The 68,462-nt window shown below is 48.6% G+C and overlaps 10 protein-coding genes and 1 non-coding gene across 11 annotated transcripts; 6 read left to right on the top strand and 5 right to left on the bottom strand.

Moving 5' to 3' along the window:
* Positions 1-129: 129 nt before the first annotated feature.
* On the top strand, positions 130-1,716 carry EI90DRAFT_3023147 (uncharacterized protein; the record flags this gene model as incomplete). Its single annotated transcript, XM_039057857.1, has 8 exons — positions 130-516; positions 586-738; positions 801-815; positions 898-942; positions 1,007-1,018; positions 1,109-1,231; positions 1,281-1,385; positions 1,447-1,716. The coding sequence occupies 8 exons, from the start codon at positions 130-132 to the stop codon at positions 1,714-1,716; spliced, it is 1,110 nt and encodes a 369-aa protein (XP_038907972.1).
* A 634-nt stretch (positions 1,717-2,350) lies between these two features.
* Positions 2,351-3,071, bottom strand: EI90DRAFT_3094175 (uncharacterized protein). Its single transcript, XM_039062496.1, has 5 exons — positions 2,964-3,071; positions 2,863-2,890; positions 2,756-2,800; positions 2,503-2,691; positions 2,351-2,434 (listed from the first exon to the last, which is right to left on the bottom strand). The coding sequence occupies exons 2-5, from the start codon at positions 2,869-2,871 to the stop codon at positions 2,429-2,431; spliced, it is 249 nt and encodes an 82-aa protein (XP_038907971.1). The 5' UTR covers positions 2,872-2,890; positions 2,964-3,071; the 3' UTR covers positions 2,351-2,428.
* Positions 3,072-3,729: 658 nt separating this feature from the next.
* On the bottom strand, positions 3,730-4,836 carry EI90DRAFT_731952 (uncharacterized protein). Its single transcript, XM_039068000.1, has 5 exons — positions 4,737-4,836; positions 4,316-4,682; positions 4,100-4,192; positions 4,020-4,040; positions 3,730-3,965 (listed from the first exon to the last, which is right to left on the bottom strand). Exons 2-5 carry the CDS (start codon positions 4,567-4,569, stop codon positions 3,857-3,859), a joined length of 477 nt encoding a protein of 158 aa, XP_038907970.1. The 5' UTR covers positions 4,570-4,682; positions 4,737-4,836; the 3' UTR covers positions 3,730-3,856.
* A 566-nt stretch (positions 4,837-5,402) lies between these two features.
* Positions 5,403-5,689, bottom strand: EI90DRAFT_3094171 (uncharacterized protein). The gene has a single exon (XM_039062495.1). The coding sequence runs from the start codon at positions 5,634-5,636 to the stop codon at positions 5,466-5,468; it is 171 nt and encodes a 56-aa protein (XP_038907969.1). The 5' UTR covers positions 5,637-5,689; the 3' UTR covers positions 5,403-5,465.
* A 284-nt stretch (positions 5,690-5,973) lies between these two features.
* Positions 5,974-8,358, top strand: EI90DRAFT_729332 (uncharacterized protein). Its single transcript, XM_039067998.1, has 17 exons — positions 5,974-6,326; positions 6,408-6,500; positions 6,569-6,589; positions 6,645-6,716; positions 6,874-6,917; positions 6,980-7,011; positions 7,063-7,087; positions 7,155-7,166; positions 7,249-7,264; positions 7,330-7,361; positions 7,487-7,526; positions 7,580-7,639; positions 7,710-7,737; positions 7,808-7,852; positions 7,907-7,944; positions 8,008-8,092; positions 8,154-8,358. Exons 1-17 carry the CDS (start codon positions 6,262-6,264, stop codon positions 8,160-8,162), a joined length of 717 nt encoding a protein of 238 aa, XP_038907968.1. The 5' UTR covers positions 5,974-6,261; the 3' UTR covers positions 8,163-8,358.
* A 416-nt stretch (positions 8,359-8,774) lies between these two features.
* On the top strand, positions 8,775-9,266 carry EI90DRAFT_3094165 (uncharacterized protein). Its single transcript, XM_039062494.1, has 2 exons — positions 8,775-9,105; positions 9,176-9,266. The coding sequence occupies exon 1, from the start codon at positions 8,900-8,902 to the stop codon at positions 9,059-9,061; it is 162 nt and encodes a 53-aa protein (XP_038907967.1). The 5' UTR covers positions 8,775-8,899; the 3' UTR covers positions 9,062-9,105; positions 9,176-9,266.
* Positions 9,267-12,978: 3,712 nt separating this feature from the next.
* On the top strand, positions 12,979-13,052 carry EI90DRAFT_t296. The gene has a single exon. It is a non-coding gene; the product is annotated as a tRNA-Ala (tRNA).
* A 12,552-nt stretch (positions 13,053-25,604) lies between these two features.
* On the bottom strand, positions 25,605-25,811 carry EI90DRAFT_2952038 (uncharacterized protein; the record flags this gene model as incomplete). Its single annotated transcript, XM_039055412.1, has 1 exon — positions 25,605-25,811. A coding segment is annotated over one exon (207 nt), but the record flags the coding sequence as incomplete, so codon positions are not given.
* A 1,504-nt stretch (positions 25,812-27,315) lies between these two features.
* Positions 27,316-28,073, bottom strand: EI90DRAFT_3023143 (uncharacterized protein; the record flags this gene model as incomplete). The annotated part of the gene is made up of 5 exons (XM_039057856.1): positions 27,316-27,409; positions 27,453-27,733; positions 27,798-27,887; positions 27,937-27,990; positions 28,065-28,073. 5 exons carry the CDS (start codon positions 28,071-28,073, stop codon positions 27,316-27,318), a joined length of 528 nt encoding a protein of 175 aa, XP_038907965.1.
* A 2,998-nt stretch (positions 28,074-31,071) lies between these two features.
* EI90DRAFT_3160071 (uncharacterized protein) lies at positions 31,072-33,328 on the top strand. Its single transcript, XM_039066262.1, has 5 exons — positions 31,072-31,656; positions 31,709-32,257; positions 32,306-32,531; positions 32,583-32,850; positions 32,898-33,328. The coding sequence occupies exons 1-5, from the start codon at positions 31,236-31,238 to the stop codon at positions 33,231-33,233; spliced, it is 1,800 nt and encodes a 599-aa protein (XP_038907964.1). The 5' UTR covers positions 31,072-31,235; the 3' UTR covers positions 33,234-33,328.
* Positions 33,329-40,689: 7,361 nt separating this feature from the next.
* Positions 40,690-41,430, top strand: EI90DRAFT_3137591 (uncharacterized protein; the record flags this gene model as incomplete). Its single annotated transcript, XM_039064858.1, has 2 exons — positions 40,690-40,849; positions 41,225-41,430. 2 exons carry the CDS (start codon positions 40,690-40,692, stop codon positions 41,428-41,430), a joined length of 366 nt encoding a protein of 121 aa, XP_038907963.1.
* Between the last annotated feature and the right edge of the window lie 27,032 nt (positions 41,431-68,462).

Below are 68,462 nucleotides of genomic sequence, written 5' to 3'. Positions count from 1 at the left end.
ACAGCGGGGACATCAACAGCAAGACTGCCCTCTATTGACCATATAAAGCTCTCCGATACTAGCGATCGTGAAACCCAAGAGCCTCTCAATCCATTTGAACTGTCGGACATTCCCTCACGGCGCCAATCGATGCCTCCTTCCACATCCTGTATCTCGGCTGCCCACTCCGCGGCAGCTCGTGCCGCGCAAGGGACCCAGCGTCATCATCACAGATTGTCCTTAGATGGACATACTTCGTCTCATCCACCTATCACCTCTCGCCGATTGTCACAAAGGAGTCCTCACCGCGAAGGCTCTTTTCGCCGTGCCTCCATATCACCCGCGGAGCGTGACACGTTTAATCTTGTACGGGGGGGAAGCCTTAATTGGGGTGATTTTTCTCCTCGTGTTACCTCCAGTCCGGGGAGTCCGCCGACTTCCCCTCCGTTGTCGGCCTCACTTCATGTTCCCCCGATGCCTACCAAGAGTCTTCTGAACAGTGTTGCTGGTGCTGCACATTATTCTGGAATGGCGACTGTAAGTTGTGGTGCCGATAGCCATGAGTCCTTTTGAGGTGCTTTACATCTTCTAATACCGGGTACTTAGGAGGAAGGTATACACGAGCAGTTCGAGCCCACGTTCGCAGATGGGGAGGACCGAACAGAACTTGGCCCCGTCCGACGGGCAATACTTGATTCTGTCCTAGCTCTCTACTCCGGAAATCCATCCATCGAAATATTTTCGACATATTGGAGGAAGGTTTGCACGCCAATGCTGTCTTACTTGTTCGTCTGGCTTAACGCCACTGTCTCCTATTTTAGGACGCGGTGTTTGAGGTGTGTCGAATGGACGGCATCGGCCGCGGTTAGCGTTCTGGTCAAGGAACCGGCTGACGTTTTCCGTGCCATTTGCATTTAGGATCCTCTGACTTTGTGTCATGGGTATCGGGAATATGCTGCTCAAGTAAGCCACTTTGTCGCGAGGATTCTTGTATTGAAAACTCACTAGTGGATTTGTGCCTGGACAGTTTTATGGTCTGGTGAGTGCATTATTTCAGCACTCCAGCGTTTGGGGTGATGCCTTGGAGAGTCACGATGAAAGGTCATGCTCATAGCTGTCCCGCGTCTAGGCGAAGTTTGTATCCAAGACTGTAACTGTCTCGCATCGCGTGTTGGCTTCGACCACCTCGCCAAGTCGAATAGTGTACAGTCAAGTCCAGGAATACACCTTCAAATTCATGAAGCAGAAAAAAGTTCGTCGACTCGACAGCATCAGGGGAGAGGCACTGATGATACTAGCAGACAATTCATTCGATGGTGGTTATACATCTTGATCGCGAAGAGAAAATCATCAAACTTGAAGACAAATGGAAAGGCATCGACCAGCCTCATAAATATGGTGCTCTCGTACGCCTCCTTGCCCACCATCTAACTTTCTACTGTCTCATACACTTTCCAATCCTGCCAGTTCTTCCGAAGGCTTAACGCAAAGACTCTTCCTTTCCTCATTAAGTATCCTAAGCAAATTGCTTCGAGCCAGTCTGTATCCATACTTGGTTCGCCTCACACAACTTCTTCGTATCCGCCACCACCACATGATACCAAACCGGCACCGTTACCGAGTCCACCTACTCAACACCATAGGTTATCCCCAGTGCTTGGCTCAGATTCCGGCTCAACTCCTGAGATCAACTCCTCGGGTACGAGTCGAATAGGCTCTTCTGCTCCAGGTGCTTAAATATCCTTGGTCTCGCCTTTGTTGCCAGTGTTGCCAGACAGGACACTGATCTTTCGTTGGCCCTGTTCCTTCCCGTTCCCTCGCTTTCTTGGAATCGCCCGCATTCAGTATTGCACAACTACGACATACACACGCAATCCTCCCCGATCCAACCTTCTTGTAATGGCCTCTCGCGCGGTTTACGACGTTGTGACGTGTATCTTTGCTTCCGTGGTGTTTGTAGTATCCTCATTGTATTTGACTTTGTTATTTCGCATTGTTGTCTAGGTCTCTTGTTACATCCGGGAATAGTTGGTTGTATTAGCTTATCTCTATCATGTTGCTCATATAATCAGTAATCCTCACTCACATCTTTATGATTACTTCGCTTGCTTGGCGTTGTCCACATCCGTCATGTGTGGCTATCTTCGGAATGGTGTCACTGTCCCGTTTGGTTTGTGTGTATGATTCATCAATCGGGGCCGCGAGACGATCCAAGGTAGGCGACATTCGTTCAATTGGCGTATATATATATGTGACAGTAAGTTAGATATACAAACAAGTCTTGCCGAACGTTAATTAACGGGCGTGGTGCGAGGAACACGAATAAATATTTGGAGAGAAAAACCAAAGGAGCGTTGGTGCACCCTGCCCACAGTGGATGCATAACATCGCGTCAATAGGTTGGCTCAAATTTGCGTTTTCTACTCTCGACAAAGCGGGTGGTCATATTTCATGCCTATGGATAGGGTCCCATGAGTTATGTCCTAATCTAACGGTTTTCAGCACCGCTTTATGCATGCGTACAGTGTCTGGGGGAAGTGATAAACGTATTCCAGGGATGTTGTCTCCATCAGGAAGAAGTCGTTCCCGTGCTCTCTTGCGGGAATGTAGGCTATCGTGAAATTGCAAGATGGGCCCCGTAAGAAAGTAATGATTGATGGCCCTATGGACGTACTTTGCCAAAAGGCTACCGGTATAAATACCACCAAGAGACTAGTGTAATTATCAGCAAGGGGAAGAGAGGGACTGCCAATTTGGGGATGCACGCGGGACTCACGGGGCAAAGAGCAAAATGTACGAAATGGAGGCCGTAGAGTGCGAACTAGAGGGATTATCCGGTATCAGCATTCCTGGCATAGTCAGTGAGTAAGGAAATAAAAGCACATCAAACATGATCACTATTGCGATCGCGCTGCCAGTGGGTCCGAGAAGAATCAGCTCATCGCACGCAAAACGAGATCAGGTCGGCAGTTGATTATAGGCACCTAGTTAGCACACCCGAGTTGATGGCATATGTCGTGAGCAGTCGAAGTGCTGAATCAGTCCTTCAATACGAAAGGGAAAATTGTAGTCATGGAATGCATCAGATCGACAGTTCTGATCGGAGTGTTGGGCTACCCACGAAGGGATCCCAGTGCGTCGCCGTCGGAAGAAATATGACACCGAAAAAGCAATAACCAGGTCGTCCAGAGCCTAAACAAGATCGCCATTAGAATGGGATTCGTGAGGGATTCCCAGTGTATTCATCGTGTCACTATGAAGGGACGTGCCTCCAGGATGAGCCAGGAGACCATGAGTGGTCGCTCTCGATAGAAGATGTTCTGAAGGTTGTGAACTAAGTTCCTACCAGTGGGTTAGGAACATCATTACGTCATCGGAAAAAAGGGCAAGTAGCGCGAACCCACACTTGAACCGAAAGGGCTTGGATAGGGTACAGTCAGAATCATAGAGCGTGAGTTACAATGATCGGCGTACCGGTTCCCACTCCTAGAGAAATCAAAGCTCATTTAGTGTCAGCCTGTGAAGGTAGAACTCAATTCTCTGACCGAATTGTCCGATCGTTAAGATAACCTAGATTCAAATGCGGATCATCACAACGACACCCCGAACGCTAGTCCGGTTGCGTACCACAACAACAGCCAATCCGGGGGATCCGCTGACTAGAAATGTTCGCAAGCTGAGCAATATTTCGTGCGAAGGTAGGTATCCTAGAAAGGCGACTCACATTTATAGAGCCGATGAGCAAAGTACAATTGGACAATAGCGGAACTGATGACCTGTAAACGAGTGATAACGTCAGTCGAGTGGGACGTTGGCTGATTTGAAAGTGGGCACCGCAATGGGCACGTAAATAGCATCGTGCCTATTGGAAGGCAAGTCAGAACATAACAGAGTCAGTGCCAACAGGAACTTTCCATGACGAATGCGACATGAGAACTCCGAAATGTCCCACCAAGGATCTGTACGAAGAATAGGTCGCAATCGACCTTGGCCAAAGGTCAGTGCAGGGCATATCTGAAGAGGTTCTGGCGTGGACTTACACCTGGAACGTCTGGAGGAGCCTAAGTGTACGCAAGCATTATGAGCTCATTGCTTATATCCTATCCCTCGCTGAGCTTACCACAAGAAACCGACAACTAATTTGGCACAGATGCGGTCGTTTGTGTACGTGCGGTAGTAGAGCCAAATCTGCACGGTAGTAAAACCGTGGAAACTGTAGCGGGCAGGCAACGATTCGAAGGGGGGAAATGATCGGTGGTCACACAAGGAAGGGTCGTCAGTGCTGACTGATGCACAAGGCACGGCGGTGGGCGCTGATCTCAAGAACTTCACATACATCGCATTCAGCACCAGTCCGACGAAGAACCCGCCATATATGTTCTCCAATTCCGACATACCGACCCTGCTTACAGCCGACGGGGGCAAGAAAGCAGCTAGGAAGGAGGAGCTGACCCAAAAGGAAGAGCTGAAATTTGTCCTACGTTTGTGTGCGTGATATAAATCCCCCGGACGGAGTACGCCACAGTTATATGCTGCCGCGTGGATCAGATCAAGGGCCTCTGAGACTCGGGCTTGAGCATAGCTGGGCATCACAGGGCCCAGTATGGACGGAGGAAAGGAAGCAAGTCATCACAACAGCACGAGCTCTTTTAGGTGACTTCGACATAATGATATCATGAGCGCTGGCCCAGTGGCATGAGGATCTTCTATGTCGACGTATTCAGCCACCGTCAACGGGTGTGATGAGGGGAAATTACTTTGTTGGAGACTGCCATTCAAGTAATAAGTTGGACCTGGCATATCCGGAACAGCGACTTGAGCCAGATATATGTACCCCAAACAAGTCCCGTCAACGCTTTGGCACCGATGTGGCGGATTGTGGACAAGGTTTTGGCTGAGGAACTCATCACCTCAGGGAATTGATTAATCCTAAGGCCTGGATTGAGATTATCCGGCTTGTTCAGTGTCACCGATGAGTGCAAATACGTTGTGCCAGGCAGTATGACTGCGACATCATGATCAACGTGATGAGATTTTTCCATCTTGATGGGGAATTGACTCAGGATTGCTACTAAGTTAGCATCTTTTATTGAGCATACTTCGCAGGAGGTTGCCTTGGTCTATCGGTTCATGGTTGATTGTCTTGTCCCGCCAGATCGGACGTAACCCCCATCCAACGGCATGACACGTTGGTACAAAAAGGTTCAGGTTCCCAATTACAAGATTCAGGAAAGTTGGGTTCGGAATTGCAGTGAACGGTTGCCTAGAAGTGCGTTGCAAGCCCAACAAATGCTTATGCAGAAGCCCGACATAGCACACATACCCCAACGGACTCGGAGTCTGACCAGGAGATTGCAGTTGCAGTCAACCTCCAGGGTCCTTTGAACAAAAGAACACGGGAACAGTCGGCGATGAAGAGAAGCCAATTATGTATAAGTACTGGTCGCGGCCCTGGACTGTGGGCCTGGAGAAAATTTGATTACGGATTATGGGTGCATGCCCAAGTCCCTTGGGGAGACGAACTGTTCCATAAGAACTGGGATGTCGGTTGAGGTTGAATCGAATTCGGCCCACCTTTCCCGGTAGTATAGTGGCAGAATTAGTGTACAAAGTGATAAAGACTGAGGCCACGAACGAGTCAAAAGCCTGCATGCCATCGATTCGGCTACTCGCTTTCAAAGCGATGGCATCGAAGATCCGATATGGAGATACAACAGCGGTCCCATCATGTGCGGCAGACCGTGATCTAATGATGCGCTTCCCAAGAACCCTCTGCTAATGAATCTGTCTTGCTCTTTCTCGACTCATGTAAGTGTTTCATTTCACCAAGAGATCAGCGGCGCATTTCCCAGGACAGCCAGATATTCAAAAAGTGGGGGCTCGGCTAACTCAACATGATTGGAGACGTGATCGAATTGCGACAGTTTGCATTTCGGACCCGACGAATCCCCTTTACTGAGGCCTGCAGAATTGGTTTAGCATAATCTGGGGCCCGAAGAGCGGTGCTAGCTTACCACGACGGTGGACATGAAGCCAAGGATTTTCGTTCATTGCGAATTGAATGGACATTCATCGGTTGCCCAGCCCCGTCGGCAGCCACTCGCCTGATTGAAGTGTTTTCTTGCTTTACACAAGACCCGTTGATAATGTATTCGCTGTTGGATTTTATTTCAGGGGCTGGCTAAGAAGCATCACTCAAGCGTGTAGACCTATAAATGAGGAGTGAAGGGCTAGCTGACTTGGACTTTTGGTCTCTTACGTTTGCGAGAACTTGCCGTAGAGATGACTATCTCAGCGTTTGAAAACCTTTATGGAGGTCGTCTCGCTGGGGGCATAGTCAATGCGATGTGCGTCATTGGAGTTTTTGGCAAGGAGCTAGATGACTCACATGCATCATTGCAACCCAACCATTCGGCCACTCTGATCAGTTTGGGCGGCGTAATTACTGTTCAGGGATCGCTCTACTATCATAGATACCCTACCGATCCTCTCCATGTCAAAGTTGTCGTCGGGTTTTTGTGGTACGTACCGATCCATCGGAGCATTCGTATGAGCCAATGACAAATCTCTTTATCATCTGGTAATGCAGGCTGGCGCAGATGTTCTATGTGTGAATTAATTTTAGCTATTCTCTGCTCGTCCATGAACCTGATTCTTGTCCACAGCGTAGTTTCTACGTGCTCCTTCTATCATTTCTTGATAAAAGATTTTGGTGTCATCTTTTTGGGGACTGAATGGTGAAGGGCACCTTAATCTCTTCGTGAGCTATGGGGTCTCACCTGTTTATCAGGTTCGCTCCCGTGCACCTGATGATGTCGGTATGTTTTCCAATCCGTTTCATCCACAAGATAACGACTGATGAAAAAATTTTGGTTGTGGCCCGTAGGTCATCAGTTCTGCCATTGTTCAGTTCTTCTTTGTATTTCGGCTTCACCTGCGTAAGTTTTCTATTGTGAATGACCACATAACGAGGGTTAATTGCGTCCCGGGCCATTTCTAGTTAGTACCTCGATCTGGTTGCCAATACTTATCGTTCGTTGATTCCTCGATTTCTGTGCAAGGCGTTGACGTTGATCTCTGAAGGCTGGAATGACAATCGTGCAGTTCAGTAAGTCCACCCGTCCGGCCCTGTTCCAGGTTCGCGATTTGATATGTATTACTCATACCCGACTTAGCTTTTGGATTATGTACGTCAAACTATCCCGTAAACTATATCATTCGATTCGTAGTGACCGCTGCCCGGGGTCATATTTCATCTGGATCGCCCAGACGTTTTTATCAAGGCGTACGTGGTGCTCCCGCTCATTCGCGTAATCGTATTAATGTGCTTCCCTCCCCCCTCATAAACAGGACCATATCGCAGAATGTTGAAGTTATCCCAGGTTCGCTGCGGCCATTCGTTACTGTTTGGCTCTCGTTGGAGGTGCCCGCTTTTGTGCCAAACTTTTCGTGTGTCCTAATGAAGTCGTCACTCAGGCCGCATCCGACCTTCTCATTGCAGCTTCAGTGTGCTATTTCCTCCGACAGAACCGCACGGGCATTCATCTGTAAGTGTCAATAATGATCACGGTCTGTCATGAATATAATCCTTTGTATTTAGGACCGATTCGGTGATCAGGAAGTTGTCGATATACGCCCTCAATACTGGGGCATTCACTAGGTTCGATTTCCAATGTTCTTGTGAGCGATTCAGGCAGCGTTTGGGACTAATCACTTTCATTTTATTCTAGCATCTTGGCGATTATCGGCTTGCTTGCTGTATGGCTTATGCTTTCATTTCCCACTGATTATCAGAATATCAGGGAGCACTGACCCACTTTTTGGACAGTTCGTATTCTATGGCCTCCACTTCGCGACTCTGCTTTCCACTGTGGTCAGTTGCCTTCTTCGACTCACCATAGCTAGCTGATCGCTTGACTGGTCCTAGCCGCTCGGTGGAGCTTACATCACTACACTATTAGCCAAGTGAGCCCAGTATTCTGCAGCGTACCCTCGGCTTGACCCCAAATCTTGTTTTTCCTGCCTCAGCTTACACGCACGTTCAAGTTTGCGGAGGCACCTTCACAGCACTGGGGCAAAGGGCATTTCAATACATATATCCCATTTAAAAACGGTGTGCATCGTTAACTTGGTTCATTGATACATGTCAGTTAAAAAACTTCCTTCTGGATCAGGAGCCATAGCTATACTGTGCTTAATTCTGGCCAACAGAGTCGTACATGTAGCGTCCTCCAATACCTCGGCGAAGTCTTATCGTTGCTGCTTTGCTGTCAATTCCCATTCATTGAGCGCCTCTTAAGCACAAGTCACCTCCCCTCGCTCTTTTCGATCTCAAAAATCTGCATGATGTTATCTATAAAGCTACAGCACAGTTCTTGGCTTCTGCACAAGCGTAACTACCGCACTTATTTCTCTTGATATTATGGGCCGGTTTTTCTGAATACTTAATTTTATTGCAATGCATGGTATGACTTCCACCTGCGTTGTCTGTCTATTGTGGCACCTTCGTCACACCTGCTCAATCATACCTAGTGTCATACCGGATACTAGGTGAGTGATGTAAGCCTCAGGCTGGCGACATGGTGCCTGAACGCATGTCCGCGGATCTTTTGCCTGGTTGCTAGGGCTGTTTTAATCATACTTCTATATGTGTGTGAAGGTTTCCTGCATGGCCACTCGCCAAAAGTAGATCTTCCCCGACTTTTCTGGTTAACTAATTGTAGTTTGTCAGCACCGGTGGCATGACGTTTATTTACTTCTCATTGTCATGAAAACCTGATAGGCTCTGGAGCAATGTTTATACTACATAGAGGCTGGGCCGAGTAGTCAATGGCCTCAAGGCGGGTAAGAATGCAATTCTTAGTGAATCCCCACTTATTATGTCAAACAGGATGAAGCAAAGCGGTATTGAAAAGTAGTCATGTCTTTGGGCGCATCCGACATAGACGAACAACTGGAGATCCGGCTAGTCGATGGTATCATCTACGCTTTCCAGGAGCAAACAACTGAAGACCGGGTGATGCTCGACGGGTTCGGGATACTCTGGGTATGCGTAAGATTTTACTGGCTTTCCTGTTACTAGTTTTGATCTCGCCTAGGGATCCGGTCGTGTAGTAAAAGTCGTATCTGACTCAAATTATGAATACGATTCTGTGGCGGCTAAACAACAAAAGTGCGACAGCAGGCCAGTGCTGACCTAACTACTCGGCTTACGGTCGTTGTAAAGCAATGCAATGCGGAGAGGACTAGCTTCTCAGTCGGGTAAGTCTTTTGTGATGGTTTATTGTTTCGGTAGTAGTTGATATGGGTGTCGTGCGCTTCGGGCATCTGGGAGAGGAGTATCCCGACGCCATGGGAAGGTACGTTTTACATCTAGTTACTATCATATGAAACTCTAGTTGAGGCTTTGGTTCAGTATTATAGCAGTGGAAGGCGCCATTGCCAATTAATGCCGTGGACATGATACAGATACAGCCTCCCGTTAAAGACCTTGTTTGATTGAATCCTATGCTCCACCCATTCGTCACGGTCGCCTCGTCCACGTAGCGTCTCGCATGACTCCCATCCTACGGAATCGTCACGAGAAGGTGCAGGAAGCCTCCATCAACTTGATAGGACATTGTGGCAGCATGAGGTATCAGGCTTTCACCCTCGCTGACATGGCCCCGACAGGTGATCGTGTACCTGCCAGGGAGTGGATGCGTATTTGCTTCGAGTTCCCTGATCTTCTGAAGGCCCATAAGATGGGTATACGCCGAGCAACGGTGAACAGATTGCGAAAACACTGGGCTCGCAAGATGTCCCTTCGGCTCTACTTGCGGATGTTCGTGTACAAGAACGTCAGAGCCGCGTCTGCAGCACAGTAGCCATTGGTGTGTACATTCCATAGTCCGCGCTGTTAGGTACCTGTTACCCATGGCTGGGAGGATAATTCAACGGAGAGATCGTAGCGGAAATATGTGGCTCTTCACGTGCATCCCTGCAATTCTTAACGAGTACCGAACCCGGGCGGAACTCAACGTCCGTGCTGGTTGCTTGAAAGCACCGTCCTCCGGTTTCGAATATGTTGGACCTCAGTCCGCTTTCTATTGTGATTCAATTCAGTCGTCACGATGCTTGAAGATGCCCTCACCGACCGCGATCATGTTCATCGGTAGACAGCGAGCACCATTGAGCGTCTAGCACTAGGTTTGGGCTGTGAGGACTCGATGACTCGTTTGCTCATTAAATTGCTTCGAGACATCTCCCCCCACGTAATTGGAGCAGTCATGGAAGCTATTAATGAAACAGGGAAACTTCCCACAGTGACGTGCTTCTTGAAGGAACACTTTGCTGGTAGACCGGTCATGTCCTTTGCAGGGCCTTTCGCTCATGTGGAAGTGCGCTTCATAAGTAATTTCATAGGGGATCAGCGGCGCACGTTCTCAGGGGCTCACTGTGGCCAGCTTCGAGTTTTCTCTAGGGCTCCTAACGGATCGGTTTAGGATCGGTTTCGGTTGGAAACCGTTCGGATGGGCGCATTTGAAGCCTTCAAACCGCAACCGATGTGAATCCGACCCCAGTCATCAGCAAAAGTCCGTTATGCTCCGGAGCATCAAGAGTGGCTGGAGCATGTGGGAGACAAAACAGCAGATTGGGCACTCCTGGAGCCAATAGTGTTCTCCTGGGAGGGGGTTCAGGAGCAGCTGGGAGTGGTGAGGAGTATGTAATGTGCCTGGAGCAGTGGGAGGAAAATTTTGGTCTCTAAAAAGTTGAAAAAAAAATTTTCGGGAAAAATCAAAAAAAAAAATCAGGAACTATAGTGCCTTTAAAGTGCTTTCAGGACATATAATTATTTGCAAAATTGAGCAAGAAATGATGGAGAAAAATGGAAAATACTTTCGGAGACCTGAGAAATAATGAGAACTGAATTGATGGGAAAGTCTGAAAATTGAATAGGAAAGTGAGGGGAAGCCTTGTAAGCATTGTTATTTTCTGCTGTTCTGATTTTTCCTGATTGTTCTTGGGCTCACTCCCAGCTGCTCCTGGACCCTCCCAGGAGCTTTCAGGAGCTTCCAGGAGTATTGAGGAGCAGCTGGGAATGAGACCAAGAAGAATCAGGAAAAATCAGAACATGTCACGGCCCTGCAAAGTCCCCGCCCCTCTACCACTTTCTGCACCCCCATTCTTGCGCCCGTTACTCATGCACGTTAATCTCGCCATTGCCCATCACTTAGCAGCGCCGATAGTGGTTCCTGTTCTATGGCCCCGTAGCAGCGCCTCCTTCGTTCTCCCACCACCACTTGAGTTCCTCAGCCATTCGGCCGATACCGTTTTATTCTATTCATTCACTTAACTAACTAGCGGTTGATATGGTCGCCGTTGATCTGCTCCTTATTGACATTCCTTTATTGACAATTGGTTATTCCTTTATTGACATTTGATTTATATGTATATTGACATTCTGATCCATGCGCCTAGATTGTCGGCCTATTCATTCTGCCTCCCAACTTCGCCATCCTCTGTTCCATTCATTTCTTCTGTTCCATTTCCCTGGTCCTCATCGCTCTTTTAGTTCTGTCGTACTTATCATCCTGCTCCCATCCTGCACCGGACCAACCGGTCCCTTCTCTGTTCTCCTTTATTATTTATACTTGTAGTTTACTGTCAATGTACCTCAGTTCGAATATCGACTAGAATTCCCCCCCAAGTACTCTCATCCTAAGTTCACCTCTCAACTTCATCCCCGCTTAAGTCAACGTCGCTGCAAGGTCTTTCCCACTAACGTGAAATATGGGACAGCCTAGAACGCGTGGCGCAACGCTCTGGCCAAGTTGTTGAAGCCGAAGTCCCATCCCCACGACGCCTTGCAACGGAGTAGTTCATTAGCTAAGTGACCACTCATGCCACCGTACTCCGCTCCGCTTCCTGCGATCACCTCGAACACAGTTTCTGACAGAACAGCAGAAAATAACAATGCTACAAGGCTTCCCCTCACTTTCCTATTCAATTTTCAGACTTTCCCATCAATTCAGTTCTCATTATTTCTCGGGTCTCCGAAAGTATTTTCCATTTTTCTCCATCATTTCTTCCTTGATTTTGCAAATAATTATATATCCTGAAAGCACTTCAAAGGCACTACAGTTCCTGAATTTTTTTTGATTTTTTCCCTAATTATTTTTTTCAACTTTTTAGAAGTCCCTATTTTTCAAATTTTCCTCATTTCCCTCTATATCCCCCCCTCATTCCCCCCTCATTCCCCCCCTCATTCCCCCCCTCATTCCCCCCCTCATTCCCCCCCTCATTCCCCCCTCATTCCCCCCCTCATTCCCCCCCCTCATTCTCCCCCATTTCCCCCTCCCCCATATTCTGCCAGCCCAAAAGTGATTAAGTTGCCAGATTAATCATATATCAGGCCATAAATTTTGATTGTGTATTGGTGAGTCTCAGTGTCCTTGATATATAGTATAGTGTTTGATCTAAATGTTAAGCAGTGTCTTGTTGTGTTAGTCTTGTGGTAGGAGGTATTCATGGGGGATCTTCCCTCTTTTTTTCCTTTTCATTTTCAAATGCTCCAGGAGCTCCCAGAAGCTTCTCACCCCTATACACTTTGAAGCATTTAAATTGTATTTACTGGATATGTTTGTGCACAAAGCAATGCTCCAGGCCCTCCTGGGAGTGCCCTGGAGTACCTAGCCAACTCCGGAGGAAATGGGCTGTTCCTGGACTGGCCAATCTCCTCCTGATTCTCCCAGTGCTCTCGATACTCCGGAGCACTCAGGAGCATAACAATTTTTTGCTGATGGTTTCGGTTAGGAACCACGGTTCCTGTATGACAAGACAAGTATATATTTTAGACAGGACCTTACATCTCATACTAGCCTATCTGGTTCAATAACAAAAAAAAGCTTTGAAGCCGCATAATGTCTTGGATAGTTTCTGCACCAAGAGATGCACAACGAAGTGAAATCATGTCCATTCCCACATTCAAACTGTTGGAATAACCACCTCAGCCTAATAGGGTGTATGGTGTAATGGCTGTGCACACTGAGTTTGCGATCCAGAGGACTGGAGTTCGATTCCCAGTATGTCCAACTTTTAGGTTTCCCTAAAAGACCATGTGCAAATTCCAACACAAACAACATTCCACATTGACTGAGGAGCCTGTCAAGAGAGATAAGGATCTGTGTTAAGATGTTGAATCAAAATACAAACTTGGAATAGCAAGAAAGTCCCATGCAACTTTAGAGAGTTGGGGGAAAGAACCTTTGTGAATTTTCCACCAGCTAAGAGGTTCAATGGCCATTCCAGCAGGGGGAAGGCAAAGGTAACATCCAATCTCTGAATCAATGGATTCTTCCCCAGTACTCGGCACAGTTAGCCCAAGAAGATCAGCGTCAAAAAAGGAATCAGGGAATTTGGTGGCCATGGTTGGAATGCTAGTGGCCTTCCATGGGACATCATAATGTTGCTGTCATATCCATGCATACCCGATCCCGACCCGACTCCCAGACCTCCTCCTTCACCACCTCCGGAGTCCTACCCTACTGCTGTCTGTTCCGATATTCACCTTCGGTCCTGGCACCACACCTCCTTTCACCTCCCATGCCACCTCCACTCCTCTGTCACTCTCCTGTCCTATCTCCGTCCGCTCCGATACCCACCTCGGACCGAACACCACCCCTCTCACCACCCTCCTCCTACTCCTCCTCCCACTCCTCCGCTCCCTCCTCACAACACCTCCACCCTTCTGTCATCCTCCTACTCTTCTCCCGTCTGCTCCGATACTCACCTTCGGACCTGACAACTCTCCCTTCCGCCACTCCTTCCCCCTTCCCTCTGGTCCTCTCCCGCCAACCTCCTGCCAAGTTACGACCTTCTGCCGCTGCCCTGTACTTCATACTCAGGCACTGCTCGTGCCTTTGCTCCGAGCCTCTGTCATAGTCCCTACCTCAGACTTTGACTCCACCTCGGCTTTAGTCCATTGCATTGGTGACCTCATACTACGTAAACACCATTGCCAATATTCCTCGGACTTTCAACCCTGCCTCTGTAAGCTCTGTAAGCTCTGCAACCTCCAAGCTTCACGGATCATCTTCGGCACTTTCGCCGCTTATAATGTATTTCTCGCGTTTTCCCCTCATCCCTATTTGGACTGCTGCTTCTTCCCATTCTAGCCAGTTAGTCATCATCCCCACTTCTCTTCATCCTCCTGCCCCTCTGGGCCTCGCCCTCCTTACCTCCTTTTGGATGTATCACAGGTTCTGCCTTATGACCTTCGGTACCGCTCCGCTTCTGTCATCCCTTTGTTCCCGTTCGGACACCTTCGTTCCGATTCAGATCCCCTTTGTTTCCTTGTGCTTTCGCCCCCTCCATTATATATATCAGCACTTGTACATACTCGTTTTAGGCTTAGTCTAAAATTGACCTGAAATGCCCCCTAGAGACTTCCTGCTCGCCTACTGTGAAATTAAGGACCAAATGGACAAACTGTCAGGAGCGTGTCAGAAGCATATCCGGGTGACCCGCGAGGCGCGCGAGGTTGTCCGGGCTCGTAAGGTCGGAGGGGCGGGACTTTAGCTTCAGCGACTCGGGTGGAGCGCTGCGCTTCGTTCTTACGTTGGTGTCCCAATTTCAGACAGAAGCCTTACGATGAGGATAAGAGTTAGAGGGGGAATCCAAGTCGATATACGAACTGAGGTACATCCGGTGTAACCTACACGCGTTATAAACACAAGTAACTAAATGAGAGCGGCCTGGAAGGAGTGGCGGATCAAGCGCGATATTAATGAATGAAGAAAGGAACAAATAATCAATATCGGCAAACTTGGTCAACAAAAGGAAAGCAAGAAACAAAAGGAAGAACAATAGTCCGCAAGTGGACAAAAGAAAAAGAACCATCCGGCCGTCTAGCAAGCCGTCCGGCTGGCGAGCGGACAACAATGAAGCGGGCAACCTAGGTTGGAGGGTTCGCGCGCGAGGGAGGAAGTGCGGATGAGGGTGACGGGTGGACGGATGGGTGGACGGATGATGATGATAGCGGGAGGGACGGACCAAGTGGCACTGGGGCGCATAGAGGGAGGTGACGGATATGTCGGGTCGTGACAGTATCCCCTTCTTAGGGCCGACGCCCCTGGAGGCCCAATTGGTGCATGTGGGAATCGTGCGGCCAATTCCGAATTTGAATCCGCGTGTGAAATCAAACATTCGCTCCATCAATTTGACTAAGTCCAGTCATTACTCAACAGCTCTACTCAATAACCCCGCCTCTATGTCCAAAACTCTTGAACTGCACAACATCGCGTCCTGGGAAGAGGAGGACATCCAGGAGGCGACGGATGACGAGCCTGCCATGATGCAGGCAAAGCTGAATGAGCGGGTGAGGCGCAAGGCGGTCAAAAAAGTGGCCGAGGCAGCTAGGCGGGCGGCTGAAGAGAAGAAAAGGCGTGAGGAAGAGGAAGCCAGGGAGCGGGAGGCAGAGGCGAAGCGCCAACAGGCGCGGGCGGCTGGGTCGTCCAAAGGCAAGGTGAGTAGCCAGCTTCTTTAATCACTTACTGCCACGAGATCCTTGAGGCTAACACAAGTATTTTTGTTTTTTTGTTTTTTTAGCGCAAGGCCTCAGTCGACCCTCCACAGGCCGCAAGGGAAAAGCCCCCCTGTGGTCGATGCATCAAGTCCCAGCTGGTCTGCGAGCGGGGCAGGTATCAGGCGTGCACGAACTGCACGCGCGCCAGGGCCAAATGCGACCTGGTCACGATTCGAGTGGGGACTGCGACGCCCTCACAGCAGAAGAAACCGCGGGTGATCTCACCCAAGGCGCCAGTACACGCGTCTGAGGATGGGGGAGATGATACGGAGGACGAGGAGGACGATTGGGACGAGGATGGGGGTGACGTGGAGAAGTGGGGTGGGGCGATCGTGGACGCCCTCAGGGAGCTGACTGACGCTGTGAGGCAGTTGCCCAGCGAGGTCGCCAAGATTACGCGGGAGGAGAGGTCGAGGAAGAAGAAGGAGAAGTCGGAGGGTGGGGGAGCGGGTGACCCGCCCACGTATACTTCCCGTGGTGTGGGCGCGTCGCCCTGAAGTTCTCTTTTTTTTTTTTTTTTCATTTTTGTATATACCTCCACCATGCCATACCCTAGTCAAAACATGGCCAGTTGACGCGTGAGCACTCTAAGAAAAGTGAGGGCCCGGTTTGTCAGGATAAAGCGCGTGGAAGTCAGAAACCAAGTCAGAGGCATGGCCAAGCTCCGTGGCCGGCAACCAAGAAGTCTCCTTGTCCGTCCCATCATACCCGAGCCAACGTACCAGGTACAGTAACTTACAGTTACGACGCCTACGATCCAGCTTTGAATCTAGTATTTCAGCAATCTCATACTCAGGTTCACCGTCAATCTCAACGGGCGGAGGCGGAGGTTGTACGCGGTTGGGGATGGTGTTGGGGACGGCCGGTTCGAGTTGGGACACATGAAAGACCGGGTGCACGGCTCTCATAGTCTCAGGAAGGCGGATGGTGCGGGAATGGGTTCCTGGCGCAGCGATGATCTCAAAGGGCCCGAGGTTCTTTTCTGAGAGTTTCTTCGAGGGTCGGGTGGATCTAAAATACTTAGCCTTAACAAAGACCATAGTACCAACCTCAAAGTCGGGTGCGGGTGAACGTCTAGCGTCCGCAGGGCCCTGATAACGCCGTTGCGCTGAGGACATTTCCTCACGTAGGAACTGATGTAGGGAATCGAGATCAACCGAGTACTCTTGGGCACGTACTGAAGTCAAATCTCGTTCCGGATGGACGGAGAGGGTCGGATGGTATCCCTTGTTGGCAAAGAACGGAGAGACGCCAGTAGTAGCATTAGGGGCATTGTTGTACGCGAACTCAGCCAGGGGCAATAGCTCAGCCCAATTATCCTGCTGGTAGTTGCAATACACCCGAAGATACTGTTCTAACGTCTGGTTCATCCGCTCGGTCTGACCATCCCCTTCTGGGTGATAACCCGAAGTGAAGTGAAGGCGGATGTCAAGAGCCTTACCTAGAGAGCGGAAGAAATGGGATACAAACTCGGATCCTCGATCCGAAGTGATGTGGGAGGGTACGCCGTGTTTCGAGAATACATGGAGGAGGAACAACTTGGCGAGACCGGGCGCATCAATGGTATCGTGCGTAGGAATAAAGACGCATTGCTTTGAAAGATGATCAACGACTACCAAGATGGCCGTGAAGCCAGAGGACGGGGGAAGCTGTTCAATGAAATCCATGGATATCGAGTTCCACGGGCGACCGGGGACGGGGAGTTGTTTTAGCAAGCCATAGGGCTTGTGACGAGGGACCTTGGCACGGGCGCAGGCAGTACAGGACGAAACATAGTCCTTGACGAATGAGCGGATACCCGGCCAAGTATACTCTCGACGGACCAGATCCAATGTGCGGTTCTGACCAAAGTGTCCGGAGAGTGGATGGTCGTGCTTGTATCTCAAGATCCTGAGACGAAGATCGTTTGTGTCCGGTACGTAGATACGCTTATCGAGCCTTAACAGGCCGTCCGTGTCTAGGGACCAACGAGAGTCTACAGGGATAGGATCAGAGAGATATTCGGCAATGGAGGGGTCGGATGGCAGGGCGGTGAGAATGTCCTTGTGGATAGCTTCGACGTCAACCATAGAGCTGGCCCGGAGGACCGGGGTGGCTAAACAGGTGGCTCGTAGGGAGGCCGAGAGCTGTTCTGTGGTAAAGACAGGGCGAAAATTCTGCGGATTGACGTGGGCGTAGTCCCTATCCCCTTCTTTGGGGTAGACGTCCCAGCGTCTAGTCAACGCATCAGGCTTCGCACCAAGTCTTCCCGGACGAAAACGGACAACCATGTTAAACTGCGAGAGAAACTCTGACCAGTGCGCCTGCCTGCGGGTCAAGAGTTTGGTAGTGGTGAAATATTCCAAGTTCTTATGATCCGTGACAACGTCAATAGGAGTGCCAGAGCCTTCAAGATAGTGTCTCCAAGAGCGGAAAGCTTCAAAGATAGCCAGGAGCTCCTTATCATGGGTATCGTAGTTGAGTTCGGGCGCTGTCAGCGTTCTCGAGCGAAAAGCAACCGGGCGAATCTCATCATCCTCACAACGGATGGAGAGAATGCCTGAGATTGCATAGTCGGACGCGTCAGTTTCAACTATTAGCGGACGATCGGGTACCCAGTGAGTAAGGATGGGGGCGGATGTGAAAGCTTCTTTGAGGCGAAGGAAGGCGGAACGACACTCATCAGAGAAGGACCAAGCCACATTTTTACGGGTGAGTCTGGTCAGCGGAAGAACTATACTGGAATAATCATGGATGAAACGGCGATAGAAGTTTGCAAATCCCAAGAAGGACTGGATGTCCTTGACCTTACGGGGCTCGGGCCAATCCTGGATGGATTGAATCTTTTCGGGCGACATGGACAAACCAGTCGGCGAAAGGATGTAGCCCAGATACTCCGTAGTGTCAGTTGAGAATTCGCACTTCTGCGGATTGGCAAATAACCCATGCTTGCGTAGCCTACTCAGGACTTCCCGGACGTGATCCTCATGCTGAGTCTCATCTTCCGAATAGACCAGGATGTCGTCCAAGTAGACTACCACGCGAGTGTCGAGAAGATCAGCAAAGATGGTATTGACGAAGCGCTGAAAGGCTGCGGGTGCGTTGGTCAGACCGAATGGCATGACGAGCCACTCGTAGGATCCGTAGCGCGTGCGGAAGGAGGTCTTCCACTCATCACCCGCTGCTATCCGCACCAAATGGTACGCATGGCGGAGGTCGAGCTTGGTGTAGATCTTCGCATGGCTAGGAACGTCTAGGAGGTCAGAGATACGTGGCAGCGGATACCTATCTTTCTTTGTGATCTTGTTGAGGCCCCTGAAGTCCACACAAAGACGTAGAGAACCGTCTTTCTTGCGGACGAAGAGCACTGGCGCGGCGTGGGTTGAAGACGAAGGACGGATGAAACCGGACGCCAAGTGCTTGTCAAGGAATGTACGGAGAGCCTCAAGCTCAGACTGGGACAGGGAATATAGGGTGCCAAGGGGAGGATGGGAGCCTTCCTCCAACTCGATCTTCAGGTCATATTCACGGTGCGGCGTGAGAGTATTGGCTTTACTCTTACTGAAAACATCCGCAAACTCGTGATACGCCTTAGGAACAGTTGAGAGGTCGACGGGGTCAGAAGAGGTGGATGTCGAGCGCAACTCTGCTAAAGTGGACAGATTTTCCAGGCAGAAAGTGACGGACCCATCGAGTCGGGCAGTCCGGGTGAACACAGCCGGACTGACGATCTCGATGGTGATTGCCTGACGGATGGATGCACACTGTGGGTCGGAGGTCGGATTCCCTTGCGTTGGGACTGGGTCCACAACTACGGGAGGAGAGCTCAGGGTGGTTGGACTGGATTGCACAGACGTCCGGAAAGTGATACTGCTCGAGACCCAGTCAATCAACGGATTGTGTCGGGTGAGCCAGTCATGTCCTAGGACGATAGCGCAAGAGCCATCCAACGATGTGACATAGCATGTCGTCGGAGTAACCTCACCAGTGGCGAATCGGATGGGCAGATTGACGGCTTGGGTGATCATGGAATTCATGGAGCCGTCAAATAGTCGGAGTTGCAGAGGCGCGACAGGGTACGTGGAGATGTGATGTTTATTGACGAAGGATGTATCTACAAAGGTGTCAGAAGATCCTGAGTCAATAAGAGCGGAAAAGTTTCCAGACGGGAGAGAAGAAGGAAAAGACATATTTTTACGGGGTTCAGACCCCCCGGAAGAAGAAGACAGAGCAGAGCCGGGAGCATTCTCCCTTGAAGCGGAAAATAGATCAGAGCCGGGAGCACACTCCCTTGAAGTCGGAAATCGACCATCATCAGAACAAGGAGAAAAAGAGATCGGAACAGAAAGAGAATGGGGAGCGGATAGCCCAGACGCGTTCAAGCGCAGGACTCTAGACGTACGAGGAGGGTCAGCGTGACCAACCGGTCGTACGGGGCCCGGAGGGTCACTATCTAGTTTTTTTCCTCGTCCGAGTCCACCACAGAATCCGCGACATCCTCAGCCTGGGCTGCCCTAGCTTTGGCCGCACGGGAGGAGGACTTGGGACACTCTTTGGCCACATGCCCAGAGCGCCCACAGAAGAGGCAGAGGTTGTTCTCGAAGCGACGCTGGCGTTCTTCTTTGGTGAGCTTGCCACTCTTGTCAAGCTTCGAGGACAGATCAGAGTCGGGTTGCTTTCCCTTAGACTTTTTAGGGTCCTTGGTAGAGCGATCAGCGGAGGTGGAAGGGTCGGACGTGGAGTCAGGAGGGTTGGAGGACTTAGAGTACTTCGGGTTCTTGCCCGATTTCGAGTTCTGCTTGGAGGAGTCGGGTGAGGTGGCTCGATCTCTCGGACGGTGCGACAACTCGCCCTTGCGCTCCCAATATCGTCCATCGATATCTTGGGCCAGAGAGCGCATGTCATGCAATGAGCGTGGCTTACCATAACGAGTGATCTCATCCTTGATCCTATCCGGCAACCCATTGTAGAAATGGTGCCTCAAGGCAACCTCACCGTATCTGGGTAACTGTGAAGCATTGCGATTAAACTCGACGACGTACTTGGCGATTCTGTGATTATCCGACATGGTCAGGGTACTTAGACGACGTTCAGCATCACCAAATGGGTCGTGCGGGCCGAAGTTCTCTTCGAGTTCTCGGACGAAGAGTTCATAGTCGTCCATCCAACGTGGACGGTGACGCGGGTTACCATGAAGAAGTTCAGGTTCAAACCAACTCAGAGCGATCCCCTTGAGGAAGGACGTAGCGTAGATGACTTTCGTACGCTCGTTGACAAATGCTTGGGGGCGGTTCTGGAAGTTGAGTTCGCACTGAACAAGGAAAGTGCGGAGTTTCTGAGGGTCAGTACCGTCAAACTGGTCAGGCTCACAAAGCTTCGTCCTACGGCTGGGGTCTGGAGGTTGACGAGCGGCAGTGGTTGAGCGGGCCAGGGCGGCAATAGCGTCCGTCAACTGGGCCAACACACGGCTACCCGGGTCATCTGGCAGCTGATCCTCAGGCGGATCATCACCACCGTCATCACCACCACCACCATCACCGTCACCACCACTGTTACCACGGTTGGGTGGGGCGTCTGGCGGGTCTAGAGGATTAGCGGGATCAGGACGTGGAGTAGGGTTACGAGAAGCTTCGGGGTCATAGTCATCAGCTTGGCTGTCCGGATCTACATCTCTCTCAACAGCAGCCGCCTCGTCATGGTCTTGGAATATGGAACGATGGAATCGACGGGAGGGTGCAGGAGTGTCAGGGCACGCCCGCCTGACCCGGCCCCACCTAACCCGGTGCCCCACCATCCACTCCTCTTGACCTCCCCCCTCTTCCCCTTTTCTCCCTTCCCTTCCTTCCTCTCCTTCTTTTCTATTCTCTCTCCTCTTTATTCCTTTCTTATCACACGGACGACTTCCTTTGTATCAATGTACCATTGACCCGGCTGCAGCGTAACGCGCCCGAACCCGGACACACCGGACGACCCCCCGCACACCGGACGCTCCTAGGACCTCTTACGGAGGTACCCAGACGGAGGTGGCTGTGTGCTCGGATGACGTGGCGCTTCCCACGTGCCCTTCAACCACATGTATATAAACACAGCCTAAGTGGGAACTGAGAAGCAACCTTCTTCTCACATTTCCCACTTTAGGCAAGTAGCTTACACTTCCCTTGATAATGACAATAACACATTTCCCACTTTAGTCTTAGTGGCCAGGGACCCTTGTCTGCTTCGGGCCCGCTGCTACGCGCGCTCGCATCATACCTACCGGACCCTCAGCCTCGGGCGATACACCCGGGCGCTCTCGACCCCGGGTCGGTCCCTGACAAGGAGTGGAGGAGGAAGTAGGGTCGTCACGGTCAGCCGTAAAGCTTTGGAATGGCGGACGTTCGGAAGGGTCTAGGTCGTGTCTGCGTAAAAGTTCTTCAAGCGTCCCGAGACCTGGAAGTCTAGAAGAACCAGGTTCGGTGCGCGTCTGTGAATGGGTTTGATAAGCTCTAGACATAGTTCAGTGAAACAATGATAGAGCAAGGAAAAAACGTAAGAGCGATTTGAGTTCGTATATACTGTCAGGAGCGTGTCAGAAGCGTATCCGGGTGACCCGCGAGGCGCGCGAGGTCGTCCGGGCTCGTAAGGTCGGAGGGGCGGGACTTTAGCTTCAGCGACTCGGGTGGAGCGCTGCGCTTCGTTCTTACGTTGGTGTCCCAATTTCAGACAGAAGCCTTACGATGAGGATAAGAGTTAGAGGGGGAATCCAAGTCGATATACGAACTGAGGTACATCCGGTGTAACCTACACGCGTTATAAACACAAGTAACTAAATGAGAGCGGCCCGGAAGGAGTGGCGGATCAAGCGCGATATTAATGAATGAAGAAAGGAACAAATAATCAATATCGGCAAACTTGGTCAACAAAAGGAAAGCAAGAAACAAAAGGAAGAACAATAGTCCGCAAGCGGACAAAAGAAAAAGAACCATCCGGCCGTCTAGCAAGCCGTCCGGCTGGCGAGCGGACAACAATGAAGCGGGCAACCTAGGTTGGAGGGTACGCGCGCGAGGGAGGAAGTGCGGATGAGGGTGATGGGTGGACGGATGGGTGGACGGATGATGATGATAGCGGGAGGGACGGACCAAGTGGCACTGGGGCGCATAGAGGGAGGTGACGGATATGTCGGGTCGTGACACAAACAGCAATGGCACAGCGCTCCGCTTGAGTTGCTGAGGCCAAGGTCCCTCCTTGCTAAGTCTCCGGTTCCCCTCCGGAATCGTCTGCCCTCGCCCAGTTCTAACAGTTGCACAATAATGTCAAGAAAGGACTTGTGGCACCCATTCACCCATTTGTTGTCAAATAGGTCAGGGTTGTGGATGAACAAGGCACCTTTGAACTGTGGATCAACCACTGCATTCCTGGATTAGTGGCAGCAGAATAATGATGTCAATATATGCACAAGTGCTGTTGTAATCACGAGTCACAGGGACCGGACACAGCCGGTGTTTATGTGGAGGACTATGTGGAGGGAATTACTAATTCTGTAGTCACACAGGAGTTACCTTAACAGGCCACTCTGCAATAGATTTACAATGTATATAAATGTGCACAGATGGGCATTGACAAAAATCATCAGATTTTATCTAGCTTACATCTGGTCTCGCAAGTGTTACCACTGAGGTAGCGGATTACCTTATATGGAATCCCTACATTATAAGAAGTGCCAATATAATAATACTCTGATTCAAGCATGGACTTATCAAAGAATTTCAATAATTTCATCTCAGCTGCCTCAAGGCCTTCAAGAAAGCCAGCCCTGTTGCATGCTTCATCTGAGGACTTGTTCTTAACTACAAATTTCACTAATTGTGTGTAGATGTGGAGTGATGTGCTGATTGTTGGGTATTTCTTGCTGGATATGAACTCAGAAGCCTTCCAAAACATCTGCAAATGAAGTCAGAATGGCCATATAGAGACAGGAAAACTTTACGTTGTAGGCGGGCACAGCCAGTACCATGCAAACAAGCCGATTATCGTGATTCTACCACCCACATCAAGCACCCCACTTCCAAAACACATCTACCATTGTTCCAGATACCCATTCCATGTTTACCATGTTTTTTTCGATTTTTTCAAGCCATTCCTGACCACGGACAACCATCAGTTTCCAAATTGGGCAACTGTCACCCACATACTGTATTCTGCCACTTCCTCCATATCTCCATCAATTCTCAACCGATCCGGACGAATTTGGTTCAGCGGTTGAGGCAATCGCCATGGTTCTTTATTTCCTTAACAACATCAATATTGCTTTGATATTGCTTTTTTTCTTAAGTGTTCCTTGTGGATCTGTTGCCGTCCTAAACCCGTCGGATCATTCGGATTTCCATGTATTTCTTTCATATTTATAGTTACCCTCTTTCCTGTATTTACAAAAAAGGACTCCCCCAACAGAGAGAGGTGCTCCCCAACAGACATGAAGTTCTAGCAAAGTTTACCAGTGCCCAGAGCAGCGAATACGAAGCCAAAGAGGCTCAAGATATAGTGCAGGGACAGAGTTCCCTTTAGTTTGATTATCAGTGAGATTTACAAGTTTATCATTTTTTTTATCACATCGCACCCGGACCATTTCTCCCCCCCCCCTTCCTCATCATCCAAACCTCCCCTGAGCATTCCCAACTCTGTGGCTCCCTCTCTTTCTCGTTAGGGTGGTAGATCCCTTGCCCCCTTACAACATACTTCAAGCCATTTGATGATGACATGCACTATCTCCCACTCATCCGATGTCAAGAAATACTTGACTTGTTTTGACACATGAATCTATAGGCCTGGCTCAGATGAGAATGGTGAGTCAGCGCTGAAGGACATGATGGATCCTGACCTACATCCTGATACTTGGACACTCGGACAAGCATGTAGTAAGTTGAATTCCATCAGGTTGGTACATCAAGAATTAGGTTGCACTTTGATGCTCCCTCCTTGGTATCAGTGCCCTCATTAGTAGGTGTGGCTGGCTTCAGCCTCAGACACTTTGAAGAAATTCATGTTGCTAGCGCTATAGACTTATGTCATGAATTCAACTAATGTAAACTGGGTGACTGGACGAATGACATAAAATGGACAAGCCTGGTGTCGAACCCAGGACCTCTAGCATGCATCCATACACTACTCGCCCATTATGCCAGGGAGGTTACTCCATCCCTGATGGTTATTCCAACACGCTTCACAACAGCAAAGAATTCCTCAGAACACTGAGGGGAGGACCAAACTGTGCGACAGAATTTGTGTATCTATGTGTACACAAAGCATCCCTGAGTCAAATTCAATGGCAACATGGCAATTCCCTTCACCTTTTCAACAAATGATGTTGGAGGATGTTCTGCTGCGATCTCCTCATCTGTCTTCTCACTTAGCCCACCTTCACTGATGAATCCCTCTGCCTCTTCTTCCATAAGACCAGCATCCACCTTGGAACTTTCAGATTCAGCATCGCCCTTTGCCACTGCCTTCAATGCAACAAGAAAATCCATCACTGCAAGATGAATTACATATGTGAGCCAGACACCAGATCATTGCTTGCTCAGAATCCAGTGGATTCTGTTGGAGGAACCATGTGCTATGGGAGGCCGGACGAGTTTCCGTACAGCCACATTCCCACACCCGAGCGAGGAACTCGCCCGGACAGCCACATTCCCGCGGTAGCGTGACTACCTGGTCACAACACCTTTTCTTCTTACTTATTTTGGTCACTTCAGACTTATCCACGAAGTCCACAAACTATATTCAATCTTTTGAATTAGTTTCCCTTTTCCTCAGTTCTCGCGCATATAGTGAGACTGAGGTTAGTTATCTTTCTTCCTTTCTTATATCTTATAACTCATTGTATATTACCTTATAGCTTTACTACTAGGTAATATAATAGTTCTCGCGCATATAGTGAGACTGAGCTTTACTGCTAGAGCAAGCGGTTATTCCGTTAGATTCTCCCCCACATGTCCATCCTCCTTAGAGAGTTCCTCATTTAGGATTGAGGCTAGTGTCGCCATAAGTGTCTTGTTATTGCTTGCATTATCGCATGTCATTGTAATAAACTAATATAATGAGCTCAGGGGCTTAACAGACCAGAACAATAGTACAACACCTTATTCCGGACCAGGACCATCTCCTTTAGCGTTGCATATACAGTGTGGCCCAGATTTTCCCCACTGTGAGCCCCCTTAATCTCAACAAAGTCTAGGAGAGTTTCATGCAACACCCATTCTTTGTCTACCCAGGTACAAGTAATGGCCAAGAATGCAATCCAATTACTAGAAGTCCAGGCATCACATGCAATCGGTATTTTTCTGGGGGTGTTCTGTTGTGGCTGTGTCAGGGGATGGACCCCGGGTCCCCATGACCCCTCTCTCTATAGCCCACAGCCCAATCTGTAACAGCCTAGTCTCAAGGCACAACTACTGTGGGTAAGAAAGTGAATAAGATAAAGGCAAGTAATGTACACTTGCCTACTGTGGGTAAGAAAGTGAGAAGAAGGTTAACTTCTCACTTTCCCACAGTGGCCCAATATGGCGAAAACTTCCGGGGATACCCGGAAGTCACATGAAGAGTGGGAACCGGGCCCGGAGCATGTGGCGCGCGGAGCATGCGGGGCAGAGCGCACATGCAGGTGCAGGTCCGGGTCCGGGCTAGTCAGGGTGTGTGCCCTGACAGGCTGCTAAGTACTTTTCACTGTTTCCCTACTTGTTTTACTCACTGCTAGGATATTCTTTAGCTTAATATGACCCTCTGCTGCAACCCTAATTATCCTATTCCACAGCTGATCAGCACCTATTATGTTTTGTGTGCATGGTCGGAGGTATGTGTGAAGAAATTGCATGTTGCCTTCCCAGACTTACTCTGTGATATCCAAATAATATAAACCAGGTGACTGGACAGATGACATAAAATGGACAAGCCTGGTATCAAACCCAGGACCTCTAGCATGCTGTCAGGGTTCAGCACCCTGCCCTAGGGTGCCCCAGACTCCCCAACCAATCCCTTCCTTCCATTCCTTCATTGTTGCCTTTCTGTGTTGTGTATCCGCGCGCACGGGATAGCATGGGAACTTTCTGAGCGAGCAGCTCGCCCAGAATGTTCCCACGGGTCACAGCCACAGTTCTGGGCGAGCAACTTGCCCAGAACGTTCCCACACTTACTGGGCACTGCCACCTGGATGTTCCCTCCGGGTCACACTACACAACTCTAGGAGCTGTATAGTTGTGGGCATGTGACCCATTCCTTTATATAGCAACCATGCGGGGAGATGAGACCTTTACCCTTCTTCTCATCTCATGCCCCGCATAGGCAAGTGTATATATTATCTTTCCTTTTACTATACATCTCATGCCCCACATAGTGTGAGGACAGGTTAGATGGGGGTTGAGGTCAGGGAGCCTCCGAGTCCGAGGCTGGGCCCTGACACATGCATCCATACACTACTTGCCCATTATGCCAGGGAGGTTACTCCATCCCATATTCCAACAATGTGATGAAATCATGAAATTCCTTGCTCTCCACTTCAGTAAATGCATGATTGCTAACCATAATCCATTTGATTAGTTTTTAGTAGAACACCTCCCATGAAAGGTCTACAGGAGCAGGTAAGTATAGTGTCACTCTATTTTTTGAATTCAATCTTACCTTGCCAATGAAGAAATTTCACGTTGCCCCACGGGACTTACTCCATGATATCCAAATGAGGTAAACCAGGTGACTGGACAAATGACATAAAATGGACAAGCCTGGTATCGAACCCAGGACCTCTAGCGTGCATCCATACACTACTCGCCCGTTATGCCAGGGAGGTTACTCCATCCCATATTCCAACACTCGCCCTCAATTTGGGGTGTTAGCCTCCAAATTGATGTACCGTGGCTGTCCACCATGAAGAAATTTCACGTTGCCCCATGGGACTTACTCCATGAGATCCAACTGAATGATACAGTTAAGGTCACAAGACAAGGACATAAAATCATGGACAAGCCTGGCATCGAAACCAGGACCTCTCAGTGTGCTACCATTACACAACTTGCCCGTTTGACCATGCCGGTATAGGCTGTTAAACTCTATACCAATGGGAACAGATATCCATTCTCCAACACCTCTCTGACCAGAGCCCCTCATGCTTGCATGTCTGCGCTTTCCCATGGCCATCATCACCTCCTTTTGGGCCCAAGCCCCTTGAGTCTGTGTGTCCACCTGGTGCAGCGAAGAGTGCCTAGAAATCATGAGCATCCAATCAAATAGGAAAAATATTGAGTACCTTGTCCAGCTTTGGTACACGTGCGATTGCTGTCAGGTTCCACTCCATTCTCCTCAATGAGAGAGGTGGTTTTCCCCAGAAGAGCATGCACTATTCGAAGGTCAGCATGTTGAAAAGAGTGTGTGAAAAATTAACTTACGTTTTGGTTGCGGTATTGAGATGAGTGGTTAGCAGGATTACAGATCAAAAGAAGCTAGACGGTTGATGTAGATGTATGATAAAGTTATCTCTGGTACTGTCGTATGCAAGTGTCCATTCAAGGCCTACCCAGAACATGTTTCAGACTGAGTTCGGTGCATCACAACCATTCCAAAGCCTGTTCCAGGCACAGGACTGCCCAGCGGGACACTTGGACGCGTTCTGAGTAGGCAGCGCTACATTGTTGGGGATGCTGAGAGGGAGAAAAAGGTTAAGTCCGAACCAGGTGGACTCAGACCAAACAAAAACAAATAATGATCGCGACCATGCAGCACTCATTCATTCTGACCACCTGAGTCTACGGCCATCGGATTTCTTTCGGTCAAGGTCACTAGGATGCTCGGAAAGTCAAGCAGCCATACACAAACGTCTGGTGTGCACTAACTTAACAGCCGCATGACCTCGCATCTTTGAGTGTTTGCAGCTACCACTTCTGGGAGAACCATAGAAGGTCAAGGACATTTGTACGCCCATTTTAGCCTCAATAGCTAGATTTGGGACTCAGAGCTGACTTCGCTTGATTGGGAATGGTCTGCTCCAGCCAGCATTTGGGTTATCTGGGAGCCGATGCACCTTCTGACCGCTTCTGTGCAACTCCATAGCCCATCAAATCCCTCTGAACTTTGTATGCACATTTTATGGCTCTCTGGGACCATTTAAGGGATCTCAGTTACATGGACTTGGCTTGAACTCGGTATGGATGCCATTTCTCCACATGCTCAACCCCTGCGCTCTGGGCCATGTTTCTTTAGGAGATCACCTGCTTTCACTGCATCTGAGCCATTGTTTGGGATGGGCTCTTCAGCATTTAGGACTAGCTTAACTTGCTCTGGATAACAAATTTATTGATTAATTATTGCCACCCACACCTTAGTTTGGACTTGTATTGTTTCCTATAATTTCATCGCACATTTCATTGGGGCCTTGGAAACGTGCATATGTAGATACTGAATTGAAATCATATTTGGCACCCGAAAATTTGCTGCAACTTTGTCTGAGTGCACATGCGATAAAAATCCTGCTCTATTTGGCCTCCAGAAAGCTGTGGGGGCAGTCCGTGAAATTACGTGATTAAACCGTGCTCCTCTCAGCCCCCACCAAGCCGGAGGTGATGGTTTGTGAAATGACATGATAGTTGACAAAATCCTGCTTCCAATAATCCTGCAGTGGTGTAGGATTTTTCATGAAATCCCATCATATTACATGACCTTATCATGGAATCACTTTCCTCAGTGTGGTGGGTTGAAGCATGAAGTAGAAGATTGTCTGGGGAAGCTCAACAGGCATAAACATGTGCCCTAAATGCCTCGGCTCCCTGCAAGAATCCATGCTTTAAACCTTAGTGATCATCTCATAGTGTTGTAATCACGTGTTGTAAACGCGGCATTCCAAATATGGTAACCCGCTTCAGCGGTTCACTCGCAACCCAGATGTAATATAGAAAGAAATATATAACTAAAATACACACGGCGCTCCAGTGCCCATATTTATACTTCTCAACAATATTCCAGGCTCTTCTATGCCCAGCGCTTACGCAGGCGCCTAGTAACCCGTAGAATATTCCCGGATATTCCGGTTCAGTTTCATCATGTGACTCGTATTCCAACATCACGAGTCACGGGGACCGGACACAGCCGGTGTTTATGTGGAGGACTATGTGGAGGGAATTACTAATTCCGTAGTCGCACAGGAGTTACCTTAACAGGCCGCTCCGCAATAGATTTACATTGTATATAAATACGCACAGACGGGCATTGACAAAAATCATCAGATTTTACCTTAGCTTACATCTGGTCTCACGAGTGTTACCGCTGAGGTAGCGGATTGCCTTATACGGAATCCCTACGTTACAAGACATAGTGCTTCCTTGAGCTCGTTGTATGATCTTTGATGGATCAAATTACGACTGTAGTGTTCTGTTCCTCTTTTTTTTGGTTTCTTTGTACTCAGTCAAACATCTTCTCTCGTGAATTATGGACATGTATTTGGGGCGCTGTAGGGTCTCGAATTGAATGGAAGAAAAAACTCTACGAGCAAAAAGAGTGGTGGGTTCTGCCGCGTCAGGCGGCGATCACCACCGAAGATGCATGGAGCAGGATGTTGGTGCGAGAAAAGCGGTGAGATGAACACTGCTAACATGTGGCAGTTTCATTGCACCTATATTGGCCGGTGGAAGTGACAATGTCGGAGGAAGGGGGGGATGGGGTGGGCTGTGTCAAAGCTAAAAGGCGAGCATTGAACGCTGCCGATATTGGGCAATTTCACTACACATAAATGACGTCTGAACAAGTAGACATCAGAACATCAGAACGTTAGCCATGTCCGCTCCATTCAAGCAGGTAAGGCTCCGGATTTGCGCATCGGGGGGCAAAGCACTTCGAGCACGGTGCGTTGGACCACTCACGAAAACTGCCAAACTGCACCGCATCCATCAATGCCAGGGCCCGAACCGACGAGCCACGCTCGAAGCCGATGTAGCAGTGTTGTCGAGCACGAGGGTCCAAGACCCTGAACGGGCTGTCAATGGCTATGGGAATCGCACGTACAGATTCCACTGTTGCTCGGAAACCGCGAATGATCATTAGTTTCGCGACGAAACCTTTGCATTCGGTCTCCTCTCTCGCGTTCGCGGCACTGGTGTCGAGCCTGCGCTGCGTTGATAATCTTGCTTTGATGGTGGTTCGACGTCTCCACCAGTGCTGGGTAACCAACAAGCCTACGGTCGAAGGGAAACAGAAAAATTTGTTTTACGAAAATTCACAGCAACACGAGCGAGGCCTGTAGCGTGCAAACGGCTGGGTCGCAGAGACGTCACGGTTGGCAGCGTAACATGGAATGTAAACACTTTCCGGTGCTCACGGATGCTCACTGAGTGAATGAAGCCATGCAGCTCAGGGAACAGGTTGCCATCGTCGTTGGGCAAACTCGTGTCCGGGCACACCGAAAAAAATATTCATGGTCGGAAATCGTACTAGCCAGGGGGCATTGTGGTTGGGCTGGGAGAATGGATCTATTTCTGCAGGTGCTGGTGTTGCTATTCTTCCTGGCGTGAGAGATTAATTCGCATCTCGGTGCAGCCGAGTGAGACATTTCTTGTGATGTCAGCATTCATCGCCAGGCCTCCAGCCTCTGTGACTGCTTAATATTTGGAGCCATTCCTACTGTCAATACAATTATTACTAATTATTTTGGTGAAGTTGGCGAACGGCTTCACAGCGGCTGTTGCCGGTTTTCCTGCCCATGGCCACTTCCATCACTCTTACCTGCTTGGCGGTTGACCGTGGAAGAAACCCCCTCGGTGCCGTGTTTCTTCTGAATGTGTCGCCTGGCGAATCTGTTGACTTCCTTTGCGACGCTATCAAGTCTAAATTAGCCCGCCAACTGGATCATCTGGATGCAAACCAGCTGGTTTTGTGGAAGCTCTCATCGCCGATACCAAGGGGGGTTACAGGAGCCGAAAAACTAGCTTTTCGTCAAAGGATAAAAGCAATTGAGTTCCCTGATCCTGAATGCGACGAGGCACTGGAGGGAAACGGCCCTGTGCAGGTTCTCGATCCTGAAGATAGGATATCCAGATACTGGCAGGAAGACCCCGAGGAAAGGCATCTCCATCTCATCGTCCAAGTGCCTCATGACGGAAAGAGGAAGCGTGAGGATTCGGGTAGGTCTTTGCGACTTTGTATTTTATGACCAAACTCCTCACTCGTCTGCAGTCGATATTTCAGCAAAGCTGTACCTTAAATGGAACGTTCCCCTCCAAAAATTTCTGAACGTTACCGATTTGGGCGTCTATCTGAATGCACCTCTTGAGCCCGAAGAAAAAATCCCGATTTCCAATCCGCAATGGCGGAGCCTCCTGCACACAGATCCAAGTAGTCCTAAGCTTCTCTGTTTTCCAGCAGACCTGGAGATGCTCTTCATCGAGCATGAGGATGAGACGGCTAGCTTTGTCTGGCGCCTGCTAGATGTGGCAATTCACGGCCATCCACCGGACTCAAATGGAACTAAAAACTCCTTCATTTCATTCTGGGACGAAAACATTCTGAACATCCTCAAGGCGGGTCTTGGCGACCTCAAGTGGATACGCAACAGCAACCGCGGCACGAATACTGGATCTTTCCGCCCTGATTTGGGTCTCCTCTTGGAGTCGGCCTGCTTATTCCGGGGGGAGGAGCAATGTCCATCGTTTTCCGGAAAACATCCTCGTCAGGAGCTCGCTGACAAGACTCGCTGGGCCTATGGCCGTGCTCCATATGTGCTCGGTATGTGATTCTTCTCCAACACCACCTGTTGTTGACCCATGTATTTAGGCTACTATGCCGTTGGTGCTAATATCACGCTTGTAGCTATCCAGCCAGTCATAAATGCACAGGGTGTTCAAAAAATTGTTGTACAAGACATTCTAAAGGCAGATCTGTCAACAAGGCGGGGACGTATCAGAAATGCGACAACGATGATCAGACTTGTCAAGGTTCTCCGGGCATTAGAACATATCGTGGACAGAGATGTGGATACTGATATGTTTATATTGGAACGGTGAGTTTCATTTGTGTATCCTGATTGCATTGAACCTAACCGTGAAGTTAGTGAAAATGGGAAATGTGTTGAATTTTTCAGGGACAAGATACGGAAGACTTATCCCATAGAAGATAAACTCAAGATTTCCTTTCTTGAATCTATCTATGGAAAACTCAAAGCAAAATGTGTGCCAAATGTTGACACCCTTACGAAATTTGGAATGTCCCATCCAGAATATGGTTGCTTTGTGGAACTTGCACCTCGAGGTTACTGCCATGGTCCAGAGTCTGCTGAAGATGTTAAAAATGCAGTCATCTGTCTTCTTGAGGCTCTCCAAGTAAGTATTTATATAGGATTATTAATTTGAGTTCATGTAGTCTGCAGGTATCACACACAGAACCACCGGTGTTTCATCGAGATATTCGCTGGCCAAATGTCATGCAAAGCCTCACCAATTCCAAGCAGTGGTTCCTCATTGATTGGGAAGATGCTGCAATCCCTCCAACGAAAGCAGCCTTCAATTTGGATTCTGAAACACATGCACCACAAGTATTTAAGGATGGCCATGGTGCAGAGGTGGACCTTTGGGGAGTTGGGAACCTTATTACTGAAGCTCCTGTGCATGAGCTGCCTCAAAGCCTCTGCTTTTTTGGATGGAACTTGGTCAAGGGTTCTATTTTGTCAGCTGAGCAAGGACTTAGAGAATTAAAATCACTGTGATGTCCAAATTGTATAACATTCCAACTGCAATGTGCAGAGTTGTCACTGTGTTTAGAGTGACTTGGAGGGAGCGCTGTGCCTCCATTACATCTCAGTTAGTCCTTTTATTTCATATGTCTGAGGTATCTTGTAGGAGGGGATCAGGATTCACTCATAGAGGGACTTGGGGTAAGTTTAGTTGAGATTAGAACTGAGGTACATGTTAGAACTATGCGGATTCGGACGACTCCGGAATGGAATCGGAGACTTAGCGTGGAAGGACCTCGGCCTCAGCGACTCAGGCGGAGTGCTGTGCCATTGCTGGTTGTCCTAGGGGTCCCTAATTTCGGATCTAGCAGAGGGAAAGTCTCTTGGGGGAATTCAAGTCGATTTCGGACTGAGGTTACAAGTTACTACAGTCGTGGACAGGCAAACCCATTAAGGTTTTAAGGGAGGCTAAATATATTCGCGAAAAGTCTCAAACGCCGGGAAACAGTTCATTACATCCCTAGTAATCATTTCCCACCAACCATAAGTGTGAATTCAAAGATTTGATTTCTTGATTTTGGAGAAAAATTGTCCGCACGCTCAAAAATAAGCACCTATGCTCGAAAAATACATCAAATTAAAGACAATTGCAAGCAGAACGTGATTTTGAATTCAGATTTCCAGGGGAGATGGGTTTGAAGCATGAATGTGATGATCAACATGCTGCGAGGGTTTTGCTTCCGAAGTAGCGGAGCGCTGCCTTCCCTGTTTAGTATCCGGTGCTTGATGTCACTCCTCAGCTGGCTCCAATCTGTCCCAGAAGCAGTTGATAATAGCGAAAATGATGATTGGGGCCCTGACTACAGTCAAAACTCAGAATCATACCCGCTAATCCCATTCCTTGCTTCCGAAGATGAGGATTTCAGTGTGTCGGACTCTGGTGAAGACATCAATTCATACATGGACAATGGAGAGAGCAAGGAGGATACAAGCTTACAAAACACAATGGCAAAGAGGGTGGCAGCAATAGCGGAGTATGTCGACAAACTCGATTATATCCCCAAGAAGGGTGTGAGTCCGGCAAGTTTGAAAGCGGGTGCAAAAGCTGCACAGGTGGCTGGAGAAAGGAAAAATAGTGAGTGTCCCTTATATTGGAATCCTAGTTGACCATAGGAACCTACAGAGTTGCATGAGGCAAAGATGCCTTACTCCACCGGGCCTGTCATAGCAAACAAGTGTGAACGGTCAAAGCGCAGATGGAGAGCGAAGGAAAAGAAAGAAAGACTGACACAGACGAGTTTAACTGGGCTCAAATGCACTCCCCGGGCCCAATCCTTCCATAAACCCTGTCCCTCATCTTCCACTTCAAATCCATCCTATCTTGCAAGTGCGGTTGAGTCCCTGAATTCCGAGTCCAGTGAGGTCGGCCCCAATCCCACTCCTTGCGACACACCAGCGGTGGCACTGGTAGATGACAATGACCCACTTCCAACCCCACTTCCAGCAAAGCGAAGGTGCGCGCCGCATATTATGGGAATACCACTTCCGCTGACTGAACCCGAGTCCATGGGGAAGCGCCAGCGTCAGATCCCAGACCAACACACTGAGATGGATGAAAGTGACGGTGTGGGTGACAGAATTGATGCTATGGATGGGGTTGATGATGAAGAAGTGAATGATTTGATGAACAATGTCGTGCAACCATCACTGGTGAAGCCGAAATTGAAATCGTGGGAGGAATTGCGGGATGGAATCGATGATATCCTGGATCAACAGAAGAAGAAGAAGAAAGTTAGCTTGTCATTGCGCCAAGTAAGCAACTATGAGCCCTTACTTTAGGGATGTGATGCTGACTTCAGACGAAGTTGCATCAATATGAGCTGCTCTGAAGCTTTGCGACTCTGCGTATCAAAGGCTATAAATGGATTGCAGCAAGTATTCACATAGCCATTGACCAGCATGATGGAGATGGTGCATACTTTGCATCGCGTGTTCGGGCTCTTGCGTGATATTATGAAAAACATGAAACTCTTCCAATTGAGTGGCGTGGCAGATACAGAAAAGGCTCATCTCACCTGGAAGACCCAGATGTTTCAGCTGCTGTCCGTGCGTGGCTGGCAAACCAAAGTTCAAAGGAGATGACACCCTCAACATTCTGCCGAGCCCTCAACACCACTATACTGCCAGAACTCGGCATCGCGCTTAAGCGCCCACTCTCACATCGGACAGCTAGGCGGTGGCTTCTGAGGATGGGATATCGGCGATGTGTGCTAAGAAAGGGTGTATATATGGATGGTCATGAGCGGGAGGATGTGGTAAAATATCGCAATGAGGTGTTTTTGCCACGGATGAAAGAGCTTGAGCGCCGCATGACTCAATATCATGGCTATAACCTGGAGTGCAAAGAGCCCCTTCTAGAAGAGGGGGAGAAGCGCCTCATTCCCTTATTCCATGATGAGACTTGCTTCCATGCAAGTGAGTTCAAACAAAGCGTGTGGTATGAAATACCAATTATTTTGCGGCACTCAATCAATTCATTAACAATTCACATTGCATTTCTCTAATCTAGGCTCAAACCAGGGGAGACAATCCTTCAAAAGAAGAGCCATGGCTGGCTCATTCATGTCTCTGACTTCATTAATGAGGAGAGTGGCCGGCTCGTGGTTGCCAACTCAGATGGGACAATATCAGAAGACAACGATGCTCGAAAAATAATCTATCCTGGGACTGGTGGTGATTCTTGGTGGGACACTAATCAACTGTTGGATCAAATGCGGACCAAGGCCATTCCAATTTTTGAGCGTGCTTATCCAGGATGTCAGGCTCTATTCATTTTTGACCAGTCCTCAGCCCACGTGTCACTTGGCCCCGATGCCCTGAATGCTTTCGACATGAATCAATCTGATGGTGGAAAACAGAGAATTCGACATGATACAGTGATCCCAAATGATGAGAGTGTCCCAGACATCTCCCAACGCGGAAAGAAGCAAGCAATGAAAACCCCCGATGGCAAAGCAAAAGGTCTAGAGTCGGTGTTGACAGAGCGTGGCTTTGATACAAAAGGGATAAATGCAAAATGCAAGCCAGTCTGTTCATTTGAGAACACAGACTGCTGCCTTGCATGCATTCTTAGTCGGCAATCTGATTTCATTAATCAGAAATCTATGCTCGAGGAACTAATTGAGAAAGCCGGACATCTTTGCATGTTCTTGCCAAAGTTTCACTGCGAGCTCAATCCGATTGAAATGGTATGTTTTGTTTTCAAATATTCCTTGGCATGTGTCTAATGGTTTCACAGTACTGGGGGTATTGCAAGTACCGATATCGTGACATTTGGAAACCTTCCTTTGCAGCTGCCAAGACAGCAGTGCTTGAGTGTTTGAACTCATGCCCCCTCAGCACTATTCGCAAGTTTATTAATCGTGCATGGCGTTTTATGGATGCATATCGTAGTGGGTTGACTGGGAAGGCTGCAGAGTGGGCAGTAAAAAAACAGAAGGGCCATCGCACTGCATCTGGAGCAGCAATGGCTGCAATGGAGGCCATTCTCAACTTAAATTCACCTGAGCCTTCTAAATGTTGATATACTCTTGCGAAGTCACTCAAATACTCATAACATGTGAAAATTTTTGCTCAAAAAATTGTCCGGGGCTAAAAAAAAGAGAGAAAAATCTAAAAACACCGTTTTTGGGTAGCTACACCCAATAAGAATTTGTTTCCCTCAAAATTGAGCTTATTGTGATGAAAAATTCCAGTCTGGAAACTTTAATGTATTTGCCTGTCCACGACTGTAGGTACATTGTATATAAGGAGGGGTCCGGAATCAAAAGGAACAAGGGTAGGATGAAAGGAGACAAAGGGAGATGGAAAGAGGAACAACACCGAGGGTCAAGTGTTTGACTCAATGGTGTTTCCCAAAGGGGAATGAAGGGCCAAGGCCCAAGGAGGAAGGAAGGAGGTTGGGAGTGGGGAATGGCTAGCTGACTGAATAGAAAGGAAGCAGCAGCCCAAATAGGAATGAGGGAGAATAGCGGAATTGAAATGGACAATGCAATAGTTGCAAGGTCCGGAGTAAGTCCGGAAAGTCCGAACTCGGAGGTTAAACTCCGGAATATTGGCAAACATAATTAAATGGAATGAGCTAACCAATACAATGGGTATAAGCGGAGGTGGGGTCAAAGTCCGAGGTCGGAGCTAAGACCGGAGGTTCCGGAGACGAGACGTGAACGGGATACCGGAGCGGAGGTCCGGAGTCGGGAGTATAGGTTTTGCGTACTCGTCTGGAAGGTGTCGAGGTTGGGGTCGGACCCGGAATGTTCTGGAGTCGGACCGAAGGTGGTGTCCGAGCCGGAGGTGGGATAACCTCTTGGGAGTCGGCAAGGAGGAGGTGACGGAAGGGAAGTAGGACTCCGGTGAAGGAGAGAACGAAGGAAGGTCAGTTGGGAGGTTCAAACGAGACCACCACCAAGCTGTTCCCTGGTTCTTTAGTTAGGATGGGGAAGTGTACTAGTGTTATTTATTGTAAATAAAGTACCAATCCGAGTGTTTTGGCTAATTCTATTTTTATGGGTTAGTTTTAAAGTTCCTGGGAATTGACTTACAGATAAACCGAGCCCTGCGGAGCTGTTTCTTTATTGAAATTTATTAATTTGTCTAGGTGTAATTCTGTGTAGCGTTGTTTAATTTGGATTTAAACTTGAATTTAATCTTCTACTTGGTGAAGTTTCAAAGATTCTATTCAGTTAATGAATTTGGATGGTGTCTGGAGTGTCCCTTGAGTTCGTTTAATTTTTGTCTTTATTTTATCGCTTGTTTTAACAGTAGCAAAATAACTGTTTTGTGTTTACACTTTGAAATCTGGAGTGTTAACCAGCTCTCCTGTTGAAATATCTACTTAATATTTCTCTCCTTAATTGCTGCCTTTTACTACAGTGGCAATCTTAACTGTATATCACTTTTTCGCACTGGAGTGACAACCAGAAATGCTTGAGAAAAATAATACTCTATTTTCTTACTTCTCTAAGGGGGGCGAAAAGTCACAGAAAGGGTCTCCCTTTTATACTCCTTGGGTCGCCTTCCTTTTTCACGCTCTACCTTCTATTTACAGGATTTATTTACAGTGTATTTTTCTCAAACTGAATAAAAAGTGAAATTTTCACGCTATAGTTCCACTGCGCTTTGCTGCGCTGAACTGCGGCTCTACTGCGGTCAGACTGCGCCTGGAATCCTTATTGTCCTTCCTCGCCTAAGCTATTTTAATGGTTAATTAGAATTTGTCTGCGCCGCATTTGCCGCAGTTCCCTATTTCAAATTCCCCATATTTCCCATTAAGTTCGCTATGACTCGGTCATACTGAATTCAAACCTCGCATTACTATGTGTGCGACTGTGCTGAGACCTTCAGCTGATTTATTCCAATTTTATTTAGTGACATTTAGTTAAAATGAGACTGAAATGATAAATGAGTGAATTATTCAGGTTTAAAACTGAAAGAAAAAGTTGCTAGTAATCAAGAATTACTCAAACGAATGTGTTATAGCTCTCTACTTCATTAGAACATCGTTCCCTAAAATTCCCGCCATGGTCCGTCGTAGTTTAGTAGTTTTCGTGAATTTCGTTCATATTCCCTGATTCCCCTTTGTATTATCACATCCTAATCCTCCATATGTATTGTTCGTTGTTATAGTAGGTCGTCCTCGAAGATATCATATTTTTATGTATTTTATTTAGGGCTCTAGACCTCTTGAAGCTGTCTTCCTGCGTGTTTTCAGGTTTCTAACTTCATGTCCTTGTATCTCATTCATTTCTGGATGTTTTCTTACGTTCTTGGTATCATAAATTTTCATTTATTCCCACCTTTCCAATGGTACTAAGGTTGTGTCCTATTTCCCTGTATTCGTTGAGTTAGCAAAGTTTCGCGCGCACATTCGGTAATCACGTGCGTCGTTCCCATAGTTGTTCGTATGCGGGAGCTGTTTTCGTTTAGTTGTTCGGGATTTATGATATGTGCAGGTGTTTATTTCTTTCATATGGGCTTCTGTGATTTATTTCAGATTTTTCCCTCATGATCTAAGGTTGTTTTGCACTTTTCGTGCTTTGTTTTGACCAGGCTCTTCCTTATTTGGACGGAAATTGGTCTTCGCGATCTGCCGAAGTGCGGATCTCGGTTCCGACGGCCGGTTCCCTGCACATCGCCACCCTCACGTGTCATTACACATGATGCGGATTCCTATATTCCCGTCATGGGTATAACTTCACAACGGCTGGACCGTTTGGGCTGAGAATTTGCATAGCTATAGTTTCCTATTTTTCATAATTTCCGTGTAAATTTCGTTGTATGTTTTAATTATGGATCCTACGCAATCATCGTCTTGTCCCTGAGCTTGGACTTTTGATGTCGCTATTCCCGTTATTGGATTTCTCATTAATGCATGATCCTTTTATTATGGAAATTTGGGAGGATTAAGAGTAGATCCCTTCCTTTCTAATGGGCTATCAAGCTTGTCTCGGTCGTTACTAGTTAATCTTCGCGCTTGCTTTTTAGACATTGTCCTTGTTTTGCAGGAGTTTTAGTCATATCTCCGTCGTTTATGGGTAGTTTCCCCTGTAATTACTCTCATTGGTTCCGTTTGGGGGACATCTACATTTCCTATTATAAACACGACTTTGACTTTTGCATTAGTTCCTGAGGAATCTTTGTTCCGTGGTACTTCCATCCTTGCTACGTGTGTGGACGTGGGAAAGTAGTTTCCGTGGAGGTTCTCTGATTATTTTTATAGTCAAATCTTGGTCGATTGTCCTAATTCTTGGTTTAATATTTGCTATAAATTCCCCCGAGAATTCCGTCTCGTTGATGGTAAGCTTGAAGTATTTTTGTTATTTTTCTTTCTTTCGATTTATCGTGTATAGTCATAATAATTCGTAAAAATTCGTAAAATTTGTTAAAATTCAGGTCCTTCTATGTTCTCATATCTACTTGTCGTATGAGGTTTTGTGATTTATCTGGCATATTTCCATAATGGGTTTCCATAGTGTGGCCGTTATTTCTCCTACACCGGAAGTCGGAGTTCGGAGTTCCAGGAGCCCGGAGCGGAGGTCAGGATTGTATGGATATGACAGTACAATGGGTTATAATCTACAAGTATATATAGAGGGAGGAGAAGGACTTTAGTCAAAGTCCGAGTGATACTGACAAACACTGAAAGGTCCCGAACAATATCTTTAATGGGGAACTGAGGTGTTGGGTTGAGGAGGGCAGAGTAGAAGGCTGGAGGATAAATGGGAATGAGAAATGGGTAAGGGGAAGTTAGCCGACTGAATGGAAAGAAGACAACAGTCATACTACAAATGGGAGGTGACTAATTTATGATGACATGAGCAGGATCACCGGAGGATGCGGGTAGCTCCAAAGCTGGAGTTACACATCTGAAGGATGTTGGGTGACTCCACTAAATGAAATGGGGGGGAATGGTTTAGAGGTATGTCACAAGATGTTGGAGATCCGTCAGGAGGTTGGAGCAAATCCGGAGACTCTGAATGTTCCGACTCAGGACCGAGCTTCCAGGATGGGAGTGGTCAAGGGTGAGTGTGCTGAAATCCAGGCTGGAGCTGAGACAGTTGGGATGGAAGGTGACATTGGGAAGTGGGGAGGTATGGTGTAGGGGATGATGAGGTTGTTAGGAAGGTGTAATGAGGTGGGAGAGTATGGGGCTGGGATTCCAGGATATTGTCACGACCATGCATTCTGACCCAGATGCCGGCCCTTATTCTGTTTCCTTTTGTTTCATTTTGTCACCTGACTCATTCAGTTTCTTACTATATATATATGTATATTACATTATTATAACTTTAGTCTGAATATCGACATGGTTTGTCCCCCCTAACAAGGCAGCCCAAGCCACTTCGAAATGTGGGCACTGAGACAGTAGGTGGGCACAGCGCTCTCTTGGAGTCGCTGAGGCCGAAGCCCAACCCCGGAGCCTTGTCCCTGCCAGTCGTCCCCATTTGCTGACCCGTACCTAACAGATATGACAAACATGGCTGGTCCCTCCACTGGCTGTAGGGTGGAAGATGACACCACTTCAAGTGATAGTGGTGATCTGGACCTGCAAGGGCCTGGCAACGTGTCTCAGACGTGTCAGATCTATCCAAGAGATGTTGACCAAGTTACAATGTCTGAAGCCCTCATAGTTGAGACTCTTGCAGCATATGTCCCAAGGTGCATGTTGTAGGAGTGCATAACAGGAGTGCTTAATTTCATGGAACCTTACACAGCAAATACATCAAAATTGGGCTCCTGCCCTTGTACATTATTAGGAAAAAGGAATTATAGGGGGGGGGGGGGGGTAATAAGAAAGAAGAAAGAGGGTTTTCGTACAAACCGAAAGAGCCTTTTCATGAAGGAATTGGTTGGGATTTGGTGGGGAAATTCAACCTGAGATGTCCTCATGTGTGAAGTCTGTGCACTTGACCATGACCATGGGAACAAGGTCAAAAGTTGATGGAAGAGGATGATCTTGGGGTCATTAAATGCCCAAAGACTCAGTGTTGAATTTCATCCTAATCAGTTCAGTGGTTGTGGAGATATTCTGATTATCGGGCATGATGGGAGTCACGGGACGATATGAACTATTCGGATGCTCACATGCAAGCTGTCAGGGCACACCCGCCTGACCCGGGCCCACCCGGGCCCACCCGGCCACACCACACCCGCTCCCCGCTGTCTATCCCCCTCCCCCCTCCTTCCTCCCTCTCCTCCCCCCTCTTTTCCCTTTTCTTTCCCCTTTCTTTATTTCATTCTTCTCATGTTCCTCTTCCTGTTTATTTCTTTCTATCTACACGGACCACCTTCCCTTGTATTGATGTACTATTGACCCGTCCGGCCCACACACCCCGGACGGCCTCCCGCTGTGCCCAGCACGCGCGCATGTAGCGGACGCTCTCGGGATCCCCCACAGGGACACCCGGATGCCTGCGGCTGCCTCCGAGGATGACGTGGCACCTGTCATGTGACTCAAGCCGCATGTACATAAATGTACCTGAAGTGGGAACCGAAGAAGTAACCTTCTTCTCACATTCTCCACTTCAGTCTGAGTGGCCAGGGACCACTGTCCCGGATCGGGCCCGCCAGTACGCACGCCCGCTCCACACCCCACGACGGCCTCAGTGCCGGGCATTACCCCCGGGCCCTCTCGACCCCGGACGCGTCCCTGACACAAGCTAGTCTCAATAAAATTCCAAGAGAATATGGGCTAGTTAAATGATATAAATGCTAAAGAAGTCATTGGAGGAGTCTCGAAATTATGGCATATTATTTGGTCCAAGTTTCCCTGAGCACAGATAATCAAGATATGTATTCTGCTTCTGAGAATTCCCGTTCTCAGTCAAATCTCCACCAAATTTCACAAAATCGGTATCGTTAGAAAGCTATGAATGAGGAGAGTCGAATGGAATAAAGGGACGGAGTTTTGACGCGATATTGGGAGTGGTATAGGGAAGTTGGTGTTTAACATTTCATTCTTCTTTTGTTGTATGGGAATTTATTCAAAGCCAACGGTGTCAGAGTCTGCATGTCAGTTCATGTGTAAGGATCTCCCTGGGAAACTAGTTGTTGTTAAAGCTGGGGAGCCAACCCAGCTGGCGATAAGGCCTTATATACATGAGTTCCACAACTCATAAGAGTGCAGCTACATTGGGAATACATGGTAGCTGATAGAGAAGCGACATGAGATAGGAGAATAGATCATGTGGAAAAGGGGGCAATAGTGGGTAAGGGGTGACGTTGTAACGGGTCTATCGCCTAGACTACGAGACAGAGAGAAGGGGGAGGGTGGTAGTGTGCGCGGGTGTGGTTCGTTGGGCCGGGTTTTGGTCCGTGGGTGCTACTGAGTCTGCAAAAACCTCAAACAAACACTCACCTACGTCTCTCTTGGATGTCAAGGCTGAGTATTATGATGTGAGGGGTCTTAGACGTGAGCAACTAGCTCAGAGGGGGCGTTAGGGTCGTGGATGGTGTCTTTGCCACTTGGATGCAACTTCTGCTTGTCCCTTCACGGGTCTATTCAATACTAACTTGTTATGTACAAGCTGTTATCTAGTTTATATATGTTGGGAATGAAATGAATGGACTGGGGGAATGTAAACGGGCCGTTAGGCAACCGTAAATGATGAATATCCAATTGGGAACAAAGAAACAATAAAAGAAATATGAGTGAATGGGGAAAATGTGACAACGGGTCCGAAATGGGAATTGTGAAGATTAACTCCGCAACAGTTCGCCACAGCACCCGCCTATCCTCCCGTCAGAAACCTCCTCGTCTCCAGCTTTCCAACGAGCCCTTATTCGTCCCAATTGGTGCAGTGGTTCTTGAGATGTGGAGAGGGGGTGAAATTGGCGGCGTGGTTGGGTGTGGGAATTTTGCTTGGGGTTGTCGGGAATGATGGGGAAAATATGGAAAAATATGGAATGAGTGTAAGGAGTGTTGGATAGTGATAGAATGAGTATCGTGAGCGTCAGCGGATATGTACTGCGTGTTGGTGACCAAATTCCGCAGAATCCGACTTTTTGCGGTACACGGAGTTGTCCCCACAACAACGTGATAGCGGAAATAGTGCATTGAATACAACCTGCATTCTAACTATGGCAAATCACACACAGATATTGGCTTACGGGTACTCAACCTATCTGGATAGGGGTCCAGGCTGGCCAGATAACCATCCATGCCCTGACAAATGGAACTGAGCCTTATTGCCATTATTGGTGAAGGCTTGGCTTAGCCAAACCATATATTTTGGAGTCTTTTCCACTTTTTGTATATTTGCAGTATGAGTATATGTACATAGCGATTGATACTGAAACAGAGATTTCCCCCCTCCTGTCAAAAACCCGTCGGTTATGGAAGAAGGGGTGAATGTGTGAGTCCGAATGCAGGCGGGGGCTCAACTAGAGGGGGGTCCGAGGGCTCCGGTGATGAACCGAAGCTTCTCAGGGAGCCCGGTTCTGCTGGATGGTACAAGAGGCTCTAAGAAGGACGCGGCCTCAGCGACTCGGAGGGAGCGCTGTGCCTCCGTTACGTCTCTGTTAGTCCTTGTATTTCTTATGTCTGAGGTGTCTTGTAGAACAGAGACAGGAATCACTCAGAGGGACTTTGGGTGGCATTTTAGTCGAGATTAGAACTGAGGAACTACAGGTTCTAATCTACGTGTATTTATAAAAGTGGATGGGGAGGACTTTAGTCAAAGCCCGAAATGACAAAACGGGGAAAACACCGAAAGGTACCGAATGATACCGAGAGGTACCGAAAGGTTCCGAACGATATCTAAAACGGGGAACCGAGGTGTCGGGCCAAGGAGGGCGGAGTTGGAGGCCGGAAAATGAATGGGGAAGACAAATGGGGAAGGGGGGTTAGCCGACTGAATGGTAGTAAGAAGGTAGTCGTGCTAAGAATGGAAGATGACTAATAAGTGATAGCGTGAAGGAGATCACCGAAGGATACGGTTAGTTCCGAAAGCGGAGTTGCGTGTCCGAAGGATGTTGGGTGACTCCAATAAATGAAGTGGGCGAGGGAATGGTTTAAGGGCATGTCACGGGATGTCGGAGGTCCGTCAGGATATCGGAGCAAATCCGGGGTCTCCGAATGTTCCGACTCGGGACCGAGGTTCCGGGATGGGAGTAGCCAAGGTTCGGTGTGCCGCAACCCGACCGGAGCTGAGACAGCCAGGAGGGAAGGTGATTTGGAGAGTGGGGAGGCATGGTGTAGGGGATGGTGAAGTTGTTAGGAAGGTGTGATGTGGTGGGAGTGTGCGGGGTCGGGATTCCGGGATATGACACCTCCCACTACTTTTGAAGTCCATGTACTTGGGTGTTGTGAGTGGCCACATGATTGGTAAAGGGCTATTGTGACCTTTAGGGAAATCCACCATGGCAGAAAGAAGATAAACAAGAGTTACCAGTTATTTTTCCCGAAATCCCCTCCCCATTGAATATACGAATCTGTTCTACCGCAATGCTCTTTAACGCCCTTTTCTTTCTTCCCTGGCTCTTTGGGGAGTGAGTTGGAGTGCTACATTCCATTTTCTGGAGACTGTAGCAGATTCCCGCTTGCAATGTCGCTGTCCTATCCATCCATGGCCATCATCCTTTACTACCTCTGTTAGAACCGGGCGGAAACAGACGACTCCGGAGTGGAATCGGAGACTTAGCGTGGAGGGACCTTGGCCTCAGCGACTCAAGCGGAGTGCTGTGCCATTGCTGTTTGTCCATTTGGTCCTTAATTTCACAGTAGGTGAGCAGGAAGTCTCTAGGGGGCATTTCAGGTCGATTTCGGACTAAACCAAAACGAGTATGTACAAGCGCCGATATATATAATGGAAGGGGCAAAAGCACAAGGAAAACAAAGGGTAACCGAATTGGAACAAAGATGTCCAAACAGGAACAAAGGGTAGAAGGAGCGGAGCGGTACCGAAGGTCATAAGGCAGGACCTGTGATACGTCCGAAAGGAGGTAGGGAGGGCGAGGCCCAGAGGGGCAGGAGGATGAGGGGAAGTGGGGATGATGACTAACTGGCTAGAATAGGAAGAAGCAGTAGTCCAAATAGGGATGAGGGGAAAACGCGAGAAATACATTACAAGCGGCGAGGGTGCCGAAGGCGATCTGTGAAGCTCGGGGGTTGCAGAGCTTACGGAGGCAGGGTTGAAAGTCTGAGGGATATTGGCAATGGTGTTTACGTAGTATGAGGTTACCAATGCAATGGACTAGGACCGAGGTGGAGTCAAAGTCCGAGGTAGGGACTATGACGGAGGCTCGGAGCAAGGTACGAGCGGTGGAAGGTCGTAACTTGGCAGAAGGGTGGCAGAGGAGTAACAGAGGGAGGAGAGAGGGGAAAGGTAAGGGAGAAGGAGTGGCGGAAAGGAGAGTAGTCAGGTCCGAAGGTGAGTATCGGAGCGGACGGGGGAAGCGTAGGAGGATGACGGGAGGGTGGAGGTGTTGTGAAGGGGGAGTGGAGTAGTAGGAGGGTGGCGAGAGGGGTGGTGTTCGGTCCAAGGTGAGTATCGGAGTGGACGGAGATAGGGTCAGAGAGGTAAGGAGGAGATGTGTTGCCAGGACCGAAGGTGAGTATCGGAACAGCAGCGGTAGGTTATGACTCCGGAGGTGAAGAGGGTGGAGGTCCGGAAGTCAGGTCGGGGTTGGGTATGCACGGATATGACAACCTCCGGTCCCTCTACCTCCGCTCCTTCTTCACTAACCTTGGAGCTCCCATATTCCATAATCACCTCCGCCTCCCTCGATGGTCACCACCCCCTCTTTTCAATATATTACCTATGCCTCCCTAAGTACGGAGCCCTGAAGGCTTCCGGACAGCTCTGACATCTGCTAGCACACTCCCACCTCTGCTGGGCAATTCACTTGCTTGCCCTGCAAGCTCACCTTTGGGCCTATCCCTCCTTTCCATTTCTGGGTTATCGCCTGCCATTCCGCTAACCCCATAACCTGACTTGTCGGTAATATTCAATCGGCTAATGTTTAACTCCGTTAGCTCCGCTCTGTTCGGCCCTGCCATTCATGGGCCCATTGTCAGGGCAACCACACCTGACCATACAACCCCAGAACCACCTTCCCAGACCTCCCCCCACACCCCTCATCCTCCCATCTTTACACACCTCTCACAACTACAGCCCGCATGTGAACCTGTGGGAAAAATCACGTGGGTCAAGGCGAGCAACTTGCCTTAACCCATGTGACACCTTTTCTGCATTGTGGGAACATGCTCGGCTTCCACCCTTAGTGACATTATGAACTGTACAGTACATTTCCCTTCTTCTCAACTCAATCCCCACTTAGGCAAGTTGTAGCTACCTTCCATAATACATGACAACTCAATCCCTGCTTAGTGATTTTGAGGAGCTTGGGGTAGGATCCAGCACCTGGCTGCCTGGGACACTGCAAGTGTCCAGCTCTGAGGTAGGGCCACCCCTGGACAGAGGCCGGGCCCTGACACCTGTCCTCACTGTAACTATATATACTTAACTTGTACATAGGTTACACCTCAGTGATAAAATCGACTAGAGTTGATCCCCCTTTAGTTCTTGTTGCCAGTAAGTAAATTAGGGCATGGACGTGTAACTTGGCACAGCACTCCTGGCTTGAGTCGCTGAGGCTGAAGCCCTCTGCCACAGAGACAATTCCTTCATCTCGATCTGGTCTCTAACAGTATTTTATCACTCCCTGACTAGTACATGTCTTGTATGGCACCCAAAGCCCCTCACACTCATTCGCAACTATGCACATTAGTTCCCAACTCTGCCTCACCATCCCCCAAACCCTCGCAGCCTGGTCCTAGTCATCTGGCGAGAAACCCAGTTGAGTTTCACAGCTTCTCTAATCTAGAAACCCCTCTCCCGTTGACTCCAATCATGCATCCCATTAGAAATCGATCACCAGTTGCAGATTCCGACTTCAGAGATGCCACAGAACAGCCCATAGATCCAGTTCACTTCTTTGGACTCGGTTCCGAGGTCCCCAACTTCGTCGACCCTCCTCCTGCTGATCCCCCCATCCCTACTGTCCCAACTGCTGATGATGCCGAACCCATCCCCAACGTGGCTATTACACAGCTAGCCCAAGCCATCGCCAGTTTGGCTCATCACACTGGATGTCCACCACCTCCACCATCCTCCACTCTCCGGACCAAGGTCCATGAGCCCCAACAGTTCAACGGAAAAGATCCCCAAGAACTCCGAGTATTTCTGGTCCAATGCAAACTGAACTTTCAGGACTGCCCCCTCGCTTTTGCTAGCGACTGCACCAAGGTCATCTTCATGCAGTCCTACCTCAAGGGGATGGCCCTTGATTGGTTCGAACTGGACCTGTTATTCAATCAAAATTCTTCACTTTGTCCTTGATGGATGAATAACTACCAGGAGTTTGTCAATGAACTTCAAACGAACTTTGGTCCTCACGATCCTGTGGGCGACGCTGAAGTTCAACCAATGACCCTGGATATGAAGGATGGGCACCACATCAACAAGTACATCGTCGAGTTCAATCGACACGCTTCTGTCAGGGCACACACCCTGACTAGCCTGGACCTGGACCCGCATCCGGACCTGCTTCCACCCACTGCGCTTCCCGCACACGTGCATGCTCTGCACGCCGCATGCTCTGGGCCCGGTTCCTACCCCTTCATGTGACTTCTGGGTATCCCCGGAAGTTTTGCTGATATTGGGGCCACTGTGGGAAGATGAGAAGTTAGCTTCCTTCTCATCTTCTTACCCACAGTAGGATTGTGCCCTGGATAGGGCTGGCCAGACCAGAGGCTGTGGACCATAGGGGAGGGTCATGGGGACCCGGGAGTCGTCCCCTGACAGCTTCTCAACTTCATGGTTACGGAGAAGCCATGCTGTAATGGGTCTATCACCTAGACTCGAGACAGAGAGAAGGGGGAGGGTGGTAGAGTGTGCAGGTGTGGTTTGTGGGGCCAGGTTTTGGTCCTGGGGTGCTACCGAGTCTGCAAAAACCTCAAACAAACACTCACCTACATCTCTCTTGGACATCAAGGCTGAGTATTATGATGTGAGGGGTCTTAGACTTGAGCAACTAGCTCAGAGGGGGCGTTAGGGTCGTGGATGGCATCTTTGCCACTTGGATGTAACTTCTGCTTGTCCCTTCACGGGTCTATTCAGTACTTACTTGTTATGTACAAGCTGTTATCTAGTTTATATGAGTTGGAAATGAAATGAATGGACTGGGGGAATGTAAACGGGCTGTTAGGCAACCGTAAATGATGAATATCCAATTGGGAACAAAGAAACAATAAAAGAAATATGAATGAATGGGGAATATATGATAATGGGTCCGAAATGGAAATTGTGAAAATTAACTCCGCAACAGTTCGCCACAGCGCCCGCCTATCCTCCCGTCAGCAACCTCCTCGTCTCCAGCTTTCCAACGAGCCCTTATTCATCCCAATTGGTGCAGTACTTCTTGAGATGTGGCCATTGACAGGTGCTGTCAAGACCATGTGAGGCTATACACCATGCTGAGCCATCCGAATATGGGGTTGCCATTCTGGGAAGTGCTCCGGGGGTAAAGAAGGAAGGTATAGCATCACCAACAGGTATAAAAATGGCTGGGTTGTATGTGTGGTTATGGAGATCTGGAGAGGGGGTGAAATTAGTGGCGTGGTTGGGCGTGGGAATTTGGCTTGGGGCTGTCGGGAATGATGGGGAAAATAAGGAAAAATATGGAGTGAGTGTATGGAGTGTTGGATAGTGATAGAATGAGTATCGGGAGCATCAGCGGATATGTACTGTGTGTTGGTGACCAAATTCCACAGAATCCGACTTTTTGCGGTACACGGAGTTGTCCCCACAACAGTGCTCTGTCGTTTTTTCTATAATGGATTGCCGGAATGTATCAAGGATGACATTGCCAGAGTAGGTAAACCTTCTACTCTTTTGGAACTTTGCACCTTGTCACAAACTTTCAATGCATGCTATTGGGAGCGTAAATCCAAAGTGACACATCACGTGAAACCCTCCTCCTCCAACGTCTTCGACAAGTCCACTGCTGCTTCTCACCCTGACCCCGTTCCTTCCCCCTCCTCATTCAACTCCACTTCCGGTAGCAAGCCTCCAAAGGACAACAAAAAGTCCGAGGCCAGCTCCATTAAACTGGATCTTTTGTCAAAACTCGGAGACAACAGCAAGCTCACGCCACAAGAGTGTAAGCATCATCTCAACAAGAAACTCTGCATGTTCTGCGGTCAGTCTGGCCACATGGTCAAGGACTGTCCCAAATCTTCTTCTCACACATCTAAGGCCCATACAGCCCAGACTGAGGAGCAAGGATCCGCTTCCACAGAGGCAAAAAATTAGTCTGCACCCCCATGGACTCCACATGGACCGGGGGTTGTGATTCTTCCCTCTGTGCGCTCAAAGAAGTGTGCTTAAACGTGTCCTCCATCTCCGACTTATCCTCCCTCCATATTCCCGTTTCTTTTTCTCTTTCTGATGGTCTATTTTCCCCTCTCAATGTTGACCCTTCGGTTGATGTTCTACCCATTGTAGATAGTGTTGCTGATGTACCACTCTCTCCTCCCCCTCCAACTACTTCCGTAGATCATTCCACCTCTCTCTGTTTCTCTTCTCTCTCTTCTCCTGTTTCTTCTTCTCTGTCTGATGTAAGGACAAACAATAAACTCTTCTGCACCTATGAGAACGTTCCCGCACTCATAGACTCTGGGTCTTCAGACTGCTTCATTGATGACACATTCATGAAGAAGTTGGCCCTGAAGACGTATCAGATTAAGCCCCTACAACTACGCCTTTTCGACGGTAGCACTAACTCAATCATAACCTGTGCCATTGATATTCCCCTCTGCTTCGCTTCTGGAAACATCACCCCCATGACTTTCTTTGTCACATCGCTGGATGGATCATATTCTCTAGTCCTAGGACACAACTGGCTTACCTGCTACAATCCATTGATTGACTGGGTCTCAAGCAGTATTATGTTCTGAACTTCTGAACCTACCAAGACAGTTACTCCAAGCCCTCCCCCATCGTCTCCAGCACCACTGCCATCGTCCAACATCCAACCATCTGATGTTCCACTAGCACCTCAGCCCCAGGCTCCCATTCCTCTGTTACCATCTATCGAGTTTGTCAGCCATTCTGCATTTGTGAAGGCTTGTTGACTTGAAGGATCGGTATCCTTCAGCCTAACCATCCCTTCCAAGGACAGCTGCTTGAGGGCTACCTCATCCCACACCGATTCTGTTGACCTCTCAGCCATTCCAAAGGAGTACCACGAGTTCACAGATGTGTTCAGTAAGAGCAAAGCCTTGATGCTGGCACTGCACCGTGAGCATGACCTGAAGATCGACCTTGAGGAAGGCACTTCACCACCCTTGGGTACTATGTACTCCCTCTCTACTTTGGAACTCAAGGCTCTCCGGGCATTCTTAGATGAACACCTAGCCTCCGGGTTCATTTGTCCCGCTACTTCCGCTCATGCAGCACCGGTCCTCTTCGTCCACAAGAAGGATGGTTCCCTCTGTCTTTGCGTCGACTTCCGAGGGCTGAACAAGATCACCAAAAAGGATTGCAACCCACTTCCCTGCATTTCAGACCTCCTTGATGCACCTAGCCGTGCCACTGTCTATACCAGACTTGACCTCCAGCATGCTTACCACCTGGTTTGCATTGCAGCAGGCGACAAATGGAAGACTTCCTTCCGCATGCGATATGGTTCCTACAAGTGGCTTGTCATGCCATTCGGTCTCATGAATGCACCTGTGGCCTTCCAGCAATTCGTTAACACGATCTTCACCAACCTCTTGGACATTTCTGTGTGTCAGGGACAGCTCCGAAAGTGGCGAGGTCCCGGCGTGCGGGATTCGGTGGGACGAATAGCGGCTGTGCATAGCGGCGATCCCGTCACAGGGTGAGCGTCCCCAACCACTTAGTCTGAAGTGGGAATGTGAGAAGAAGGCTACTTCTTTGGTTCCCACTCCAGCTGTTATTATATACATGCGGGATCGATCACATGGGGCATTGAAAGAGGGCTCGCGGCTCTCTATGCCGACTAAGCTCGTGGGGCTGTCAGGGCACACCTACCTGACCCGGCCCCACCCGGCCCCACTTCACCCGGTACCCCGCCACCCGGCCTTCCCCTACCTCCTCCCCCCTCTCCTTTCTTTCCTTCTTTCTCCATTCCACTCCCTCTTTACTTATTTCACCTTCTCTTTATTTTCTCCTTATTCTACATGGACGACTTCTCCTTGTATCAATGTACCATTGACCCACCCGCAGTGCGCTCACGACACGCCCAGCCCCGGCGCCTCGGGTGACCCCCGCTATCTCCAGCTCACACGTTCACAGCGGACGCCCTCGGGATCCCCCACGGGGACACCCGGGTGACTATGGCTGTACGCGAGGATGACGTGGCACCCGTCATGTGACCTAAGCCGCATGTATATAAACATACCTGAAGTGGGAACCGAAGAAGTAGCCTTCTTCTCATCCTTTCCCACTTCAGGTAAGCAACATAGTGTTCCCCTTTAATAATAATAACATCCTTTCCCACTTCAGCCTAAGTGGCCAGGGACTGCCTCCTGAGCCGGGCCCGCCAGTACACATGCCCGCTCCACCCCCGCGAGACTTCCAGTGTCAGGTGTCTCACCCGGGCCCCCTCTACCCCGGACGCGTCCCTGACAGGGGCCAAACTCTCCAAAACTCCTACTTCTTGACTAGACTTCACTATGCTCTCGATCCTTAAACTCCGTGTGGGTTCTCTGGGATTCCGCAAGGTCCGGGCTCAGTGTCCACTACTCACTCATTGTGAGCTAGATCACTGCCCTTATTCCTACTGTTGGAATTCCACACACTCACACCCTCTCTAGCGCATCCTAGCACCTTAGAGAAATTGGGGGAGGGGAGAACTTCTTTTCCAAAATCCGGTATGTACAGGATATAAGGAACAATTATTTTTAGAAATAATAGATGAAAAATATTGGTGTCCATATGGCACCTGGGTACCTTATTAGGCGAAATAATAAAAAAGGGTAACAGTAACAATAAAAGAATATCAATCAATATCTGAAATGATGGCAAAATATAAAAATATATGAAAATAAGCGATATCTCAACGGATTTACGGAATTAAAAGCCGAAATTGGAAATTCAGGCGGAAATAACTCTCACGCAGCCGATAAGCATTTTTACCAATTTATTAGACGCCGTGGGAATGAGTGAGGCTGGAATTCTGGGTTGCTGCTTGAGATTCCCACGCCCGCACATGCCCATGCCTAACTTGCCCAACATGGAACTCCGTCAAATCTCCTCTGATTGGGACGTTCTTGGTATCGTCAGAATCGTACAAATTAGCACTATTTTTATATGTCAAATCCGTATCGAGTTGTCGCATGAATGGAAGGGGTTTTCTGAATGGTGGAAGCAGATATCTGAGCCGGCGCTGCGCGTGGGCGATTATCCCACCTACAGCATGCCATGTCACCCTCGCACACAGCCATGGCTCTCCAGGTGCCTCTGTGGGAGATCCCAAGAGGGCCCGCTGTGGGTGTGGGGCGAGTGTGGTGGTGGTGGTGGTGGCAATATAGGGATGGTAGGATACAGGAGGGGAAATGGGCATGTGCGCCGGTGATACATTGAGCAGCGGGAAAGGTGGTCCATGTAAGAGAGAGAGAAAGAAAGAAAGGAAGAAAGGAGGAAAGGAGAAAGGAAGAGGGAGAGGAGGGAGAAGCGGTGCAGAGCAGGGAAGCGGAGCGGGGGTCGGGCAGGGCATGTTGGGGCATGCCCTGACACTGTGGTAGTCTACCTAGATGACATCCTTACTTACTCAGAAGACATGGCTTCACATCAGGAGCATGTCCCAGAAGTTCTTAGGAGACTCCACAAACATGGCCTATATGCTGAAGGAGTGGAGCTGGATCACCTTATGTAACCAGTTTCCTACGTCCAATAACGATATTAGAGTTTGTGCTGATTTGCGTACTGACCATGTTTTGGTTGCCAAATATATAATTGTTCACTGTCTAAACAACAATAAACACCCCCCAATGATCTCACCTGATGTATAGATTGTCTATGGATAAAATTCTATATTGACTTTACTATAATTTCTAGTCAATATTACACCTAGATATACCACTTTTCAGTAGGATGTGATTTTCCTGATAATTTACTGAAGAAAAACTACTACTAAAATAATTCTGTAATAAATGTTACTCAATACAGGAGTGACCAAATTGCTCTTTCTATCGCTTAGAGTGCATGCTAGTTATCTAGCAGGTTCAGGATCGCTCACTTTTCTCCTGTGGTGTGATAACCAAATATTACTGAGAGATTATTCAATTAAGAAGTCCCTCCACCACTCACTAATTCTCACTATGACACTTTTGTTCAGCTGTGTCTAACTGACCCTAACTCACGCTTAGAGTGATGTGTTAGTTTTATATTAGCTAACAACTAATATTTGCTTTTATCTTTTGGAGCAAACAAACCAACCACTGGTGAGGAGAATTAAACTTATATTTCTACCTGGGGTTTGAGAGGGGGCAGAAGCGGCGGCCTTTTATGCTTTTCAGAGGCCTCTCTACTCCCATGCCTCGCACTAGTTACATGTGCTACATTTGTATTATAGATAGTTCTAGAATGATATAGGGGCTTGGGCTGTGTAAGCTTAATAATGGACTTAGGACATGACTCAGCAATAAGTAATTCAGTTCTTTGTCTTTTGGGCCGATCTTAGCGGGGTCCTGTAGCGCTGAAGCTATGCTCTACACCGCCTTGATTACGAACGGTTATCTTTGGGAATGACTTGGCTATAAAGGAACTTTCTAGACTGTTCTCTAATTCACCCCTTTTTGTGAAGCCACATCATTACTAATGTTCTAGAGCTTTCCCAATTAATTAACTGATCCACGGACTTCTGAATCACTTTATGCTTATGATCCGAGATCCAGATCATCAATAATTCTTTTGTTCCGATTTATTTGAGCTTAAAATCAAAAAGTTTTGATGAATCATGGGAAAATATACAAGATCCGGTTTTTTAGCATTTTCTCCTCTTCTGATGCGATCAAAAACTGTCCGCCCGCGCCGGGGAATACTCTGTCATATGGTATTCGGTCCGCCAAACTTCCGGGCGCCAATATATTTCCCTTGAGTCACATTACTTTTTATAAGAATTAGCAAATAAATATATATGAATTATAAGGTGTTTTGCCATTTTGAGCAATATCTCCATCAGTTTTGAAGCTTTTAGAATGAAATAAAACCGTGGATAAGGTTTAGAAACAGTTCTTTCAGATGGTAAAAAGATTACAGCCAAAAGCTTACTGGTTCCCAAGATATTTACATTTCTTTCCCAATGTTCCTTCTTATTCTGCCGTCTATGTGCTATTTTCTTGTTGTAGGGATATATTCTTTGAATATTACACCTATGCCAGGTTCTAGGCATGCTTGTAGTAGATTAAATCTCATGCTGCATGGGTGTGGATAATTTATAATGATCTTCTAATGTCTGTCCAGTCTCATAAAGATCATGAGATCTGTTAAACATCTGAACTTGTCACCTGATTGTTGACTATTCTGATAGATCATTGTTTTATTCTTTGAATATTATTTCTCCTACAATGCCAATCCAAAGAAATGTGAATTTCATATGGACACTACAGGGTGTCTTGGATACTGCCTTTCTCCCTCCGGACTCACCATATGTCCTTTGAGAAGGTCAAAGCCGTCCAAGATTGGCCCGAGCCCTGTACAGTCAAGGATGTCCAGTCCTTCCTTGGCTTTGCTAACTTCTATCGGCATTTCATCCACCAATACTCCGACATTGTGGTCCCCTTGACGCTGTAGGTGGGATAACCTACTATACCCTACACCACCAGTATTGTTGCGGTTTTACGTTCCTTAAGGATTTCCCATATGCGATGATCACCTACCAATGCCAATGGTGCATAAGATCATTTTACTTCATTTATTATGGGGTACAATTGTGCATAATGTGCTGGTACTGAATTGGTTCAGCCCAAAAACTATGCTTGGCGCTACTGGCCGCCAGAAGACGATCAAGGGCTCAGAAAATAGAGAAAAATCATAACTATGGATTCCCCGAATTTCGTCCAGATCGACCCAGCCATTGTGGAACAATGGTGGTGACGATTTCTCATCTTACCACGAGGTTCAGCACAATGTCGAAAGGCATGTGAGGGTGGCAGTGTCAAAAGTCCCATGCAGCGGAGCCGAGATCCGTACTTCGGGAGATTGCAAAACTGGTTTTTGGCCCAATATGGAAATCACAAGCCATACTGAAGCAAACAAACAACCAAAATGCACTCCAGAGTGCTCAGAAAAATTCAGAAAATTCAGAAAGGATGCATATGAAGATCCAATTGACATGGGGACTCTCACAAACACTTTTTGGGACGTCTAACCCTGTGCATGGGCCAATTTTACGATTCTCATGCCCACCACTCGGTCAAATCTCAACCATTTGGGACAAATTTAGTATCAGGAGAAAGCTATGAACCCGGGGAATCGAATGGAGAGGTCGGGAAAGGATGCTACAGGTAGGAAGAGACGGATGAGTGTAGTGTGATGGTGGAAATTGGTGGAGAATGGAAATTATTAGCAGATATGGCCCACTTATCACTCCTGTCTCTTTTTATTGAACTTCCACATCAGCCGTTGGACTTATCGGCTGTACTTAACGGTCCACATGGTGTCCGTAACAACAATCCTTTGTTTTATATTTTTCCTTTCATTTGTTTTTCCACATTATTGCTGTTTCATGTGTTTAAAAGCTTGTACACATAGGAATGGAAAAGCGACCTCCCTTTTTGACTACAAGAGACTGTAGCACTGAGAGATCTAAGAAAAAGAGAGAAATTCTAAGCTTGACTCTTTGAGTATTATAAGGAAATCCCTGATGATTGTCCAAGACAGACCAGGGGTACGTAATTCTTAGCGAGTTTTGTGATTGTTTTTGTTTTGTTAGCACCCGGACCAAACCTAGGACGAGCTCAGGATATCCCAGACTCCCTCCCCACGAATTTGCTCGCATTTAGGGGTTAGATCTCTAGCCCACTTGCAACGCGCCTTACGCATAAAGGGGCCCCCTGGTTATTCTCTGATGACTGTCACTCTGCTTTCAACACCTTGAAAGAAGCCTTCACTTCCACTCCTATCCTGACACATTGGGTGCCCGATGCCCCCCTCATTGTAGAAACCGACGCCTCCAATTACATGATCTCCAGAATCCTGTCCATCCATTGCGATGATGGAGAGATTCGCCCCATCGCTTTCCGCTCTAGAACACTCTCGGTGCTGGAGCTCAATTATGACACCCATGATAAGGAACTGCTCACTATTCACGATGTGTTCCGATCATGGCATCATTACCTTGAAGGTTCAGGAACCCCAATCGATGTCGTCACCGACCACAAGAACCTCGAGTATTTCTCCACCACCAAACTCTTGACCCAGCAGCAAGCCCGCTGGTCAGAGTTCCTCTCCCAGTTCCACATGACTGTCCAATTCCATCCTGGAAGACTCGGAGTAAAACCAGATGTGTTGACTAGATGCTGGGACATCTATCCCAAAGAAGGGGATATGGACTATGCTTGTGTCAACCTGCAGAACTTCTGACCAGTCTTCACTTTGGAGCAGCTCACTGCGTCCTTACGAGCCACATTCCTAGCTGCCACAGTAATCCAAGCAGCTGTACTCGTTGACACAGAGGCTCTCCATCGAGACATTCTAGCCTCCCTCTCCTCCGATACCACAATCTCTTCTCATCTCACTTCCCCCAACCTCCCCAATTCCTGCTGGTCCGTTGATGCCGAAGGCCTGTTAAGGCTGGACAACCACATCTACGTTCCAGATTCCAATGATCTTCGTCTCCGCATTTTTCAAGACAAACACAACCACCAGCTCTCCAGACACTTCGGTCAAAACCGGACTCTGGATCTAGTCCATCATGAGTATACCTGGCCGGGCATCCATAACTTCGTCAAGAGCTATGTCTCCTCCTGTACTTCTTGTGCCCATGCCAAAGTCCCCCATCACAAGCCTTACAGCTTACTCAAACAACTCCCCATCCCAGAATGTCCTTGGAACTCCATCTCCATGGATTTCATCGAACAGCTACCCTCCTCTTCCGGATTCACTTCCATCTTGGTCGTTGTGGACCGCCTGTCCAAGCAGTGCATTTTCATTCCTACCCACGATACCATCACCTCTCCGGAACTGGCCAAGCTCTTCCTCCTCCATGTGTTCTCCAAGCATGGAGTTCCTTCCCATGTCACCTACAACAGGAGTCCGGACTTTGTTTCTCATTTTTTCCATTCACTTGGTAAGGCCCTTGACATCTGCCTCCACTTCACCTCTGCTTATCATCCAGAAGGGGATGGACAGACTGAATGGATGAACCAGATGCTTGAGCAGTACCTGCGTATCTATAGCAACTACCAGCAGGACAATTGGTCCAAACTCCTACCTCTTGCAGAGTTCGCATACAACAACACTCCGAATGCCACCACAGGTGTCTCTCCGTTCTTCGCCAACAAAGGCTACCATCCGAACATGTCAGGGCATGCCCCGACATGCCCCACCCGATCCCCGCTCCGCACCACCTCTCCCTCCTCTCCCCCTTCCTTTCTCCTGTTCTCCTTCCCTCCTTTTCTTTCTTTCTCTCTTTCTCTTACATGGACCACCTTTCCCACTGCTCAATGTATCACCGGCGTGCATGCCCATTTCCCCTCCTGTATCTTACATCCCTATATCGCCGCCACTGCTGCCGCACTCACCCTGCACCCACAGTGGGCCCTCTCGGGATCTCCCGCGGAAGCACCCGGAGAGCTGTGGCTGTGTGCAAGGGTGACGTGGCGCACCCCACGTGATCGATCCCGCATGTATATAATAACAGTTGGAGTGGGAACTGAAGAAGTAGCCTTCTTCTCACATTCCCACTTCAGACTAAGTGGTCAGGGACGCTCACCCCACAACGGGATCGCCGCTACGCACAGCCGCTATCCATCCCACTGAGTCCCACATGCCAGGACCTTGCCGCTTTCGGAGCTGTCCCTGACAGAACATCACCATTCACCTGGAGCGAGACCTAACATCGGTACACGCCCAAGAGTACTCTGTAGATCTCAACTCCCTCCATCACTTCCTTTGCGAGGAAATGCACCTTGCTCAGATCCATTATCAGGGCCTGGCAGACTCCCATCAGAGTCCTGCCCCAGCTTTCAAGGTAGGAACTTCAGTCTATGTAAAGGCCAAGTATTTCCGTTCCACCCGACCTTCCAAAAAGCTCTCTGAGAAAACCTCAGCCCATTTGAGATCATTGCCCACGTTGGAACCCACTCCCTCACTCTCTGCCTGCTGGAAAACATGTGAGCCATTCACCCGGTATTCCTTGTCTTGCAGATCGAACCCTCCATCCTGAACGTCATTCCAAACCGCCACCAGCCACCTCCGCCTCCCATAGAAATTAAAGGCGAAATGGAATTCAAGATCGAGGAGATACTTGACTCCAAGATCGACCAACGTAGATGCAACAAGTTGCTCTACCTGGTCAAGTGGCTAGGCTATTGTGAGGCCCCGGCCCATGTCTATATTCCGCCCACAACATCAGTTGATGTTGTGTTGTGTAATAATTATGTCGCGACGCTAATTTAGCGTCGCGGAAGCTTCTCTATTTATTTGTGCCGAGAATGTATAAGATTGTATATAAACCCTCGGGGTAGCTGTAAAAGGCGGATTAGCCTTTACTTCTACCCCGTCAATATACAGCCAAATCAAGCGTATACTTAGACGGATTACTGAGGCCTGAGGCGAACGGGGGAACGGAACATTACCGTCCCCAAACTAGTAAGATAACCTTTCAGCTATGAAGGGACCGATGAGGAGACACAATGGCTCCTTGCCAGTGAACTCGATCACACCTCCGACCTCGTCAAAGCGTTCCACTCTCGGTACCCAGACAAGCCTGGTCCTGAAGCCCCTTAGGAACCCCAACTCCTTTCTCTCCACTCCTCACTTCCGTTTTCATTTTTTTTCTTTCTGTAAGTACAGCTCGCCTCACCTTACTAATTCTGGGCCTTCAAGGGTTCAGGCCTAAGAAGGGGATACTGTCATATCCATCCACACCCATTGTCCTTTACTACCTCCGGTCCCTCTGGACTACCTCCGCTCCTTCTTCACTAACCTTGGAGCTCCCATATTCCGCAATCACCTCTGCCTCCCTCGATGGTCACCACCCCCTCTTTTCAATATATTACCTATGCCTCCCTAAGTACGGAGCCCCAAAGGCTTCCGGACAGCTCCAACATCTGCTAGCGCACTCCCACCTCTGCTGGGCAATTCACTTGCTTGCCCTGCAAGCTCACCTTTGGGCCTATCCCTCCTTTCTGTTTCTGGGTTATCACCTGCCATTCCACTAACCCCATAACCTGACTTGTCAGTAATATTCAATTGGCTAATGTTTAACTCCATTAGCTCCGCTCCGTTCGGCCCTGCCATTCACGGGCCTGTCCTCGCTGTAACTATATATACTTAACTTGTACATAGGTTGCACCTCAGTGATAAAATTGACTAGAGTTGATCCCCCTTTAGTCCTCATTGCCAGTAAGTAAATTAGGGCACGGACGTGTAACTTGGCACAGCGCTCCTGGCTTGAGTCGCTGAGGCCGAAGCCCTCCACCACAGAGACAATTCCTTCATCTCGATCTGGTCTCTAACAGTCACATCCTCCATCTCCAACCCACTCTCTCGTGTCTGAGATGGTGTGAGTATTAAGAAATCACATTGACCAAGTTGATGATGACATTGCCAAATTGAGGGGCGATGTAAGGGGTTGGTGTAGGTTCCAACCCCAGTTAGCCTCAGTCCTCAGTTTGTCGAATATTAAGCTGTATAGAGCTATGATTATTCAACAATGGGGAGGATAAAAGCTTAGTTGCCTTTTCCCAAATTCCCATGTTATTGTATATACATTGTTTATACATGTTTATTATGAGACACATATAGAATTAAGATGGAGAGTAAGGGGTGGGGTTACCATTCCTTACAGGCGATGTCCATAACATGAATCCCCAGACCTCTGGGAATAGCGACAAATATTGGTCATTTAGATCACAACATCATTAAGGTGGAAGAGAGATTAAACGAGAAATTAAATGGAATTCTCCTCATGCTCTCTTGACATGATGAGCCAAAGCCACCTGCAGTAACGGTGGAAAACCCACCCCTAAACCCATCAACCAATGGGGATCCCATTGTCGTCTCTGAACAGATGAAAGAACCCCCTGTTGAGGCACAAGCACCCCAAGAGGTCCCTGTAGTCCCCATCAGTCAAACAGGTCAACCAATCTTTGGGGTCCCAGTACTTGAAGGGATCCCCACTGCCACTGCCATTGTCACAGAAGCGGCAAATTCATGCCCATCGGTTGAGGTACAAGAACCTGACGGACAATTTGTTCCCATCTTTAGTGGAACTAAGCCACCTACCCCATTGACGGTGACAGTGACCACTGATGCCAAAGGGGAAGGTAGGTAAATCGACCCAGGACAACTGGCTGGATTGTCAACTGCAGGGGAGAGTGGTGTCATATCCATACAATCCCAACCTCCGCTCCGGGCTCCCAGAACTCCAAACCTGACTTCCGGAGTCCTACTTCCCTTCCATCACCTTCTCCTTGCCGACTTCCAAGAGGTTATCCCACCTCCAGCTCCGACACCACCTTCGGTCCGACTCCGGAACATTCCGGGTCCGACCTCATCCTCGACACCTTCCAGACAAGCATGCAACACCTATGCTCCTGACTCCGGACCTCCGCTCCGGAACCCCCTTCGTTCTCTGTCTCCGGAACCTCCAGTCTTAGCTCCGACCTCAGACTTTGACCCCACCTCTGCTTATACCCATTGTATTGGTTAGCTCATTCCATTTAATTACCTTTGCCAATATTCCGGAGTTTAACTTCCGAGTTCGGACTTTCCGGACTTACATCGGACCTTGCAACTATTGCATTGCTCCATTCAATTCTGCTATTCTCCCTCATTCCTATTTGGGCTGCTGCTTCCTTTCTATTCAGTCAGTCAGCCATTCCCCACTCCCATCCTCCTGTCAGGGCACACACCCTGACTAGCCCGGACCCGGACCCGTGTCCACCCACCGTGCTTCCTGCACACACGCACACTCTGTGCGCCGCATGCTCCGGGCCTGGTTCCTACCCCCTCATGTGACTTCCGGGTATCCCCGGAAGTTTTGCTGATATTGTGGCCACTGTGGGAAGATGAGAAGTTAGCTTCCTTCTCATCTCCTTACCCACAGTAGGATTGTGCCCTGGATAGGGCTGGCCAGACCAGAGACTGTGGACCATAGGGGAGGGTCATGGGGACCTGGGAGTCGTCCCCTGACACCTCCTTCCTTCCTCCTTGGGCCTTGGCCCTTCACTCCTCCTTTGGGAAACACCATTGAGTCAAACCCTTGATCCTCAGTGTTGTTCCTCATTCCAGCTCCCTTTGTCTCCTTTCAGAGTACCCTTGCTCCTTTTGGTTCCAGACCCCTCCTTATATACAATGTACATAGTGACTTGTAACCTCAGTCCAAAATCGACTTGATTTCCCCTCAAGAGACTTCCCCTCTGCTAGATCCGAAATTAGGGACCCTTAGGACAACCAGCAATGGCACAGCACTCCGCATGAGTCACTGAGGCCAAGGTCCTTCCACACTAAGTCTCCGATTCCATTCCAGAGTTGTCCGAATCTGCCTGATCTAACAAGTGGAACTTTACTGCCCCATTTCAGGCTGTCAGGGCACACCCACTTGACCCTGCACCACACCCTGTGCCATACTGCCCTACTCTGCTCCCCCCGCTATCACTCCGCTCCCTCCTTTCCCCTTTTCCTTTTCTCTCTATTTCTATTCCAGGGTCAATTTCCCTTTTCTCCATGTACCACTACACACCTGACCCCACCCCCCTGATCGCCATATGCACTGCGTGTGTCCCCACCTACTGAGCGACCACCTCTGGGATCTCCCACAGAGACATCCAGGGAGGTGCAGCTGTGTGCAGAGATGATGTGGCTCCCTCCATGTGACCCTAACTGTTAGAACGGGGCAGAAGCAGACGACTCCGGAGTGGAATCGGAGACTTAGCATGGAGGGACCTTGGCCTCAGCGACTCAAGCGGAGCGCTGTGCCATTGCTGTTTGTCCATTTGGTCCTTAATTTCACAGTAGGTGAGCAGGAAGTCTCTAGGGGGCATTTCAGGTCGATTTCGGACTAAACCAAAACGAGTATGTACAAGCGCCGATATATATAATGGAAGGGGCAAAAGCACAAGGAAAACAAAGGGTAACCGAATTGGAACGAAGACGTCCGAACGGGAACAAAGGGTAGAAGGAGCGGAGCGGTACCGAAGGTCATAAGGCAGGACCTGTGATACATCCGAAAGGAGGTAGGGAGGGCGAGGCCCAGAGGGGCAGGAGGATGAGGGGAAGTGGGGATGATGACTAACTGGCTAGAATAGGAAGAAGCAGTAGTCCAAATAGGGATGAGGGGAAAACGCGAGAAATACATTACAAGCGGCGAGGGTGCCGAAGGCGATCCGTGAAGCTCGGGGGTTGCGGAGCTTACGGAGGTTACGGAGGCGGGGTTGAAAGTCCGAGGGATATTGGCAATGGTGTTTACGTAGTATGAGGTCACCAATGCAATGGACTAAGACCGAGGTGGAGTCAAAGTCCAAGGTAGGGACTATGACAGAGGCTCGGAGTAAGGTACGAGCGGTGTCCGAGTGCGAAGTACGGAACAGCGGTGGAAGGTCGTAACTTGGCGGAAGGGTGGCGGAGGAGTAACAGAGGGAGGAGAGAGGGGAAAGGTAAGGAAGAAGGAGTGGCGGAAAGGAGAGTAGTCAGGTCCGAAGGTGAGTATCGGAACGGACGGAGATAGGGTCGGGGAGGTAGGGAGGAGGTGTGTTGCCAGGACCGAAGGTGAGTATCAGAACGGCAGCGGTAGGTTATGACTCCGGAGGTGAAGAGGGTGGAGGTCTGGAAGTCGGGTCGGGGTCGGGTATGCACGGATATGACACTAACCACTTGTATATAATAGCACCTGGGGTGGGAACAGAAGAAGCAGCCTTCTTCTCAACTTCCCACTTCAGACTAAGTGGTTGGGGACACTCACCCCGCGATGGGACTGCCACTATGCATAGCTGACACCTGTCCCATTGAGTCCCTCATGCCAGGACCTTGCCGCTTTCGGAGCTGTCCCTGACACAGGCCAGGCTTCATGCCCATGCCATTCATTCTGTCATCACAACCCATGCACACTGGGGTGAGAATACCATGCGTTGACATTACTCAAATGCATAATCTCCCTCCCAACTATGGGAGGAAGAAAACAGTGCCAACGAAGGCCACTGTGGAGACGATCCAGGAGGAGGACAATGATGTGGAAGTCATCAATTGTCATATCCCGGAATCCTGACCCCGCGCACTCCCACCACACCACACCTTCCGAACAACTTCACCATCCCCTACACCATGCCTCCCCACTCCCCAAGTCACCTTCCTTCCTGACTGTCTCAGCTCCGGTCTGGTTGCAGCACACCGAACCTTGGCCACTCCCATCCCGGAAGCTCAGTCCCGAATCGGAACATTCAGAGACTCTGGATTTGCTCCAATATCCCGACAGACCTCTGACATCCCAACGGACCTCCGACATCCCGTGACATACCCTTAAACCATTTCTCCACCCATTTCATTTATTGGAGTCACCCAACATCCTTTGGATACGTAACTCCGCTTTCAGAGCTACCCACATCCTTCAGTGACCTCACTCACATCATCACTTATTAGTCACCTTCCATTCTTAGCACGACTATCTTCTTCTTACCATTCAGTCAGCTAACCCCCCTTACCCATTTCTCGTTCCCATTCATTTTCCGGCCTCTTACTCTGCCCTCCTCGACCTGACACCTTGGTTCCCCGTTAAAGATATTGTTCGGAACCTTTTGGTACCTCTCAGTATCATTTGGCACCTTTCGTTGTTTTCCTATTATCATTCGGACTTTAACTAAGTCCTTTCCATTCCCCCTTATAAATACCCGTAGATTAGAACCTGTAGTTCCTCAGTTCTAATCTCGACTAAAATGCTACCCAAAGTCCCTCTGAGTGAATCCCGTTCCCGTTCTACAAGATACCTCAGGCATAAGAAATACAAGGACTAACTGAGACGTAACAGAGGCACAGCGCTCCCTCCGAGTCGCTGAGGCCGCGTCCTTCTTAGAGCCTCTTGTACCATCCAGCAGAACTGGGCTTCCTGGAGAAGCTTTGGTCCACTACCGGAGCTCTCGGATCCCCCTCTAGTTGAGTCCCGCCTGCATTCGGACTCATGCATTTACCCCTACGATCTGGGTTTTTGACATCAATGATCTGTACGATTACCACACATGGAAGAAGCACCTGATCCATGTCCAGGATCATGTGGATGACCTTGGTGGACAGCCAGCCAAGGTCAGGCCAATCTTCACTGAGCTCAGCGAATCCACTTTCGATTTTAATGCCCATTGTTAGAGACCAGAAGCGAGATGAAGGAGATGTCTCTGTGATGGAGGGCTTCGGCCTCAGCAACTCAGACCAGGAGCGCTGTGCCTAGTTACACGTCCCTGCCCTAATTTACTTACTGGCAGTGAGAACTAAAAGGGGGATCAACTCTAGTCGATTTTATCACTAGGGTGTAACCTATGTACAAGTGAAGCATATATAGTTACAGCAAGGGTGGGCCTGTGAATGGAGGGACCGAGTGGAGCGGAGCTAATGGAGTTAAACATTAGCCGATTGAATATTACTGATGAGTTGGGTTACAGGGTTAGCGGAGTGGGTTTGTATACATTTGGATACATTCTTGGCACAAATAAATAGAGAAGCTTCCGTGATGCTAAATTAGCATCACGACATAGTTATCAGACAACACAACATCAATTGATGTTGTGGGTGGAATATAGACATGGGCTGGGGCCTCACATCCTCCCTTGCGATATTAAATTGCAGAAAGGGTACAAGCATATTAAAGAAATTTAAATCAACGTTCTACATATGAAGAATGTATGCAAATGGGGGCACACTCATTGCAGGAGGCTATAATAGTAGTTTGTAGGCAAAGCCCACTTAGAGTTTCTCCTGGAACATATGCACCCAGATCTCGATGACAGAGTTGTCGACAATGAAGTGACTTTCTCATCGCTGTGAGTTCAGGAAGAACAGCCTCAACGCGTTGAGAAGGAGTCATTAAATACCATCATCGATAGTGATGATGTTGAAAGTTGATCTATGCAGTGCAATATCATGTGACATGTATATAGTAAGAACCTAACTCACTATTACTACCCAAAAACCCCATGTTCATGTTACTGTAAACTCAACTGTTACAACACTTGTTACATTAACTGTAACATCTTCTCAATGTCACAGCTCCCTCCTGCACCCAAACACTATAGAAATGGGCTAATTAGGCCCCATTTTTATAACAATCAATGACAACATTGTCATTGACAAAGGAGGAATGGTACATGACAACGCTCGTGAGTGTCGTAAGATTCAATGTCAGGAACAAGCACTTATGTACTCGAACCCTCCCCCAACGTCGTACTCAAACCCACCTATGATGTACACGAGCCCACACCCTGTGGTGTATTTGAACGCCCCACCTCCACCACAGTACCCCCCTCCGACATATGCACACTTGTCGGTGTACGAATCCGCCCATGCACCACCAGTGCATGGGCATGCTCCCTCAACTTCCCATGGATGCAGCCATCCTGCACACCATGCCCATTACTCGCACTGTCGTCAAGATGAGGATTCGTCCATGAACGACACTGACGTCAAGACTTGTCACTACAATGACAACTATCTCAGCAACAATATTGCTGTCAATGCAGCAAGGTCCACGATGACTCATAGGACCATGTTGAATCACCCATCTGGCTCTGGCCCATCTGGGTCTGTGCCGCGTAAACGGATGAGGAACTGATCCCCTCATATCCCTACCTTCATCAACAACAATGCTGTCATTGATTATCTGCATTGTACCTTTCCTCTTTTGTCAACGACAACATCATTGATTATTCACTTTCCTCTTCATTGATGACCTCCACTGTCAACATCATCACTGTTGACAATGGGATTTAATGAACTCACAACGATGAGAAAGTCATTTCATCATTGACAACTCTGTCATCAAGACCTGGGTGCATATGTTCCAGGAGAAACTCTAAGTGAGCTTCGCCTACAAACTACTATTATAGCCTCCTGCAATGAGTGTGCCCCCATTTGCATACATCTTTCGTATGTAGAATGTTAAAATTTTATTTCTTTAAAATGCTTGTTTTCCCCTTGTGTATATATGCTTGTACCCTGTCTGCAATTTAATATCGCAAGGGAGGAGGATGTGAGGCCCCGGCCCATGTCTATATTCCGCCCACAACATCAATTGATGTTGTGTTGTCTAATAATTATGTCACAACACTAATTTAGCATTGTGGAAGCTTCTCTATTTATTTGTGCTGAGAATGCATTAGAATGTATATAAACCCTCAGGGTAGCTGTAAAAGGTGGATCAGCCTTCACTTCTACCCCATTAATATACAGCCCATCAAAGCATATACTTAGACGGACCAACTGAGGCCTGAGGTGAATGGGGGAACGGAACGTACCATCCCCAAAACAAGTAAGGTCCCTTTCAGTAACCCTAGTTGATTTTCGAACTAAAGTACAAGGTGGTGTACAACCGGTATTTAAGTATAACAGAATGAATAGGAATAAGTCGCCAGATCTCATGGAGATTGTGGGTGGCTTTAAGAAGGACAAAAACAAACAACGAGCATGGGAGAAGGACAGCTGTTCACGGCCATCAAGAAAACAAGAGTAATAAGGAATGACTCGTAGGCCCATGACAGGCCATGGAAAAGGTAGTAATGACAGGGAGGGATGACAGGCTTGTCCAGGCGGTGTCAGGCGGGCAGTGGAGTTGGCAGGGTCAAAGCAGAGGAGGGAGAAGGTGTGGGGAGTGGTCACCTGACCATGGGAATTGCCGGGTCGTGACAATAAGGTTGCTCCCAATGCTGGCTTGCCTTCATGAGGCATTGTGCAAATGGCCTTCAAGGGCAGGATTGAGGCACACACTGCCCATGGTACCGAGGGTGACATATTAGCACCCCACATTCTGACTCCCCAATCAGACTTCCTGGTGGTCTTACCTTCTTTGTGTCCCCTGATAAGTGCATGGTGATATAATACATCTTGGGACTCAGTTTGTAGTGACACTGAGGTGAAAACTAATAGAGACAAGGTCAATGTCCCACCATTATGGTGCACGGACTCACCAGCCACAGGAGATTTTCCATTATTCCCAATCCATCCTTCTTGTCGATAGGCAGTGTTGTAGGCTTAAAAGCCACTTGTTGCAACTGTTTTTCTCTCTCAGTTACACTATCATGAACTGAGGTAAGGTCTCATTTCTTGGTCTCATTAGACCTTTACTCAATATCTTCCATTGTCTAGCGTTAGTCTGTAACGCTAGGCAATATTTTCAGATAATCGAGTTACACTATCTGTCATATCCGTGCATACCCGACCCCGACCTGACTTCCGGACCTCCTCCTTCCTCACCTCCGGAGTCCTAACCTACCACTGTCTGTTCCGATACTCATCTTCGGTCCTGGCAACA

This window comes from Cantharellus anzutake (genome assembly GCF_015039405.1).
Source record: "Cantharellus anzutake strain C23 chromosome Unknown EI90scaffold_194, whole genome shotgun sequence".
NCBI classification, from domain to species: domain Eukaryota; kingdom Fungi; phylum Basidiomycota; class Agaricomycetes; order Cantharellales; family Hydnaceae; genus Cantharellus; species Cantharellus anzutake.
The sequence above is the reverse complement of the archived record's forward strand: the minus strand, read 5'-3'. Positions and strand labels throughout refer to the sequence as shown.

Bases quoted from the DNA above. Each gene is read 5' to 3' on its own strand.
- EI90DRAFT_3094175 (XM_039062496.1), bottom strand. The intron at 2,692-2,755 runs GTGAGTCCCGCG...TAATTACACTAG, and splicing joins TACATTTTGCTCTTTGCCCC to TCTCTTGGTGGTATTTATAC.
- EI90DRAFT_731952 (XM_039068000.1), bottom strand. From the start codon at position 4,569: ATGCCCAGCTATGCTCAAGCCCGAGTCTCAGAGGCCCTTGATCTGATC. The intron at 4,041-4,099 runs GTAAGCTCAGCG...GCGTACACTTAG, and splicing joins TTAGTTGTCGGTTTCTTGTG to GCTCCTCCAGACGTTCCAGG. The intron at 3,966-4,019 runs GTAAGTCCACGC...CCTTTGGCCAAG, and splicing joins CTCCTCCAGACGTTCCAGGT to GTCGATTGCGACCTATTCTT.
- EI90DRAFT_3094171 (XM_039062495.1), bottom strand. From the start codon at position 5,636: ATGGCATGCAGGCTTTTGACTCGTTCGTGGCCTCAGTCTTTATCACTT.
- EI90DRAFT_729332 (XM_039067998.1), top strand. From the start codon at position 6,262: ATGACTATCTCAGCGTTTGAAAACCTTTATGGAGGTCGTCTCGCTGGG. The intron at 6,918-6,979 runs GTAAGTTTTCTA...GGCCATTTCTAG, and splicing joins TGTATTTCGGCTTCACCTGC to TTAGTACCTCGATCTGGTTG. The intron at 7,362-7,486 runs GTTCGCTGCGGC...TTGCAGCTTCAG, and splicing joins GAATGTTGAAGTTATCCCAG to TGTGCTATTTCCTCCGACAG.
- EI90DRAFT_3094165 (XM_039062494.1), top strand. From the start codon at position 8,900: ATGTCTTTGGGCGCATCCGACATAGACGAACAACTGGAGATCCGGCTA.
- EI90DRAFT_3160071 (XM_039066262.1), top strand. From the start codon at position 31,236: ATGGCCACTTCCATCACTCTTACCTGCTTGGCGGTTGACCGTGGAAGA. The intron at 32,258-32,305 runs GTATGTGATTCT...CCATGTATTTAG, and splicing joins CCGTGCTCCATATGTGCTCG to GCTACTATGCCGTTGGTGCT. The intron at 32,532-32,582 runs GTGAGTTTCATT...CCGTGAAGTTAG, and splicing joins GATATGTTTATATTGGAACG to TGAAAATGGGAAATGTGTTG.